General features: G+C 45.6%; 2 protein-coding genes, 1 long non-coding RNA gene and 1 pseudogene across 3 annotated transcripts; 3 read left to right on the top strand and 1 right to left on the bottom strand.

Moving 5' to 3' along the window:
* The first annotated feature begins 19689 nt into the window (after positions 1-19689).
* Positions 19690-23404, top strand: LOC123098311 (protein tesmin/TSO1-like CXC 2). Its single transcript, XM_044520274.1, has 6 exons — positions 19690-19963; positions 20740-20897; positions 20974-21238; positions 21348-21414; positions 22461-22665; positions 23037-23404. The coding sequence occupies exons 2-6, from the start codon at positions 20848-20850 to the stop codon at positions 23236-23238; spliced, it is 789 nt and encodes a 262-aa protein (XP_044376209.1). The 5' UTR covers positions 19690-19963; positions 20740-20847; the 3' UTR covers positions 23239-23404.
* Positions 23405-23698: 294 nt separating this feature from the next.
* LOC123081204 (acyl-protein thioesterase 1-like) lies at positions 23699-25480 on the bottom strand (annotated as a pseudogene).
* Positions 25481-35403: 9923 nt separating this feature from the next.
* LOC123098302 (uncharacterized) lies at positions 35404-36995 on the top strand. The gene is made up of 3 exons (XR_006447711.1): positions 35404-35899; positions 36012-36088; positions 36182-36995. It is a non-coding gene; the product is annotated as an uncharacterized lncRNA (long non-coding RNA).
* Positions 36996-41246: 4251 nt separating this feature from the next.
* Positions 41247-43243, top strand: LOC123098294 (BTB/POZ and MATH domain-containing protein 2). The gene has a single exon (XM_044520258.1). The coding sequence runs from the start codon at positions 41311-41313 to the stop codon at positions 42814-42816; it is 1506 nt and encodes a 501-aa protein (XP_044376193.1). The 5' UTR covers positions 41247-41310; the 3' UTR covers positions 42817-43243.
* The last annotated feature ends 27062 nt before the right edge of the window (positions 43244-70305 follow it).

The following is a 70305-nucleotide window of genomic DNA, read 5'->3' as shown; positions in this document are numbered from 1 at the left end:
AACATATACATTTTGACCTGTGCCACCCGACGTTGGAAATTACTGCAAAGGTTCAGCATTGCACTTCATTTTCACCCCTAATAGCCACTTAATCCATCAGAGTACATGGAGCCATACATCTCAATCACATCCAGAATGCCCTAACCTTAGGATTGTTATCAAATCTAGAGAAGAGGTATGTGCGATCGGGTCGGCGTGTGGTAACTGTGAGCTCGCCATTCTTGCCATTGAGACGGAAAATGACCAAACGGATCACACACTCCTACAACCTCCTCATATGGATATCTCATTGCCTATGGTTTTGTGGACATTTCTTGGGTTGCCTACTTGATAGACTTCTATATCTTCTAATAAAAAAAGAATTAAAAAAGTCTCAATCACCGTGGGGATGTATGATTTTTATTGCTCCTCACTTAATTAAGGACAAGAACCAATTGTTGACTTTAATTGAGAATGTTTTTTTATCAATTCATGGTCCTTTGGGATAAAATATTTTTCTAGGGAAACCATATGAGTGTAATCCCTTTGAAGAAAAATCTATTCCTATTCTTTTAATCATAGAATTGCACCAACGATTTTTTTTCTTCATAAGACATGATATTCACTTTTCCAACAAAGTTTGGAGAAGCCTAAATGTGAGCTCCAAACTCATGAAAAAAACTCGATACATGTATTTTTCTCTCAGTTCTGTCTCTCTAATCAAGTAACATCTAATATCGAAATCCATGTACTTTCATGTGCAACATAAAAAATTCTTCTAATAATTCATATGTATTTTTGTTCCACTGGAATCCAACTTGCCATGGTATTTTAATTAGGACGCTGATATCCACCACACGTGTGGTATATTCGACATGCGCCCACATACAGTGTATGGTGTGAGCAGGAGGCAGCCCAAACGGGCTGTGTGTGGGCGGACATTAGAATTGCCCACATGTGTGGGCGCGGCTACTTCATGCCACACGCCCAACAAGTACTACTCATCTTCACCCCGAGCGTGTGGCACGAAGCAAAAGTGCCCACACGTCCTAGCGCAGCTAGGTTAAGTATCCCGCGGGATGACGATTTAGTTGACTTCCTGGTTGGCAGATGTAGTTATCCGGGATGACAAGTGTAGTTGTAAAAGCATGGCAACTCTATCTGTTTTGGTTAACTATAGTTGCCATGTCTAATTTATGGTAGTTGCCGCGTGTAGTTAAAGCGTAGTTGCAGTGTGTGATTAACTACTTGCCACATATGGTCAAACAGTAGTTGCCATGTGTGTTTACATAGTTGCCACGTGTGGTCCAACCATAGTTGCCATGTATTGTTAATCACAGTTGCCATGTGTATTTATCTGGTTGCCACGTACGCGCAACTGCAGTTGTCGTCTAGCAAAGAATCACAGTTGTCATGTGTGTACCGAGTTGCCACGTTCGCGTAACTGCAGTTGTCATCCATAAGGAGTGTCGTGTGGGGCGAAAAGAAGTTCGCCCACACGCGCATGACCTAGGTGGTGGCTGTGTGGGCAGAAACTAGTTCGCCAACACAATGCAGCTGGCAAACAGCGTGGTGCGAGCATGTGGGCAAACTCTTCAACGCCCACACACCAGTCCCGTCCTACGTGGCACATCAAATCCATCTTTTCGTGTCAAGATTCGTGCAAAAGATAGTGAACGACGATCCAGACGTGTGGGCGAGTTGGAGAATGCCCATACGTGTGGGCGTTAGTGTTTCCGTTTAATTATGTGTTTTTACGGCCTCAAATGCCTAAAATTAGTTTCTGATATTTTTCTTTCTTTTGTTATTGTCCAAGGAAAACTGTAGAGAAAAAGACCTACACTATGCAAGATGGGTCTAAAAAGAAATTAGAAAGGAGGGTCAATGAGCTTATATCTCCTCTCCTGCTAGCAGAGCGGGTAGAAGGAGTGACGGGAGAGATGATGGGGATACATGCAGCTAGAGAAGCAATGTGTGTAAAACTACCTGTGTTTGCTAACTATTACCTCCGTATCAAAATATAAGATATGTTTATACGCTGAGGTAATACAACATGACATACAAGTATCTCTCATACGAGAGTGTTCTTTTTTGAAGCTCGGCTGCACCTACACTCTTCATAACTCCAGATTATTGTTTAATATACCAAAAATTATAAGAATTATTCTTGACAGTGCATTCCTAATTATACCTTGAGGGTGTGGTGCTGTTTGTAAGAAGACAAAACTATGAATTTATATGGTACATATTTTCCAACACTTTTTTGTATAACATTGTATATATGAGGCTTGTACTACGGTCATGTTTTTTAAGTTTCACCTAACAACCACACCTCTTTCACGTGATTTTTTTTTCAAAACCCTGTGTACCGATGAGCAACATAAATTCCCAATGTACATTTTCTATTTACAATTAAACCTCAATCTAGGCATTACAAGAAAAAATCCACAACATCTCTTTCACGTGAGTGCTTTTCCAAAGCCGATGTGCTCACGAAACACCACACATTCCCAATGTACATTTTCTATTTACAATTAAACCTCAATCTAGGCATTACAAAAAGATAATCCACAACACCTCTTTCACGTGAGTGCTTTTCCAAAACCGATGTGCTCACGAAACACCACACATTCCATTGTATATTTTCTGTTTACAATTAAACCTCAATCTAGCCATGACAAAAAAGCCACAAAACCTCTCTCGCATGAGTGCTTTTTCAAAACTGTTGTAGTCATGAAACACCACAAATTCCCGGTGTAGATTTTCTATTTACAGTTAAACCTCAATCTAGCCATTACAAAAAGTCCACAACTCCTCTTTCACGTGAGTGCTTTTTCAAAACCGTTGTACTCATGAAACACCACACATTCCCAATGTAGATTTACCGTGAAAAAAATTGAATATCAATCTAGCTAGTATAAGCATATAACTTTTTCTGTTGATACTTAGATTGTTGCATAACTTTGCGCAGAGAAGAAAAACATCATAGTATTTGCTTATTTTGCTCAAGACTACTTGTGTTTGCTGATGGCACCACAAAAGTTTCACATTTTATAGAACACCACAAACTCCTCAACGTTTATGGATGTCATAAACCTCAAGGTTGATTTTTCAAAAATCAAACATTTGAAACTCAATCGTATATAGCTATTTAGGAGAGATGTGGTGCCCTAAAAAATAAACATAAATATTTAACAAGTACCATCCGACCTTGGAAATTACGGCAACGGTTCCACTTTATTTCCGCCCCGAATTGCTAGCTACTTAATTAACACGTGGAAGCATGCATACACCTCAATCAGATCCATGAAGGAGCCTAAACTACGAAACGGCAGGAGAGTATCTCGGTTTGGGGCAACTGATTTCATTGATTGGAATAGTTGCTATATATATAGCCTTACAAACAGCTCATGTCTTGCACAAGAAGAATAGCAAGATCAGGCCGAGATCTGTTAGAGATATGGACAATATCTAAACAATAATTAGTCTATCTATTAACACCCCGCCGCAGTCGATACGTTGGCGCTAGGCAAAACACATAGACTGGACCGGAAGTCCTTTGGTCATGATAGCAGCCAGCTGCTGAGTAGTAGGCACATGAACGACCCGAAGTTCACCGAGAGCCACCTTCTCGCGCACAAAGTGAATGTCTAACTCAATGTGCTTCGTTCGTCGATGATGAACTGGATTGGTAGACATGTACACCGCTGAGATATTATCACAAAAGACCACCGTGGCTTTGGAGGGAGGTGAACCGAGCTTATCGAGGAGTAGCCGTAGCCAGACACAATCATCAACGGCATTGGCAACAACACGATACTCAGCCTCGGCACTCGAGCGCGAGACAGTCGGTTGGCGCTTGGAAGACCAACTCACGAGGGCACCGCCAAGATAAACACGGTAGTCGGACGTAGAGCGTCGTGTGTCCGGGCAGCCTGCCCAATCCGCATCCGAGTAAGAAACGATGTCGAGTGGAGAGGAGCTGTGGAGCAGGAAACCGGAGCATGTGGTGCCGCGGACGTATCGGAGAATACATTTGATGATGACGAGATGACCGTCACGCGGATCGTGCATGTGTAAGCAGACTTGTTGCACGGCATATGCAAGATCAGGACGCATCATGGTCAAATACTGAAGGGCACCGGCGAGGCTTCAGTACTCAGAGGGATCGGCAACCGGGTCACCAGCGTCGGCTGCTACCTTGGGAAGTGTGTCGACAGGCGTGGTGGCAGTCTTACACTGCAACATGACGGCGTGTTGTAGAATCTCCTCGGCGTACTGCTCCTGACTGAGAAAGAAGCCACGAGACATACGACACACACGAATCCCGAGGAAAAAGTGCAAGGGCCCCAAGTCCTTCATTGCGAACTCGACCATGAGTTTGGCAATGAGAGCGTGGAGCGGTGCCGGGGAGGAAGCCGTCAAGACGATGTCGTCAACATATAGCAGGAGATACGCCATGTCAGTGCCCCGCCGTAGTGTGAAGAGCGAAGCGTCAGAACGAGAGGCGGTGAAGCCAATGGTGACGGCGAAGGTGGCGAAGCGCTGAAACCACGCGCGCGGCCCTTGCTTCAAGCCATAGAGAGACTTGACGAGCTTGCAGACGTGATCCTTGCGATGAGCATCGACAAAACCGGCCGGCTGGTAGCAGTAGACCTGTTCGTCGAGGATGTCGTTGAGGAAGGCATTCTTCACATCCAACTAGTGCACAAGCCAGTTATGAGAGGACACAAAGGTGAGCACAGTGCGAATCGTTGCCGGTTTGACGACCGGCGAAAAAGTTTCGCCATAGTCGACACCAGGACGTTGGGCAAAGCCACGAACGACCCAGCGAGCCTTGTATCGCTCGAGGGAGCCGTCCTCGCGTGTCTTGTGTCGGAAGACCCATTTGCCGGTGACGACGTTGGTGTGGGGAGGCCGAGGGACCAACGTCCAGGTGGTGTTCGACGAGAGGGCGTCGAATTCCTCCTGCATCGCCTGGCGCCAGTTGGGGTCGCGGAGAGCCTCCTGGACGGAGGATGGGAGGGGCGACACCGTCGTGGTGGCGACATGTCCATAGCGAGAGTTCGTCTTGAAGACACATGCCGAGTGCGAGTCACCATGTGGTGGTTGGGAGGCGACGAAGCAAGCGCCGAGATGGAAGGCACGGCGTCGGGCGTTGAGGACGCGGAGCCACGGGCGGTCTGATCATCCGGCGTCAGGGGCGCAGAGCCGCGTGCCGAGGAAGCCGAGCCGCGGGCTGAGCCGGCGTCGGGCGTGAGAGACGCGGAGCCGCGAGCTGAAGAGGCCGAGCCGCAGGCCGTGGATGGTGAAGACGAACGGCCCGAGGACGATCCGCGCGGGGACAGGCTGCATGGCCCATCACTGTGGCATGCAGGGGGCGCCACATGATCGACATGAGCCGAAGGAGCGTCGTGGCTGTCGCCTGATGAAGATGCCGGGGCGATGCTGAAGTCCAGGGAGCTGAAAGGGAACACTTTTTCCACAAAGGTAACATGCCGTGAGAAAATAATGTGCCGAGTCAGTGGATCATAGCAGCGATACCCTTTGCGTCCGTCCAGATAGCCGAGAAAAACGCAAGGAGTGGAACGGGGTGCGAGTTTGTGAGGTGCGGTGGCAGTGAGATTGGGATAGCACAGGCAGCCAAACACGCGAAGAGACTTAAAATCGGGGGCACGACCATGAAGAAGCTCGTAGGGAGTGGTAATGATGTTGGCTTTGCATGGGCGGCGATTTAGGAGGTATGTGGAGGTGGCGAGAGCCTCAGCCCACCATGGGTATGGCATGGAGGCATGTATAAGGAGAGTGCGGACACCATCATTAAGTGTACGAAGGATACGTTCAGCCTTGCCATTTTGTTGGGAGGTGTATGGGCAGGTGAGGCGAAGAAGAGTTCCATTGGCGGTGAAAAGAGCACGGTTTGCAGCGTTGTCGAATTCTCGTCCATTGTCAATCTGAAAAGCTTTAAAGGAGGATGAAAACTCCGTGCGAACATAAGCATAGAACGCCACAATAAGAGGATGAACTTCAGACTTATTACGAATAGGAAACATCCAAGTGAAATGTGTAAAGTCATCCAAAATAACAAGATAATATTGAAAACCTGAGATGCTTAAAACAGGACTAGTCCATAAATCGCAATGACAAAGCTCAAAAGCAGCAAATGTTTTGGTGGTAGAGGAAGCAAAAGGAAGTCTAGTGTGTTTGCCCAAATGACATGCATCGCAGTGCGTGGGTAAACTTTTATTACAACTGAATTTGAAATATTTGGATGCATGGGCCAAAGCTTCAACGCCGGGGTGTCCAAGCCGCTGATGCCACAAAGTTGCAGAAACGGTGACGAGGAAGCATTGGGGCGTCTGCACGAAGGGGTAGAGGTCGCCGGTGGAGTTACATCGGTGAATGACCCGTCCCGTTGCCAAATCCTTGATAGAGAAACCAAAGGGGTCAAATTCAATTGAAACAAAATTATCACGTGTAAAAGCACGGACAGACACTAGATTTTTGATGAGTTTAGGAGAAATAAGAATGTTCAGAAGGGAGAGAGGGCGAATGGGTGTTCCAAAGTGAACGGAACCGGTACCGGTGATAGGAAGAGTGGAGCCATCACCGACAATGATATGAGAATTGAAATTGGGAGGGCGAGGGAGGAGAGTTATACCGGAACCGGAGCCCATGTGAGAAGAAGCACCGCTGTCGAGGACCCACTCGCTGCCTTGTCCCGCTTGCGCTTGAAGGGCCATCTGGTTCAGCGCGGCGATGAGGGCCGACTGATCCCATTGTGGCGAAGGGGTAGCCGGAGAAGCGGCCGGCGCGGCGTGGACGGCGAGGCCGTGTGGAGCGGCCGGGGTAGACGGACGCATGCCAGGAGCGGCCCCGAGGATGCCCGGACTCGCCCAGGCCTGGAACGTGCCAGCGAGGGCAGGTGTAGGCGGGTGCGGAGCAGGGGAGCGCGTGCCCACGGTGGGAGGGGCGAACAAAGCCGAGGCGCTGGGAGCGGCCCCCTTCTTATTTTTCTTCTTGCCCTGACCGGGAGCGGTGGGAGGGCCGGCGTGGGGAGCATCGTAGAAGCCTGCTGGCGTCGGGTTGAAGTAGGGAGGCGGAGCAGGGTTGGTGTAGGCCGGCATGGGAGCGCCGGCGGCCTGAGACGCGAGATGCGCCTGGGCGAGGAGTGCGTTGTGGGCGACGATGCAAGCACGGCGGACGAGGCGCCGCTCTTCCAAGAGCAGGAAGTTCCGGAGCTTGATGAAGGACAGCAGGAGACCGCGCGTCACGTGCGGGACGGCGTGCTGCAGCTGCTCGTTGAGGCCGCGAAGAACGTTGTGGATGAGGTCGCGATCACGGACGCGAGAGCCGAGATCGCCAAGCATGTTGGCCATCTCCTTCATCTTGGAGGTGTACTCGACGACGGAGAGGTCGCCTTGATTGAAACTGTGAAACTCGTCGCGGAGGTAGATGGCACGCGTGTCGCGATTGTCGCGGAAGACACTGCGGATGGCACGCCAAAGAGAGACGGCAGTGGCGTTGCGCGGCTCCACGATCGCCAGAGTGGAGGCGGTGACCGTGGCGTCATACCACGAGACGATTGCGAAGTCGTTGAGCACCCAGTCGGAGGTGCCCTGGGCGGGGGAGCCGTCGATGTGATCCCGAAGCCCGAACTTGGAGAGGGCGGTGAGGAATTGGCGGCTCCAGATGCCGTAGTTCTCCTTCTCGTAATCCAACGTGACGAGGACGTGGTCACGGATGCGGAGAGCTTGCAGCTGTGGGGTGGGAAGGGTTTGAGTTGCGACGGGGATGCCGAACTGTTCGAAGACACCGTCGTCGGAATCCGAGGAGGCAGAGGTGTAGCCGATCGAGCTCATGGCGGCGGGAGGGGAGGGGGGCGGCGGGAGGGGAGGGGGGCGGCGGGAGGGGAGGGGGCGGCGGAAGCTTGGAGAGGATGCGATTAGGTATCTGATACCATGAAGGAGCCTAAACTACGAAACGGCAGGAGAGTATCTCGGTTTGGGGCAACTGATTTCATTGATTGGAATAGTTGCTATATATACTAGTATAACGCCCGTGCGTTGCCACGGGCTCTTCAAAATTTATAATCAGTATCTTTCATTTATCACCCCCTCATATTGGGTGATTATGGGGTGCTCTAATTAGAAACACAACAATCAAATATTAGGAAATTTCACCGAACGAACAACAACGAATAATACGATATCTATCAAACAAATAAAATGAGGTCATATTTTTGGTCCGTCATGCACTTCTGTTGAAAAGTGCCTATCCCTTTTAGAATCAACTCACTGTTTGCTCGCACGCAAAAAAAATACATCTCCAAAGTGGGGAACCGATCGGTGCCAAAAAGAACTCAAACTCCTATCCAATCTCAACTTCGTGCTCTTCCACTTCCATTGATAAAGATGGGACGTCAAGGGTTTCATCATGATGACCTCGAGCAGCCGCCGACATCCCTCCCCACATCTACCCCTACCCCCTGCTGCCGCTTGCACTGTCCTTGCTCCTCGAGGGAGCTAGGGACACAATGTTCTCTAGGATGGGCATGACCAGATCCACGAGGAGGCCACATTCTTCCATGGGAACCCAACCAAGCACACCACCCTCCGCAACCATCCAATCCCAGCCTAACAAAGTCAAGACCCGCCATCGATCCACAAATCAGGCTCGCCGCATCCAGGTTCACTGCAAGTCTGCGACGAGTCTGTAGTCGACATCTTGACTTTGGCTATCCCCACGGAAGAATCATCGGATCCTGCTTACTTTTACCATCACTTCGTCTCTTCCCAAGGCAGCGACACCACCCAGCCAATCACCACCACCGCTTGCGGCTTGCCTACATAAAATCATGAGAAATCCCCACGGCGGTGCTGTAAGATCACCTTGGCGACCTCGACAGTGACCGACTGGTCTAAGATCTAAGCTAGCCGCTCTTTGTAGAAACCAATAGAAGTAGGCATGTGACTCAGATTTGTTCTTTGGTGTGCATGCGTTTCTTGCTGCCCACCAGCTCTTGTCTACAACTCGCCTATCTCTGTACCAGCTCTTGGTCTACAACTCGCCTATCTCCATGCTCGAGACGACCAAGCTCGATGCGCAAGCCGCATACGTCTGCTAGAGCTATATCCAGGCCCTATGATTTTTGGATCACTGGCACTATGGGTGCCAGGACCGGAGTCGCCCTCATCCACCAAGTGGATCAAGGAGGCCCACCACCTAGACTCTACATCGCAACATTTTGTGTTTTCCTATAAAAAGTAAAGAACCTTCTCTAATAAACGTAAATATAACCTTTTGGTTTTATAGTCTCAACTTTCCTACACTCCAATACCAGAAGGATTTCTTGGTTTTATTTAATGACCTTCTTGAATGTCATTCACTTAGAAAGGTAGTAATACAATCTGTGATATTAAGGCAAATTATTAGTCATATTAAAGTGCAAAAGGCCCTATAGGAGTCAAAGCATGACTTTTATGGTTATACTGTAATTTGCAAGATCTGAGATTTATGCAAGTGTACAATTAGAGAAGAGCCAATTAAATAGATTTTCACATTCAGAATAGTACGATTAGCAGTAGCACTTCAATTTTTTCATGTTTGATCAGCTTGCTAGGTGGTTATCACTAAGCATGTTGGAACGATGAGCATAACCTAACTTAGTTCAGTACGTGTTGCTGCAAATTAGTTCAGTACGTACGAAGCTGTTGCTAATTTCAATGCCTGGCTGTTGCAAGTTTCTAATGAAAAAGTACTTCAGGTCAAAGGTCAGGGAATATACACTTTTGTTATCATGGTTGTTTCCTTATAGTGAACAACTTTGATCACCACTTCAGCAGCTACTATCTATAAGAAGACATTAGCTAAGTAGATACAGGCAAAGAAAGCATGTAGGCAAAACCAGAATTAAAAACATCCTTCTCAATGGAGCTCGTGCAGTTCGGAAGACCCTAATCATCGATGAGGGACCCCTCCGATGGTAGCATGGCGTGACAATTGCCGTCAATGACGACACCCAAAGTACCTTGCACAATCCATCGATCCAGTTCGGAACAATCAAGCACATACCTTGCAAAGTGATGTGGATCTGAAGCAGAGGTGGGAAGGTAAAGGCTCAGGTGAGGTGGAATGAGACGTTGATATAGAAGTGCACGCATGAGAATAAGGCGGTGCCCAGGATGGATCTCCATCGGAGGAGGCCGGATCCGCTGGGGAGGAGGTCGCTGTAGTACCTGCCATCTGTGCGATGGATCACGGGGCTGGCAGGCAGGGGGAGGGGATAGGAGGGAGCGGGTGGGCTAGAGCGCAGATGGCGGGTGCCCCCGACGACGGCTGGGAAGGATGGTGGAGGAGGTGGATGAGGATGGCGGCGGCGGCGTCTGCGGTTGCGCCTCGTCCGCAGCCGTGCTGGTGGTGGTCGATGCGAGAGCCGGATGGCGTCGGCCAGAATCAGGCAGGGGCGACAAAGATTTAGAGGAGAGAGAGAATGGAGGCGATGAGCGATGGGAGGAAGGGCCATCGGCGATTGGGGTGGCCTCAGATCCGCCCTCCGTGGCCGCCTATTTCATGGGACGAACACCCGTGCTCACCGTCGGGCTCGCCTTCGGCCGCTGCCTCGCCGACATTCACGACGTAGAGCCCCTTCCTCCGATCCCATTTGCCAGGGAGGCAGCGCCATCCTTCATCGCAGAGAACGAGTCCACACTGAGATCCCAACCAGATCGTGATTGCGCCTCCCCAAACCGCAGCGGCACATCCCACTCCATCAACGACCAACCTATATGAGGCGGAGGGTCAGTGTAGGACGCGAGCGCCGTCACCATGGACGTGGGGGACGCCGTAGGTGGGAAGGAGGCGGCGACGGCGTCTGTGTCAGGAAGATCGCACGACGGCAGCGGCGTTTACTCGAGGGGATCGAGAGGAGCTGCGTTTGGTGCCGGGTGGGTTCTTTGGTGCGTGCGTGGGGCTGGAGATTGTGATAGGTGATCAGGTGAGGGCGTGCCATACCTGGATCGATAGCCTTACCATACCTGGTGGTAATTTAAATTTATTACCATATTCGATATTTCCCGAGTTATGGCCTTACCATACCTGGATTGATAGCCTTTGGGGTAATTTAAATTTATTACCATATAATTACCATATTCAAAATTTCCTGAGTTATGACCTTACCATACCTGGATTGATTTATTACTATACGTGGATTAATTATGATTTATTACTATATGATTTATTACTATACGTGGATAGCCTTACCATACCTAGTGGTAATTTAAATTTATTACCATATTCGATATTTCCCGAGTTATGGCCTTACCATACCTGGATTGATAGCCTTTGGGGTAACTTAAATTTATTACCATATAATTACCATATTCAAAATTTCCTGAGTTATGACCTTACCATACCTGGATTGATTTATTACTATACGTGAATTAATTATAATTGATTACCATAAATACGTTGGGTATTGCCGGTCAGACGAGAAAAGAGAAAAACCGGTGGGAGGGGCTGGTGGGAGGTGGGACGAAGAAAAACCGGTTGAAAATAAACCGGTTGAAAATAAACCGGTTGAAAGTGGGGGGACTATTCAACCAATTCGTCCATTAAAAATAGAGATAGCCTTACAAACAGCTCATGTCTTGCAAAAGAAGAATAGCAAAATCAGGCCGAGATCTGTTAGAGATATGAACAATATCTAAACAATAATTAGGCTATCTGTTAACAATCCAGAATGCCCTCACCTCGGTGTTGTTACCAAATCGAGGGAAGAGGTATGTGCGATCGGGTCGGCGTGCGGTGATTGTGAGCTCGCCATTCTTTCCATACTTGAGACGGAAAATGGCTAGACGGACGGCACACTTGTGACCGATGCACAAACGACGCCTTTTCTTGAATCTCTCGTGTGCCACGAGCTCGACGAGGCAGTAGATGTTGTCACCCATATACACAAGAGTAGCACCGATGTGCCAATCATCGTCAGGGTCGAACAACCTCTCTGTGCAAAGCTTCCTGGCCGGTTGTGCAGGGCACCCATCCGGAGACGCGACGTCGCACGAGGAGAGGTAGCCATCCGTCAGCTGCTGGGTATGATGAAATATCTTGTGGAGTCCCACCCATGCCTCTAGCTCGCCATCATAGTGGCCCGGGCCATGAAATGGCAGGTCCCACTCGCCGTGGCGCCTCCATTTGCCGCCCCCCATGTACGAGAATGTTCCAGGGGTACGTGTATGGGAGGAGCCCTCGTATGATCTCGTCAGGCCAATAGTCGGTGAACCGGAGCCGGCAAGGTCAGGTCACGCCGCCCGTCGTTGCCGTCGCCGTCCAGATCCAGCTTGTATATGCTGAAACCCTTCTTCCAGTCATCCAGTACAAGGTACAAGTGCCTTCTCGCGTCGCTCGGCCACGCGTAGCCGTACTCATAGTGGTCAGCGGGCATGGCATCCGGGTGATCAACATCCTCGAAGTCCGTTTCCTCTTCCGGCGACGTGTAGTAGCCGCGCGACGTGATCTGGTATGCGCGGCGACCCAGCCGAGACCCATGGCGACTGAGGTGGGGTAGGAGAAGCGGTCGCAGCATCGCGGCGGCACCTAGCGCCTACGAGGAGCTCGTTAGGGTTGTGTTGCTTGTGCCTCTCGATGGGATCGATTTCCCCGGACAATACGCATCAATTTTCTTTTGCGGCAGTCTGTTGGATGGTCTTTTACCTTTATTATCTGTTCATCTAGAAAGAGATTTTTCAATTCTAGTATTAGTACAGTAAATGCCTTAAAACCGAGCTGGCCAGCACCAAAAAAACAGAGGGCCCGTGACGTGATAGGCCATGTGTTGCCGGTCGCCAGGTTACGACGTCTTTGTTGTTGTATCAGTTCAGATTTTATACCGATATAAAAAAAATCAGTTCAGACTTTTTTTTTTCACAGCCAAAAGATTTTATTCCTCAAATAATGGATAGATATCACTTACATTAACATGAGAAATAAAATCAGGGATGGAACTTTCCCAGAATTCAGAGGATCTTCTATCAAAAGAATATTTAGCTAACACATCTGCAGTAACTCGCCCAGAAATCAGTTCAGAGTTTATGAAAATAGCAAGGTAGATGAATGCAGGTTTTTATTTCCCCCTCCTGGCAAACAAACCCCTGCTTCATCCTAGTTACTATTAAATTATTATACTATTAAACAAGAGAACATCTCTAGGAGCGAACGAAAACTCTGCCATCCACGATCGGCACGAAAAGGGGAGCCAACGTGTCCCGTAAAAAAAAAGGAAAGCCCACGTCTGCCATCGGGGAAAAAAAAAGAAAAGGAGAGGCCACGTTTTGTCCTGCCTCGCCTCCATCGTTCCCCACTCCCCTCCCACCCTTCCCTCTCCTCCTCGCCGCCGCCATAGGACACCGCCGGGGTCCCTCTCCTCCCTCCAGCAGCGGCGGCGGCACGAGACACAGCGGACTCGGCCTTCGTTGGCGGCAGGGTTCCTCTCCTCTGTCGAGCAGCGCGATCGGTCTGCGTCGGCGGGGACGGGTCCCTCTCCTCCGACCCGTCCGCTCCGCACGAGCGAGGGGCTGGGCACTGGCGGCTTCCTCACGTGACGGGTCGCCGGTGTTGCGCCGGTCACGGGCAGCGGCGGGGCAGCCGATGGCTGCTGGTCAAACCGACCGGGACAGCGGCGCATCTTTGCGAGAGGGGGAGAGGGGAGAAGAAGGAGAGGCCTGTCGGCGGTTGAGGAGGTGCTGCGCGCCGCAATCTCTTCCTCGACGCGCCGCCAGATCTCCACCTCGACGCTCTGCTGGTCCTCTGCATCCACATGCCGCCGGAACTCCGCCTCGAACTTCAGTTTTTGTGGTATGGATCCCTTCCCCTCTCCACCAAATCTTACTCTGTGCACTTCCTGCCGCCTCTCAAGCAACACGTACCATTGCCCTGCTTGGTGTGTTGTGCTCACATGCTCCTTTGTCGCACTGCGCCGTCCCCTTCGCCTCTCCGGCCCAATCGCAGTCGCAGGTGTTCTCCGACCAGTTCATCATGAACCACCGAATGACGCACGCGAGCAACATTTGGCATTGAGAGCCTCGCTGGTTTGACGCTTGCACACAAGCGACGGATCAAAGGAGCCTGCGAACTATGTAACTGAATGTTGTTTCTTTCCGCCAATCATCTATTCTCAATTTCCTCAAATCATCTTCTGATAAATGATCCTCTGATATTGATATCAAAGAGAAACATGTTTTACAGTCTTTTAGATTTCGGTCATCAGAGGGAATTTGGATTCTTTTTCTGTCACCACACAAAGAATTGTATGTCAGTGCCAATTGAAAAGGTGAAGGAGAATTGAGTTTTGTTTTATCTGTACTGCATTATCTGTCTACGGGGGGCAATCATGGAGAAGCAAAGTTTAACTGAGATTTCAAAATTTTGTGGCCTTGGTAAAAAAAAGGTGCTTCTACTTCTTGAAACTCCGGACTGCTCATGTACTATTTCACATTGCCATCTTTGTTACTCATTGCTTACTTGACAGATATACAAAAGATGGAAAGCGAACACTGCCCATCACATATTAATAATGTCATCTCCAGAGTAAAGTCATGCAAACTTTCTGGACTGTTGTGCTAATCAAACCTTATTTGATGAATTTCGTAGGAAGTATTCAGTTATGGATCCATTCTATGGGTGGAATTATAGACTCCTTGTGTGTGTGTATGTTTATTCTTGCTTGAATCTGGTGCTGAAGGTGTGAACAGGTGAGTCCTGCTTGCAAGTTTGTCTAAAGAATGGTGGTCTTTGATGTATTAGCCCTTCCATGTTAGCTTGTTTCCTTTTCTTTTTTTTGGGGGTTTACACGGGTATGTCCATGTTTGCCTCAAGGGCTGAGTGACTGAGTTTCGTGAGCATGTGCACACGGGTGTAGAAGGTCTTAGCTTTCAGATAAACACTAATTGCTATCTTCACATGGTGAAAATGTGCAGGAAGACGATCCCGTTGGAGGAGATCCTGACCATCATTGAAAGATTAGCTTGTTTGTTTCTACAAAAGTTGGGTAAAGCAACTACCAAACTATGAATGGAATAAGTCTAAAAAGAAAGCTATTCCAATACAGGATGAGAAGAGCCTCAAGTTCGTTGGCGACCATGTTCGTTAATATTTTTGTTAGAATCCTTCATTCTAAGCTTGCATTATAATAAAATTTGGCACAAAGATATGATTTCAATCATGTGTCTGTTGTAGCCAAGGCCATACATCCCCTCCTACCCTGAGTAAATTTGAAGCTCCATATTTTAATTTTGAACCCTAAAATGTTGTACTCACTTGGCAATCCCAGATCTGTTCTGGACTCTTGGTATTCAATCTAAATTATAACCAGGCATGACACTCAATATTGTAGCAATGAACATCAGGGTGTGTACTAAGTTCCAACTAAGAAAGTTCAGTTTGGCTATTTCCTTTTTTACACAGACCAGACTAAGTAGCTGCAAAAGTGTTCTATCCTTTTGAGTTTTTGTGTAAGAGAAGGTACCATCAAGCATCAACTATCTCGCATAATATGAAATGGATAGCTTCAAACATGCAGGTATCTCATGAGCTTGAGTTATATTACTAAAGCGTGGATCTGTATGTATAAGTTTAAAAATGTCCTATAGTCAAAAATTTGTATCATTTTTGAAGTGTTGCTTTGTTGTCTTTACCTAATGATAACCCATTAGCAAATAAAAGTAAATAATCTGTTCCTTATTTTAGCACCTCCTTCATTATGTTGTTGTTAATAGTAGCATTTTTTTGTCCAGATTTTGATTACATTATGAGTCTGCATACCTTGTTTCTAATTATTTAAGTTCAACATGTCCCTTCAAACGCCATGAATCAAGTTTGTTCGCTAATAAGCCACGGCGAATGCGTCGGGTGCCTGTGTGTGCGCGCGCCGGGTGCGGTCCGGACCGTGGCGTGCATGTGTGTGTAGTGTTTGGGTCCGCGTGTGTATGTGCGTGCGACACACCATAGTAGGAGTAGGCCGTTGGCGAACCAGTCAGGGCGAGCGTGGAGATCGCCGTGGGCCGATCGGGCACCCGGCTATGTAGGAGGCGTGGGGTTAGTGCCCAGAGCTGGCCCAGGGTATAAAGCCCGCGTGGGTACGTTGCAATGGGCGGGGGTGTAGAGTTTGTGCTCTGGAAAAGTCATTTGTTGCGGCAGGCGTTAGTGCATCGGAAAACCTCACTGTGTCCACAGTGCTCTCTCCTCCTTCTTTCTTCTTCCGTTTGTGGCGAGAGAGAGAGAGACCGCGGCGAACTAGGGCAAGGGCTCGGCACTAACCAAGTCTGTGGTACGGTAGCATGATGCGTCCACTCCCAACATGAGATCAAATTCTTTTAGTTTCAGGTAGGAAACTATCATTGTTATTATTTTATTCTCTGGATGTTGCACAAATGCTTGAACAATTTCAGCCACTTGTAGATTTCAGTGTAGTGGTTGTAAAAGTGTTGATGGAAATGGCTTATTGAGTTGCCAATTTTGAATTGCAGGGGTTGGTGAAGCACAAACAAGCGACAAAGGGCTTGGAGTAGACACCCAGCTCCATGGTTCCATTATGCAAGATGTGGCTTGGATTGCCGTGCTGCTGAAAACAACCAACGGTGGCTCCGCTTGGTTTTGAAATTGGGAGGGTTTAATTTAAGATTTTATATTTTCCCCTGTTTTTGTATGGACAATGTGTGTGCCGTCCATAAAATGTTTAGTTATGTTTGGCAGATGAGTACAAACTCTTTTTCACTCCACGTTTACCATGAAGAATGAAACACACATCAGTTGGCTCACTTCAGTTCCTGTGCTAAGTGATAATCCATGCAGTCTCTTATTCTGAATGTTATACACTTTTGTTCTAGGGTCATACTGACTCGCATTTAAATGTCGGACCATGTCAAATGATGCCAGTGTGAAGCGGAGGTTACTTCTATTTTCTTGTGTCACATGTGAAGCTTATGCAAGGACATACCGTTTTAGGTAGCATGGACATAACATTTTAGGTACTTTGTATCAGAATGCAAGGGCTCTACTTTATCAATATGTGGATTGGAACAAACAATTTCAAGTGTCCAAAGTTTAAACCCAAATTAGACGTGCATTGCACGTGCACGCTTACTAGTACTGTATTAAACACGAAGGAGCGAGAGCGACGCGTACATCCTAAGCCCTAAGAAAAGAAGTGCTACAATCATGGCCTGGGGGAAGCATGTTGCATGATGAAACGCCACGTGCCAAAGAACGCTCCTTAAATTGCCACGACGGTACCTAACTCGTCCGCCAGAGAACACTCCTTAAATTTCCAGTGACAAGGCGAAGCTTGATGCAGACGGAATGCCTCCATGGTTTTCGGGAATAAAGAAGAATAACGTGCGCTGGTGCCCAATCTAGCCTGAAAATGGGAGCTTTAAGGATGCTCAATATGATGAAAATGTTCTCTAAAAAAATATATGATGAAAATGTCAGCTTGAACTTTGATGATGAAAAAAAGGCTTGAGAAAAACAAAAATGGGATGCTTGCAATACCATTGCCGCAACGGGGTTGGGATCGAAGACAAATAGAGAAATTTTGATCCGATCCCCAAGCACAAGACCCACATACGCGCATAGAGCTATATTTTGCGCGATTTTGTGCAAAGAACAAATGCGCTCTTCATAGTGCTTGGTTGTTTTTTTGTGTTTGCTAATTGCAATGCAACCGCAAATCATAAGTGTCACATATCATGGAACACCACAAATTTGCATGGTCCAACTTAACTTGCCTTGCTCTAGAACCTCATTATATTTTCAAAATAAATAAATATCAATGTTCTGTCAAATTGATGATGCTCTAGAAATTAAACACAGTTGGAAACCTCGGAAATATTGCTGAAAAGAGTGTTTCACTTCGTTTCTATAACACCTTGATTACATCCAAAATGCTCGCACATTACAATGTTCACGTTCATAAAAACTAGAGAAGAGGTAGGACCGCTTGGGTCGGCGCGATGTGATTGTGAGCTCGCCGTTTTTGCCGTACTTGAGGCGGAACGTCCTCACAAGGATCTCACGCTTGTTGCTGATGTCCATGGAGCGCCACCCCTTGGCACGCTGGAACTCGACGAGGCAATAGTTGCTATCACCCATATACACAAGTCTAACACTCGTGCGAGGGTCGAACAACTTCTCCGCGCAGAGTTTCGAGGTCGGTTGAACGAAGGTCCCGTCAGGAGACACGACGTCGCAACAGCAGAGGTAGCCATCGGTCATGCAGCCACCATAGGGCCCAATTGTTTCGTGGAGCCCGACCCACACATCTAGCCCGATGTCATAGTGGGCTCGACCCGAAAACGGCATATCCCACTCGCCGTGGCGCATCCACTCACGGGTCCCCCTATCATAGGAGAAGATATGGGATGCACCAATGGAGTCGTCGTTCATGTCTATGTATGGGATATATATGGTTCTTGCCCATGCACACGAACAAGGTGCGTCCTCCGCCACCTGGGTGCACCGCACTTGACTGCATACGAGTGACACGGAAAGGGGGTGGTTTCATAACGCTGCTCAAAGACCAGTGTTGTCTGGTTTCCCACCAGCTCGTTAATGGCTTGTAGGCGCTCGCGCGTCTTCCAGTAGATGCATCATGCATGCTTGCATTCAGCGGCCGCTGGGAGGCACAAAGTTAGTGCAATGCCGAAGTATTGGTTGTAGGATAAAATGCTTCTATTGACCATTGCTTGGGAGAGACTAGTGTACAAAAAGCACTTGGTGTGCAAAAATAAAAAAATCATCAACATCCATCGGATTCTGAATGGATGTCTGAGATCAAGCTTGAGGAACATGGTGGAGGGATCTTTTTGTGCATAACTGTTAGTCAAGGGGTTTTTCATAAAATGCACAGAAGCTCCACCGACTCACATGCATTGAATCTGAGACATCCATTTAGTATCCGACGGATGTCACTGCTTTTTTCTGTTTTTGCACACTAGGTGCTGCTTTTACACTAGTCTCTCCCCCATTGCTTTCATGCTTTTTAGAGTGCCTTTCGTTACCACATACTCCCTCTGTCCCTAAATTCTTGTCTTAGATTCGTCTAGATACGGATGTATCTAATACTAAAACGTGACTTGATACATCCGTATGTAGACAAATCTAAGAGAAGAATTTTGGGACGCAGGGAGTATAATTTTACAATTTTGTCTGGTTTCCCACCAGCTCGCATCGTGGCTTGTAGGCGGTGACGCGTCTTCCAGTAGACGCATGCTTGCATTCAGCGGCCCGTCCATCTTTGATTTGATCTCCATTGTGTAGAGGGAGAGAGATCCCATTCTCGGTGGGCGTGGTGAGTCACCAGATACCACATGGCGCCGCTGGGAGGCGAGGGACGATGGACAGCCCCGCCGTCTCGGTGTCGTACACGAGCGTGGCAACATCGTCTTCTGAGTTTACCTTTCCGGCTAGCAGAAGCAGGTGCCAGGGTCTTGGCCTCCGGCCGATCGACGTCCTTGTCCGTCTCGTCCTCATCCGACGTGTAGCTCCGTGAGATGATCTGATCAGGGCCGGCCCTAAGGGGGGGCGACCGCCCCGGGCCCCCAAGGTCCAGGGGGCCCCGTCAGGTCGCACTTAGCCTATGGGCCTGGTAAGCATTGACGCTAATTCGTATTGGACCTGATCTTGTATCAGCCGCAAGGGCCTAGCGGACACGCTTAGATGCAGCGAGTCCACGAGGATCACGAGAAAATTCCGCAGTCGTGAGTTTCCTTCCGAGGGCGAGTCGTCACGATCCCTGTCCCAGGCCCCCGATCACGAGGCGAGGTGCTGCTGCCTGACGAACCGCCGCCGGGTGCAGTACGCCGACCAACTCCACTCAGCTCTCTGGTCTTCAAGCGCTGGACACACACGCACGTCGCCGAGCTCCTCCTGCCGGAGCCAGACAAAAATCCATATCGCGTTATCGTTGCCGAGATCTGACCGATCCAAGGTTTGTGATATCTACAGTTTATCATTCTCCTTGTACTATCTAGATTTATAATGAGTTCACGGTCGCTGGTCTGTTGTATTGCGTGACGCGACTTGCTCCGCCACCTGATCGTGATACATACATCTCGTAAGATTCACAAACATAGGTCTAGAAGAACCCCATAATTCTTGCACTGGCGTTTGCCCCCGATTCATGCATGTAGCGCCGGCAATTGTCCTATATTAGCATTCTAAGTGTACTGCGAGGATTTTAGAAACCTGAATTTACCATAGTTAAGTAATTTATCTTCATATAGCTTGCATTGTTCAAGCTTTAATATGAAAAGTACTCCTATATGTGTCTGGTAGTGAAAAAATAATAAAAGAAATATTTGACATAAAAATGATTATTAGATGCATGTATAGGTTTATTGGTAAAATTTCACGCGTATATCAATTATTATTGTTATACTATTTTATATGAAAGGCCCCGAGTTTTATGTTCGCCCCTGGATCTGATCCACGCGGACGGACGGCGTGCATCTACGGTTGACGTAGAGAGGTACAGTGGACTCTCGCTCGTTCTCTCGGTCCTGACCGGCCAAAACGCGCGACTGTTTTTTTTAGGGAAAAAACACGCGACTTTATTAGTTATTTATAAGCACGACTACATGCACGCACGTACGCACGATCTCAGCATGTTTTTTTTCTCCGCGGCGGCTGCGAGGATCTTTCTTTCTCTCGGCGGGATCGTTACACATCAACTTGACTAGAATTGCATGGACTCTGTGTTTGCAGTTGTATTGTATAGGACATCTTTGTTCCTCGAAGACTCCGTAAATCAGACTCGAACAGATCTGCCTCCTATCCCGTCTTCTCCCATCTGACCCTTCTTCCTTGGCCGCCATGGACGATTTGCCGCACTGCACCTGCGAGAAGACCCAGTGCCTCCAGCGGTAAGTAAGCCACTGGCGCCGCCGCCGCCGTGCTCTTACGGTCCCCCTCACCGAAACCGCATTCACATGCATGCAGCTACTGCCATTGCTTCGAGGCCTCGGTGTTCTGCGACGAGGGGTGCTCCTGCCAGGGTTGCCGCAACACAGAGGACAACTCCGATGAGGTGGATGAGCGCGCAGAGTGCATCATGAAGAAGAAACCCGACGCCTTCAAGCCCAAGATCATCGCCGGCGATGGGCCTGGGCTGCAACAGCAGCAGCAGCAAGCAGCAGGGGTGCACGTCAAGGGGTGCAACTGCCGCAATTCTGAATGCAAGAAGCTCTACTGTGAGTGCTTCAAGGTACCTACATACTCACATCTCCTCTGCTTTTATTTGTTTTGCGTTGCATGACTTCATGTGCTGCCGGTGCTCGATCTCATGCTCGATTTGCGGCTGTCTCGAATCAAAGCACGGCGTCGGGTGCAGCGACAAGTGCCAGTGCACAGGGTGCGGCAACACCTTCGGAGTGAAAGGCGGTGAGTGCATCGATCGCCACACATCTATTCTTTCTACTTTCATTTATTTTATTTATGGGAGAAGTATATTTTCCGTCCTCAAACTCTTCTCAGAGTTTAGAAATCGTCCCTCAACTCAAAACCGGAGAATTTTCGTCCCTCAGCTATCAAAACCAGATAGTTTTCATCCCTCGTGCCGCTTCGGGCGGTTTTAGTCCGGGGAGAACAGTAAAATCAAAAAAAATAGCAATAAAAATAAAAAAATCTGAAATTTTAGAGCATCGAAGATACTTTGGTGCGCAAGACACTTGCAAAAGTTTGTGGTGTTTTGATATACGAGCAGCTCGTGGCAAACAAAAAACTATAAATTTGTACGTCAGTGAACAGTAAATTCAAAATAAATAGCAAAAAAATTTCAAAGCGGTATGAATTATTTTGGCATAAAAGAGGCTTCGGTGCCCAACGTGCGTGCAAATTTTTGTGATGTTTGGGTATTGTACGAACTCGTGACAAAAAGAAACAAAATTTGGCTCAGATTTATTTTTTAAAAAGTGCGCTATTTTTTTTTTTGGCTAGAGCTCCTCGTATGTCATTCGATCACAAAATTTTGCATGCATCTTGCGTACCTGAGCATCTTTGATGCCAAAATGTTTCATGTTTTTTTGAATTTTTTTAAATTTACTGTTCAGCGACGTACATATTTACAGTTTTTTGTTTTCCACGAGCTGCTTGAATGTCGAAACACCCCGAAATTTTGCACGGGTCTTGCGCACCAAATTATCTTCGATGCTGTAAAATTTCAGATTTTTTAAATATATTTTTTGCTATTTTTTCGATTTTATCGTTCACTGATTTACTATTCATCCCGGACTAAAACCGCCCGAAGCGGCATGAGGGACGAAAACTATCCGGTTTTGATAACTGAGGGACGAAAACTCTCCGGTTTAGAGTTGATGGGCGATTTCTAAACTCTCAGTACAGTTCGAGGACGAAAAATATAATTATCCCTTTATTTATAGCATTTATATATTTATGCTCAGTCGTGTTCTTGCATGATCAATTGCCAGCGGCTCAACAAGCACATAGTGACAGTCCTGAAGGAACATCTGGCGGCTCCGGTGAAACACTTGCCCGTTCGAATGGATCGTCCGCAATCATCAACGACTACATGGCTTCTCAGTTGACAGAAATAAGAATCATGGATGATATCCACATCCCCGGCAAATTGAGTCACATGGATGTTGATCTTGGTCCACCAACTCAAGACCTGGGGTGAGTTCTATTTTCAACATCCTTGTCAAATGCCATCTACTCATGCGCTACTGCTATGCCGAGTGGAGTGAAATTTCAAAAGAAAAAAATCGAATTGGTAAGTTATGGCAATAATATGAAGAGGAGCAATCAAGATGGGCTATTGTTACCAACAAAAATCCCAATTGATGCCAAATTATGATCCAGTTTACCAGACTTTGCTGCGACAAACTTTTATGAACGTCCCCTTTCTTAAAAGAACAGTTTGTCGTGATAGTCTTCTTTGTGATGTCTTTACACCTGCTCCACGGTCTTCATTGGAACAACATGCAAGTGACAGTTTACGGTAAATATGATGTGTTAGTATTCTAATCATGTGTTCCTTTGTGTAGTGACGGCGGCCTCGAGGACATCATCTTCTATTCAGACTTTCAGCAGATTATTGATCCCCAAGCACATCAGGGGTTGGCGCAGCAGGCTGATGCATCGCTGAGCAATGACACAAACTCCCTACTAGAGCAGGGCCCTTCAAAAACTGACACTTGTGATCTTCTCCACCATGGTAGCCAGATCAACAAACTCGGTGGAATTTGATCTTGATGAAGCTGATGATCAACTTAAAACCATACTCCACTTGAGTATTGTGATGCTGATACATACATCTCGCCTAGTTTGAGATTTGCTCAGTGTAGTTTATTATCTTCCAAATAGCCGCAAATAATTTCCCTGAGAATTTTATGAATCCGTAATTAGTACATATATGGTTATTATCTTCCAAATCTTTTCCCTGAGAATTTTATGAATCTCTCTGGTGTGTTTGATGATGGTATGACGTGACGTGAAAAGTCGACACTGGACTGATATAGAAGTAGAACATAAGCATATATTAAAAGCTACCGTCATAAATTACTGGTGTGGTCAATCAAAACAAACAATATAACTGGGGTACAACTCTTACTAGTACAATATAAGTGTAACATGAAATTCAGTAGTGATGACTTATATATCAACACGTGCCGGTCGTGGTCTCTTCATATGATTAACCTATATATATCAACCTTCTCCTCCTCTATAGTGTCAATACTTTTCTCTCATGTCATGTGTCAGCCACCAAGGCACAAGCTTCTCCACTTAGCCGCAAGAGCGATCAAGCCCGAGCCTTGCCCTGAGCCACTTGGAGACATCGTCCATTTCCTCAGGGATGGTGTGATGGCCCAGTCTGCACAAATGACATGATATCAGTACTACTAAATTTCAGAAGAAAAATACGAAGTGGGAAAATTGTGCATGTCCATCTGTAGTACCCGTTGTAGGCTTTCAAATTCAGGTAAGAAAAGCCCGAGTTCCGCGGAAACTCGGCCGACCTCTCACCGTTCCTGTACGTGACTACCTCGTCCCCTGCAGGAACACAAAGAAGGAAATGAACCATTTTTAGTAGTACAGTAGTAAATTCCACAATTCAGAAGAGATTAATTCAGCACATGGACTGCAAAACAATAGCAATGCTAACCTCTTCCATGGCCAAGCATTATCGGCAAGGCAGCAGCCCTCCTGAAAGCAGTCTGTGAGCTCTCAATCTTGGTCCTCAGGGTCCTAAACAATATTCGAATATGAGCTTAACAGATACTGCCAATATACTGTATCAATAACATGACTGTTTTTTCGTCAAAAATATCAGTGTCAGACCTGGAGCAGGGAAGCCAGCCGCTCAACCCAATGATAGCGCTGAGGGTAATAGGGTACGCAACACCGTTTGAGAACCTTCCATGAGCATAACATGCGGTAGAGTAGAGCGCAGTGGCCGCTCCCATGCTGAAACCGCCTATCCGAAGCCTCACTGGAGATCATGCGCTATTAGCATTAGTACATAATTTTTATTCGCTAAATGAATGTGGTACATGTAGAAAAAATCAGATTACCATCGGACGGCTCGGACGATAGCAGGTTTGCTATGTGTGTGGCGGATGCGTCCGACGTCGTCGGGGCCGTCAACCGAAGCCTCCTCCACATCGAACCCTGTTTCATTTCAGTATGCAATGCAATGCAAAAATGATCATTTGTGTCCTAGAAACAGCCTATAAAAACTGGGGGAAAAAGCAAAGCTGCAGCCAAGCCAAGCCATATCCCATATGTAATTAATTAGGCTGAGAGGCTTACATGCAGTACATGGGAATCCACCGAAGGCCGCTACGGGCCGCGTTGGCGCAGTAGGGAAAATCCATTTGACCTGCACGGAGATGCACGAGGCTGTTAAACTTAAAACTGAAGAGGATAACTGAGCTTGAGGGTTCAGATATCTTCATTAATTAATTAATCCGAAGTCTCTATCTCTATCTCTACCTACTAATAAACCAGCTATTGCTTCTGGACGCATGTCGTCGAAGTTTTTGCAGGAAAGTCCCTCCATTTTTTAGAATTCAACCCGCACTCCTCCTAATATGTAAAAACGAACCGATACGGCGAGCGAAAAAACAACGCACGACCCGCCTCGACCTACAGCGCGCCGCCACCCCCTTCCACTCTGCCGCGCGTCGCCGGTCGCCGGCCGCCTCCACCCCCAGCGTGCCGGCACCCCCTGCCACGCTGCTGCGCACCGCCGGCCCCCGACACCGCCGCAGCAGGACCCCGACACGCCGCCGCAGCCGGCCCTGGCCACGCGCAGCCGCGCGCCGCCACCGCCTCTCCGCCGTTCTCCGCCCCCACCCCTGCGGCTTTCCACCACCGAAGAGGCGGAGACACACGACTTCGGCGCCGCACCATCCCCCAACTCCTCTTCCCCCCTCCTCCTCAGCCTCCACCGCTCTTCAGCCGGCCAACTCCCTACTGAGGGAGCCATGGAACTGCTCGGCCACGCCCTCGAGGTGCTCCCCCATCATCCTGTCGTCGGCTGCTGCTCCGGACCTGCCTCCTCTCAGCTCCCGTCGCTGGAAATTGGCGGCACCACCAGCTCCCCCGTCTCAAAGTCCCCAATTACCAGGTGCTTGCTCCCAGATCCGCACTATATACACAATTTTTGCTTGATTGTGCAGATTTGTAAAAATTTCGATTTGGAGACGAGTTAGAATAACCTTGTGAATTATGGCTAACCTTCCAAGATGCAGGCAAGGAAGGCCTGATTGTTGCTGAAGCCGAGCTCATAAACGTCTCACGTCATGTGGTTATGTGCTATTCTGAATCTTCTTCTCTGAAGTGTGTGGTTTCAGTTTCACACAAAAAATGTGTTGCGCTTGCAGTGCGTACCAATTTACAGTTTACCGATGTGTATACATGTTCATTTGATTTCACTCCAGTTTACCGATGTGCATACGTGTTCATTTGATTGCACTGCAGTTTACCAATTCTTTTTACTGATCCAAGTTCAACATAATGTATGTATTGTGCCCTCCAAACCTGAAAATTCCTACTTTTGGTTAATAAATCATGTTGTTCTCAACACTCAACTATGGCTGATCAGAACATTAGCAACCTTGAAGTAGCAGTTCTGTTATGTTTCAGAATTTACTTAGAATTGAAATTTGAGAAGAGCACGAGTTTTGAGCATGTGGTTAAACTTCTATTTTTGTTTCCCTCAAGCATACCAGGTCAAGCATGGTAGAAAAGTTGGATGTTTAATACTTGAAAGACAGGTCATGGACTATTGATTAAGGTTGTATCCTAAACAATATTTCAAAACATATAAACAGGTGAAACAACATAATATTCCGATTCTACACATTTTTCTAATTAATTTTCATATATACTATGTTAAAATTGGACTTAGAGTTTAAAAGATATGAATGTTTTTTAAAGCATTTGAATCTGTCCCTGAACAGCATTAAAAATTGGTTAACGAGTAAAAAGGAACATCATATTCAGATTCTACCCATTTTTCTAATCAATTTTCATATATTCTCCCTCCGTTCCCAAATATAAGTCTTTTTAGACATTCCAACAAGAGACTACATACGAAGCAAAATGAGTGAATCTACAATCTAAAATATGTCTATATACATTCGTATGTTGTAGTCCATTTGAAATATCTAAAAAGACTTATATTTAGGAACGGAGAGAGTAATATGTTAAAATTGGAACGGTTTAATATAATGGGAGAAACAAAATACCACATGCCGAATTGGGGTTACATTATTGTCTAGACGAATGGTGGTTTTATTAACCGAAACTAGAGGGGGTTTTATGCAAAAAAGTGAAACATTTTTTATTCTCACTTAAAACAAGACAAGACCACGAGTTGATTAACCGAAACTTCATAGGGTTTTCTGCAAAATGTGAACCGTTTTATATTCTCACGACGGGACTACGGTTTAATTTCAAAATAGTGCAGGTGGTTTTCTTATTAATATTAATATTAAAATTATTAATATCATTAATAGTATTATGAGTTATTAATTATTATTATTATATATATTATTATTACAAGTTGGGTATCGATTTTGCTCCCATGTGCCAAAGTGTATTTCCGCCTTTATAATAGTAAATACGTGCATCCCTAATAAAACTGTAATATGTATTTCTCAACAAAAAAAAAGTAATACGTGTGGTAATAAAATTTCATTGATAATAGTATGATGTGTTCCCTAATAACAAAATTAATGCTATCATATTTAATCTGAGATCTTTCTAGAGGTTAGTATATCCTTTTATATGTCTATGTCCCATTTGTAGGAGTAAAATGGTGATTAGTTTGTGGAGAGATGGTTCAGTAACCATTCATGTCATAAAAAGGATATTAGTATTTGGTTAAATAGACATGGTTCGCTATAAATAGAAAAATATGAAGAAAAAAAAAGCAATCGCATTAAGCAACCATGGGCAAACTTCCGCTAATTCTATTTATGCATTATTGAAATGAATTCGTTTTACAGGTTCTCAATACATGTATACGTTAAACAAACATAAAAAGAATTCAAAACTTCTGGTTCCTTGAAGTAGGCTTTCCCCTGCTTTACAAGTTTAATATCAAATGTGAGTCAAATTAACAAAGCTCTTAGAATTAAACATAACTTGCGATGAACCTATCAACATTAGAAATACTGCAGCAATCTACAAAGGGTATTTCACTTCATTTCTGTCACGCCTTCATCAAATCCAGAATGCCCGCACCCTAGTGCATTCATAAAAATTGGAGAAGGGGTAGGAGCGCTTGGGTCTGCGCGCAGTGATTGTGAGCTCGCCGCTTTTACCATACTTGAGGCGGAACGTGGTCACCTGGATCTTCTCGCACTTGTTGCCGACGTTCTTACAACGCCAATTCTTGAATCTCTCGCGCGCGATGAGCTCGACGAGGCAATAGTTGCTATCTCCCATGTACACAAGACTAGCATCCATGTGGCATTTCGTGCCAGGGTCAAACAACCTTTCGGCACATAGTTTCCAGGCTGGTTGCATGAAGCTCCCATCCAGAGACACGACGTCGCACGAGCAGAGGTAGCCATCAGCAGCCATGTAGTGGCGGTCAGGTAACTTTTGGAGCCCAACCCACGCATCTAGCTCGCTGTCGTAGTGGGCTCGACCCCAAAACGGCATATCCCCCTCACCATGGTGCCGCCACTCACGGCTCCCGCTGTCATAGGTGAAGATTTGGCATGCGCCAGTGGAGCTGCCCTTCACGTCTATATCCGTGATCTGGCCGTTGCCCACGGACACGAACAAGGTGTGTCCTCCCTTTGGGTGCACAGCGCATGACTCCTTGCCATAGTAGGTGCGGAAAGGAGGCGATGCTGGGATGCTGCTCCAAGACCAGCGGTGCTGCGACTAAGTTTTTTTACCGGAACCGGTACCTACCGGTGTGACATCCACCGTTGATGTTGTTTTGGAGATTCGACAGGTGCCGGTCATACCTTGGCGCAGCTGCTTCCAGTAGATGCATGCTTGCCTTTAGCAGCCCATCCACCTTTGAAATCGTCCTGCCGATCACGTACAGCCCATTCTCGGTGGCGAACCAGATAAGACCGTGTAGCGCACTGCGCATCTGGGAGACAAGGGACAATGGACAACCCGGCCGTCATCTCGGTGTCGTACACGAGGGTGACACCGTCCTCACGTTTTATACCACCGGCGGCGATGATCTTGCTGCCAGTTGCGGCGAAGTTCCAGGAACGATCAGCTGTCGCTTGTCGGTGGACCAGAGGCGGCAGTGTCAAGTCGCCGCCTTCCGAGCCGTCGGCGAGGTCCAGCTTGTAGATGCTGAAGCCCTGGTTCCAGTCATCCAGCACCAGGTACAGATGGTGCTGCTTGTGGATAGGCGAAGTGCTGCCGTAGCGGTGAGCAGGAACAGGCGCCACGACCTTGGCCTCTGGGAGATCGACGTCGCCGTCCGTCTCGTCCTCGGACGACGAGTAGCTCCGCGAGACGATCTGATCCGCGCGGCGGCCCAGCTGAGCCATGGGACGGCGTTGGGGAAGACGGAGACGGGAGAGGAGGGGGTGAGGCCGAGCGAGGAACGATCGCAACATCGTGACTTGCTCTGCATGCATGCGCCGGCGGAGCTAGCTAGGGTTGGGTTGCGTTTCTCCTTCAGATCGATCGGTTTTACCGGTGGCCGATGTATGTGACGTGTCCCCTAAACAAAAGCGATACTTTGATATTGTCACATAAAAATTAATATTGTGAAGTGATTGTAAAAGCAAAAGTATCTGGTTAAAAAGTCGTGCCTGGCTATAAACCAAAATTTATATATAGAATCAATCGTCTTGGCTGCCCATTGCACTAACTCCATTTCTGCATTTTATCTCTTTTTGAAATGAATATTTTAGTGATTTTTCAGAATGTGTAGGTCGTACAAACATAAAAGTTCAAAACTTCTGGCCTCTGCATCTCGAATCCACACCACCGGAAACTTAAATTACATTCATACAAAACGAAGACAAAACCCCCAAAGAAGTCACAAATAGATATAGGACAAACAAATTCAGAAGCGGGCCATGACAATCCCGGTCCCCAGGCTAGCGCAACAACTCTAAATTCGTAGTGATACACAGCATATACCTCATTTTTGCCACACTCACACATTTTTTCATTGACGGTTGTGTTAGTACGTGCAACTCTTATTTAAATTTCTTCACATATTATTATAGGGAGAATGAAAGGTGCAAGCTGTGGACGAACTGTGCCTAACCAACTCACATTTCAAGATAAAAACAGCTAAGTGCCACGTGCGTTTATACAACAAACATACCATGTTCCGGCTCCTCTACCGTGCAATGGCCACGGCAGGGATGCTACAGTACCCTACCTTCGGCCATCTATCAACCGTCAGATGCAGTATGAATGGCTCAGATCTCTTTGCTAGAACACATAAAACAGTACACATGCGACAGTTCGGGGACAATACATTTTGCTACAGGACACAAACAGTGAACAATGCTACAGTGCGCACTGCCGTGCCTTCTGGGTTTTCACTGCACGAGGCACTATAGCATCCCTGTCGTACCCATTGTACGGTAGAGGAGCCGGTTCCATGTGGAGAGTGCTCATGGACGGGTGCAACAACGAAGGAAAACGTGAGAGGAGGTTGATGGCATGCCATGAATTGATCTTGTGGATCTAATAGGTGCGTGAGAGCACCATCAACAAATCCTTGCCGCTGATTAAGCCTTTTTTTCATTGAAATGAAAATGTGAAATGCCATTCGATGACCACAGCTGACTGCAACGACGAGGAGGAGTCAGAAGCTAGGGTTTAGGGGCTAGTGTTGACGGCCACATCCTAGCCATCATCGGCTCATTTTTTTGGGTCGGTGGCTTGTGACACTTTTAATTGTTACCATTACATAACCGACTTACAAAAGTTTCATTATTTTCCGTACATTCCAATGAATAGATGAGTAAAATAATAAACGGTGTTTGCATTTAATTTGATTTATACTACCTAAGAATTCTACATTTTTTTCTTTGCAGTAATTTGAGGGGCGGGGGGAATAGAAGAACGGGCGAGAGAACCCACAATTTCTCACTGTGCACATGTGCCTGCTTCAACGGAGCAGCAACTGCAGATTGTAAAAGTCAGTCAAGTTTGTAAGCACATTGCAACCACATACAAACTATATATAGGGTGCTAATTAGTTCCAAAAAGAACTATGGGGTGCTTATGGTTCGTTTTATCAAGTATATCCCCTTGCGTGTGGACACTGCACGTTTCAGCCTGGATGAAGCTTAATGCTGAAACCCGAACATAAAGTGTTTTACCTCCCACCTAGAAGACATGAAGCAGGCGCCCATTGGTTGAAATGAAAACAGAGTTTTAATTTCTATTGCTTACACTACAGATGCCATGATATTCTATCTAGCAAGTGTTTCAATCTTTTGCCTCCGGTCGGGTGAAATTGACGCTGCTGCACATACCTTTCCTTTCGCCCATGCATGTATAAAAAGAGTTGCAGTGACAGTTAATTACTTCTTTGCATAAAATTTTCTTTCAACTAAGCTTTCATGCTTTTTAGAGTGCCTTTCGTTACCACATGCTCCCTCTGTCCCTAAATTATTGTCTTAGATTCGTCTAGATACGGATGTATCTAATACTAAAACGTGACTTGATACATCCGTATGTAGGCAAATCTAAGAGAAGAATTTTGGGACGGAGGGAGTATAATTTTACTATTTTCATGTGGATCTTGAGATTATTATATTTGCATTGCTCCTGCCTCATTTGTACATGATTTGCGGAAAGAAGGAAATCGTTATTCTTCAAAGCATCTGTTATTTTGTATGTGACCACTTGTTTATTAATTTCGAGAAAACAGTTTCTCGAAATATTGAAACAGATCATACGAGTTTCACATCTTCTGAGAGACAGAGACACCACAAATTTGTGTAGTCCAACTTATAGTTCGTATAATCAAAGTTAAAGTGTGTCTAGCTATTGCATATGTAATGGTCCAGAAATTTTAACATTTCACAAGCACTGACCAAACAACCTCGTAAACAATATAGCAATCTGCAGGGGATTCAACTTAATTTTAACCATGTGTCCTGATGTATCCAGTTTGCTACCATACACTCCATCGCATCCAGAATGCTTCCACCTGAAAATGCTCATCGTATTTGGAAAAGAGGTACTCCCTCCGTTTCTAAATATAAGTCTTTGTAGGGATTTCACTAGGTGGACCACATACGGAGCAAAATGAATAAATCTACACTTAAAATGCATCTATATACATCCGTATGTGGTTCATACTGGAATCTCTACAAAAACTTATATTTAGGAACGAAGGGAGTAGGAGCGATTAGGCCAATGTGCGTGGTTATGAGCTCACCGCTCTTTCCATACTTGAGGCGGAACGTGGACAAACGGGTCCTGCACTTGCTGCCAGTGCTGGTGCGGCGCCTCCTCTTAAATCTTTCTTGCGGCACGACCTTGACGAGGCAGTAGATATTGTCACCCATGTACACAAGACTAGCCGGAATGCGCCTATCCGTATATAGCCTTGGGGCCGCATGAGGATCGAACAACATTTTTGCGCATACCTTCGAGGCCGGTTGTGTGTGCCTCTCTGTGGAAGAGATGACGTCGCAGGAGCAGATGTAGCCATCTGGGCATCCATGCACCTTGTGGAGCCCAACCCACGCATCAAGCTCCTTGTTGTACAGGACTTGGCCAAAAAAGGGTAGACCCCACTTGCCGCTCTCGATGTCGTAGGAGTAGATCCGGGAGGGGTTGTCCTGCACTAATGGGTCGCGCTCTGGGCGTTCCTTCCGGATTTTCTTTTATTTTTCTGCATGCGTTTTCTGCTTTTTAAACGGTTTGTTTCGACGTTTTGGTTTTTCACCGGTCTTCCCTAGCTTTTCGACAAAAAAAATCACAAAAAAATGTTTTCTTTTTTTTCTTTCGCGAGAGACACGGTTGTGTTTTCGCGAGAGTCACGGCTATGCCTCTCGAAAACGCGAAAAAAAGTGTTTTTTGTTCTTTTTTTCCTTTCGCGAGAGTCACGATTTTGCTTCCGTGAGAGGCACGGTTGTGCTTTCGCAAGAGTCACGGCCGCGCCTCTCGGAAATAAAAAGAAACACGTTTTTTGTTTTTTTTCTTTCGCGAGTGTCACGGTTTTGCTTCCGTGAGAGGCACGGTTGTGCTTTCACGAGAGTCACGCCCATGCCTCCTCAAAAACGAAAAAACGCGTTTTCTCTTCCTCTTTTTTTCGCGAGAGTCACGGCTGTGATTTCGTCAGAGGCATGGGCGTGCCTTTTTTGGAAAGTGAAAAAACCCGTGCTCCCGGTACTGTTTTTTCGTCATTTTTTTCGTGAAAACAAAAGTTCATCAAAACCTATCAACATGGGATCTAGTTTTAAAGATCTCGATGCGACGAATCCAAGGGCGAAAGCGGCTCGAGATTTGGACGCACGATTTAAGAGATAAAACATTTGAATAAATGGACCTATGAAATAAATGGAAAACTCACAGGTTGCAACAAGTGGCGCACATGCAGCGCGCCACTTGTTGCAACCGGGGGAATTGGAGTGATCTTTGCAACGAATACTCCTTAATTAATGATTTCGGTCACATGCACATGGACTCGAAAGCTCCATGATTTCTTAGTGGGCTCAATTGGAGTGCCCCATTTGCAGATGTGGCCCATGAATTCTGTAAAATACCAAAGGATGTCTTGTGTTTAGTGTCATACTGCTCACACAGAGACTTGGGACCAACATATATAGTGATCATACTCTTGTTTTCCAGAATACGAGAACTACATGAAACAGTCTTGATTTACACGTAAATAGCGTGACTTAGGACTTATACAAGTCTTACTATATTTTTCCGCATGCCAGAAAAAAATTCATTAGTTTGCTACCTCCTCTTTTCCACTCGACAAGCTAGCTATAGAATTAACCTCTTTCATCAGCTCTGCGAAATAGAAACAGAATACCTATAGTTTAATAGCTATTAAACCACATTGCATTCAACGATTTTATGTTCTCACCCATTGGAGTGGGTGGCTTCTCAAAACCTTTGTGGTTAGTGCAGCTTGTACATGTTTGATCTTTTGTATCCTTTTCACCGGAGGCACGAGGAAAAGTGAATGTGCAAAAGATGGAGCTGGAGATAACAAACTCAAAGATCTTGATGTAACTTTTTGTTGTGTAATAGATCTTTTTTGCCCGCTTGTGATTCAGTTTCTTTGGTCTGATGTAATTTGTTTATTTTAATGAATATTGTCGGATCATTCTAAAAGATAAATAAAAATGAAGAAATAAACCTTTTAGGTCTCCTCTTAAGAAAAAACTAATTAGAAGAATATTTGGGTTTCTCTCTCCAAAATTATCCCCTCACGCTTTTTTTTGCAAATCTGGCACATGCAGTATAGATTAAATTTTTCGACAAAGGGTGGACTTTATTGACTCAGATGAAGCATCAAGAGGATACAATATGAGCACACACTCGGCCTCTGCATAATTAGGATGCACACAGCCAACCCAACACACGCGAAAACACACCAACAACTAGCAAAGTCATAAGACCAAAAGCTATGTCAAGGTGTGGAAAAAAGAAAAAGAGAAAGAAACCCAAAATGATCAGATCAGCGATCGACAAACTACAACTGAGACCATATCCGCACCAACTATTGACATCACATGGAGGACGAGGATCTTCAACAGCAACGCCTTCAGGAAGGAAGCGACACTCAAGCGCCGCCGTTGCCGGATCCAACCACAAAGGCCGGAATCAAAGTTTTCACCATGAAGAAACAGTCTAAACATATCCGAGCAATGCCTCCAACAAGGTAACGACATAAAAAATATCGCCATTGCCAGGTATGACCACTCGGGTCTGACATAGGTTTTCGCCTCGGAGCTCGAGACCAGGTTCTCGCAGCACCACCATCAAAGCCACACATGTGTTGTCACCATCATATTTCTGCAATCCCAGCAGCTACAATTTGACCGCCGCCACTCCACAAAACATCCCTGTGCGTCAAGTCGTTGTCCATAATTTATAACACACCACAGAAAGTCATCCGCCGGATCAAGAGATAAAACCTCTCGAAGTCTTCTCGATAACCTCGCTGTCGTGGATCCGTAGTAAGTCGCTGCAGAATAGTCTACAACCACCACCATCCAGCCAAACTGATCTATATCACCACGACCAACTGGGGATCGCAGTATACATTAATGGAAGGAGACACTCAAAAGAACAAAGTTTGATGTCATTTCTCTTTGTAAGTCATCCTTTTGTCTAGACTAATGTCAAAAAATGTCACCGTTGACTTTTATGGGCACACTTTGGTTACACATATAGCTATCGACCAGGCATGCCATTTTACGATGAAGCCCATCGTCTGTGGCCTGCCGGAGAAATGAGCATTTGACTTTATCATAAGCTTTCTTAAAATAAGTTTTCATAATGACCCTACTCAGTCCTTTTGCCATCCACCGAGGTAGCCGAAAAAGGGCCCCAATCTTCGGAACCAATGACTTGTGGCTGTATATATATTGTTTTTGTTGGAACAAGCTAGCCGGTGATGGTTTTTGCTTTAAACATAGCAAAGCTGAAGTAGTCAATTGGGTATGGTTTTTGTTTGGAAAAAACTAGGTCGGATGGAGTTTGTTTTCTAAACATATAGCAAAGGCTGAAGGAGACCGACAATTAAGCTAAGATAAGGAGGCTAGCAAGCTTCTCTATCTATATTAGGTATAGGGAGAACAAGTCCATGGATCCATGGCCACAACTTAATTAGCTAGCTCCTCCTAGCTCCTCCTCAATCGCCTGCCTATAAAATTGGACGTCCACAAGAAAGTAAGCAGGCAGGCATACATGCATGGGCTGCCATCTAGTCTAGGTGTACATATAAGAAGGGGTACACCAGCTAGATAATTCGCTCGCTCGATGGAACCGTCAACCCACCCACCTGAAAAAATCAACCGTGCATCCATCTCATCCCTCCTCACCATGGCCATATCGCTGCCTTAAACCTACACCTTGGCTCTACTTGCCGTCCCCGTCGCCCCGGATGTCCAACCAGAACCAGAACCCGGCCTGAGCGTGGAGGCCACCAACGCTACGTGTGCGACCGCTTCAGTCCAATTTCGGTGCAGCCATCTGTTACTAGCCAAGCTGGATGTCAGGACGCCGGAGGTGAAGGACGTCATCGGAATGTCGGTCCAGGTGGGCGCCAAGGCGGCAACGGAGGCGGCCGCCAGCAAGAAACCCTCCGAGTGCATCGCCGACTGCCTCCAGGACCTTGCCTCCATGTGGAGCAAAACAAGGAGCTTCCTACTCATTGCATATCACCGAGCCATTATTGATGCAACAGCGATAAGAATCAGTAAGCGGAAATACGAAAAACAAGGGAACAAATCATGCTCTCCTCTTCAGTCAGGTGATGCCGGTTTTTTGTCGAGCTGCTGTTGCTTCCTGAAATACGCCCTCCTCTTCAGGAGGCCATCAGTGACACGTAGAGCTTCGAAGGCATCACCGAATTTTCGCCATGCGTGGTACGTTCCTCATCTGACAGGTAAGTGCAGCCGTTTCCACACTTCTTCTTTCCAGATACTTCGAATTGCTCAAAGAAGCCCGCATCGTTGACAGTTTCGAGTTTCGCTCGCAGCATCTGGATAGTCGGCGAAGCACGCGGAGGGTTTCTTGGCATCCTTGTCGAATGCGGCCGCCTCCGCCACCTTCTTGGCGGCCACCTGGACCGACATTCCGATCACGTCCTTCACCTCCGGCGTCCTGACATCCAGGTTGGTTAGTAGCATATGGCTGCACTAAAATTTGGCCGAAGCGGTCGCGCACGTAGTGTTGATGGCGTCCACGGGGTTCTGGTTCTGGTTTGGACACCAGGGGTGACGGCGATGGAAGAATAGCCAAGGTGTAGGTTTAAGGCAGCAGCAACATGGCCATGGTGGTGATGGATGAAGTGGATGGACGGTTGATTTGGTAAGGTGTGTGGGTGTACCCACAAAAATTCTGGTAATGCCTTTGAAGCTCTATGTGTCACTGATGACCTCTTGAAGAGGAGGGCGTTTTTCAGGAAGCAATAGCAGCTCGGCAAGAAAACGGCATCACCTCACTGAAGATTTGTTCTGTCGTTTTTATATTTCTGCTTACTGATTCTTATTGCTATTGCTTAAATAATGGCTCAGTGGCATGCAATGGGAGCGAGTAGGAAGCTCCTTGTTTCGCTCCAAGCCAAAGGTTTCCAGCAATGGCGGAGCTAAATGTGTTAAAGGGCAATATTTTTAGGTGCTAGGATTAAGGAAAAGTGTAGCCACCTCCATGTCTTTTTATATTACAATTTTTGTATCATGCAATCCATTTGCTCGAGACGAAGATAAATTGGTCGGCTATTATATATACTTTATAATTTTGTTTTTAGCTTGTTCATAACTATTCCTTCTATTCACTTACGCCTACAATCATGAACTCCAGAAATCTCTCTCGTCTTTAGAGCTATGTGTGGCACACTGCATGGCAGAGCTACGTGTGGCACACTCCAGAAATCTCACTATTTTTGTAACAAAAATTCAGTTTTACCTGAACATGGACCTATGTTATATCTGCAGCAGTCTGTTACTGAACAACCAAGAGATGTCAGGACGCCGGTGGTGAACGATGTCATCAGGCTCTCCATGCAAATTGCGATGAAGATGACCGTGGAGGCGGCCAAATAAATGCCATGTTACTAGCAAACTGTTACATAACAACATTTCATTAATGTTGTAAGATCAAGTTAATCGACCAAGGGGATGAATGGGAGATTATGACAATTCTTCAAAAAAAATTAATTCTTCAAAGAAAAAGAGAGTGAACAGGAACAATACGAAACAATATGAAGAAATATTTGAGCTAGTAGTGAAGAATAACTTAAGCTATGCGTCTAGAAACTTAAGAAAACAAGTAATCAGAACTGAAATAACAATAGCAGAACTGAGGCTAGCATGATGACTAAGTAACAGAAGAGATAGATGATTCTAACGAAAAGACAAACACACTTTAGTAAAGTGAAACTGAATCTATACTTTACTAATAAAGGAAGATGATATTCTTGTTCCATTATACATTTTTGCATAAAAGACCCTCACCTTAATCACTATCATCCCACGGTCTATGAGAGAGATCCGGCCATGGTCCTTGATAGATTCAGTTTATGCACTAGTGCCCTGATCGTGACACTACCCTCCAGCGCTCATGCACCAGCGAGAATTGCCCAGCTCTTCGAAGAAGGGAGCGGGAACACTAGAGGCGCCCGGCTCTTACAGGGCTGAATCGATATGGTTTATCTGCATTTCGTTTCTATCAGATTTTTTGCAACAATTTTAAAATATTAATGCTCGCATTGGTGGAGCGAATCCCTCAATCCTCACAAATCCATTGAAGTTCTTGGTTAGCTATAGAGTTTATTGGGAAGAGTGCAGTTCATCCACCAACTAAGGAGAAAGATGTTTGATCAGTTGATAACTTGATATACAAATTGGTGTCGGATAAGCTCGGGTGTCTCAAGAATGCGAGTGACTTTCTACTCAAAAGTAGTGTATGTACCTATGATATAGAACTTCTCTGAAGACCAGTGGATGAAAAAATGGGGATATCCTCTTTGACCATACAAATGGAACTTTTCTTTCATAATAAGATAAATGTAGGCTTAGAATTGTGGACAACTGAGTTCTGTTGTAAGTAATCTTAATAAAATTGCATGCTAATCATTATGCTTCATGTGAAACTTGTAACTCATGTAATAATCTTGGATTACCATTTAACCTTAACTATTAAAGGATAATCTACATTCCAAATTATTTCCGTTTGCTTCTTGTCATATTGGTTAATTGTCATGGGCAGCTGAAATGGCTCACATAGGTGTTTATTGGATATTGCCAAATATGTGATCAATCTTGACCCATAAAGTTAGTACAATGTCGAAGTATTGGCTATAGGATAAAATGCTCCTATTGAGCATTGCTTCATTCCCTTCTTCGTGTACAATAGTTCAGCTAATCATTCTGGTTCCAAGAAGTCTTGGACTCATGGAGCAATCGACTATCACAAGGAAGAACGATAATTGTTTGGGGTGCATGTACTGAATTTGAATCAACATTAGGTTCTCGTGTCATGAAAGATCACCTTTTTACAACCTGTATTGTCTAGATTTTTTTTATCTTTTCTGTTTTGTAGATTAATGTTGTTCTGCCACGACCTCCACCTCAAAAATACGTCGGACTCAACACATGCCATATTTACACAATGAAGCTCACTTTTACGAACCACCCAAAATAGAGAATGAAACCCAGCGCTTTACTCGTGCACCGCGACCAAAAATTCCCGCGGTCACAGTGTAAGCAATGCAGTGAAGCGCACTTACACTTCTAGTTTTGTTAATTGCAATTAACAATTTATCAAAAATCGAAACAGATCATACAAGTTTGACAGCTTTTGAGACACCACAAATTTGTGTAGTCCAACTTTAAGTGTATAGCTAGAACATATGTAATGATTTGGAAATTTAAGCATTTAACAAGCACCAGCCAAACAACCTCGTAAAATGCCCACACCTGAAAATCCTCATTATATTTGGAAAAGAGGAAGGAGCGGTTAGGCTTGTGGGCAATGGTTCTGAGCTCGCCGTTCTTGCCGTACTTGAGTCGGAATGTGGACAAACGGATCATCACTTGCTGCCACTGCTAGTGCAGTGCCTCCCGTTGAATCTTTCTTGCGGCAAGACCTCGACGAGACAGTAGCTACTGTCACCCATGTACACAAGACTACCGGGATGTGCCTATCCATATATAGCCTCATGGCTGCATCAGGGTCGAACATCATCTCCTTGCATAGCTTCCAGGCCGGCTTTGTGTGGCTCTCAGTGGGAGAGATGACGTCGCAGGACCAGATGTAGCCATCTGGGTATTCATGTGCCCTGTGTAGCCCAACCCACGCGTCGAGCTCCTTGTCGAAGTGGACTTGGCCAAAAAAGGGTAGACCCCACTTGCCATGGCCCCTCCACTTGCCGCTCTCGATGTCATAGGAGTAGGTGCGGGAGGGGCTGCCCTGGCCCAAGGGGTCCGAGTCACCATCCCCCTCGCCCCAGGGGTCTGAGTCTCGACCCCCCTCAATCGATACAAACAGTGTGTGCCCTCTTTCCGCCGGGTGCACTGCGATCGACTGCATTTGAAACACGTCGAGAGGGAGTGTCCATGGTATGCTGCTCCAAGACCAGTGGTCGATGTTCCCCCACCGGTGCGCCGCCGTGTCCGTCGGTGGAGGCGCATCTTCGAGGCGATTCATGCATCCTTTGTAGTAGCTCTCATTACCGTCCAAGTTGCCCGTGGAGGTGTACAGCTTGTTCCCGGCTGCCGCCGTATGGAGCCAATGTGCACGCAGCGTCTTTGGAATATCAGGGAGGATAGAAAGCCCCGACGTCTCGGTGTCATACACGAGGGTGACACAATCTTTTTCCGAGTAGTACCTTAGTTTTCCCGTGGCGATGATGTTGCTGCCAAGGGCAGCGAAGCTCCAGTAATTAGTTTGTTCGCTCGATTGGCCGTGGACCGGAGGCCGCATGGCCAAGTCGCCGCCGTCCAGCTTGTGGATGCTGAAGCCCTTCTTCCGGTCGCCGAGAACCAGGTACAGATGCTGCCGCCTGTGGTTGGGTGATGTGCGGCCATGGCGGTTAGCAGAGGCAGGTGGTAATGGTTTGGCCGCCGCGCAATCGGCTTCGGTGGCCGTCGTCTCGTACTCCGACGACATGTAGCTCCGGGATGGGGACGGGATCGCATCCGCGCTGCGGCCGAGACGGCGGCGCTCGTGGCGACGGGAGAGGAGAGTGCGAGGGTGGCGGAGAGCAAGGAAAGATCGCAGCATCGTGGCCGGTGCTAACGCGGGGGACGTTGCTAGGAGCTGCTAGGGTTTGTTGCAAACTTGCAATGCGTTCTGTTCTCCGGTGCGAAACTGCGAATATTGCGTTACGGATCAAGGACCACTCTGTTGCTTTTGGGCCTTTGAGTGGAAGCCGACGTGTGTATGGGTTAAAAAAATATAACGGTTAGGTGTGAGAGGCCTACCTGGACCTCCTATTTGGCGCGTGGTGAGACGCCAGCCCAGCAAAAATGTCGTGAATTTAAAACAATGTCCAGTAATTTTAGAAACTGTTCACAAATTCAAAAAAATGATCACGAATTCGAAGCATATTCATGAGTTTGAAAATATATTGATTAATTAAAAAATTATGGATTAAAAAATTATTCATGAATTTCAAATAAAATAAAATTCTCGAATTCAAAAAATGGTCATGAGTTTGAAAAATATTAAAAAAAATTAAATGCAAATTTTAAAATTATGTTCATGAATTCAAAAATTGTTCACAAATTGCAAAAAATGTCCGCAGGTTTGAGAAACGTTCTGCATGGCAACTCGGGCGTTCGCTGTCAATTTTGCTCGCCCAGCGAACGTTCACAGGATATTCGCGTCCTTTATCTTTCGCACGTGGTAGAATCAGGAATGCCCAGCCAATTACGATCGTATAATTATGGCTGACCTTATGGGAACAAATTAATTCTGTAATTTTTTTCCATGTTTATCGTGATTTAGTTGTAACCTATACCATACGTACGTGTATATCTTGCCTAACAGCTAACAGACACTCCTGATTCCAATGCGTGATTTTTAATTGGAGTGGCATCCATGGAAGGGTAGGTCTTCATCTTCTAGCTCGGCATCGGGGTCTCCTCTGTATCTTGTGGCGCTATGTCACGTCCAGCGTCTCCTTCTTCGGTGGATGGTGACGCCAATGTCGCCGCCGCCACCGGCACGCCAATGCCATGGCAGACTGCGTCGTGCATTGTGGCGTGGTACGACAAGCCCTCGATCGTCTCTTTCGTCGTCGAGCCCTGGCTCAACACCCGTTTACACACCGCCAAGTTCGACGCCGGGGGCTACAACTGGTGCGTGAAGATCTACCCCGACGGCCGCAAGGGTTCGGCCAACGCCGGCTGGGTCTCCGTGTTTCTGCAGCTTCTCGGTGGCACCAACATCGACGGCGAGATGGTCATGGCGCAGTTCAGCGTCAGCTTGCTCGACCAGGACGGGGAGCCGGTGCCGTCGTACAGCAGAAACCGCTCCAAGATCAAACCCTACGCTTCCAAAGACCAGTACGGCCTTCCCCGGTTGATCGCCGGACATGAATTGAAGAGATACCTAAGAGATGATCGTTTCAGGCTTAAGTACGATGTTGTCGTCCACAGGATCTGTGCAAAGCCCGCCGACGCCCCCCGGCCTGTCGTCGTCCCGCCGTCCGACCTGCAGCGGCAGCTCCTCGCCCTCCTGAGGAGCGAACGGGGAGGGGACGTGACGTTCGATGTCAGCAGCGAGCTCTTCACGGCGCATAGGTACATGCTCGCCGCTTGTTCCTCGGTCTTCATGGCAGAGCTCTTCGGCCCAATGTCGGAGAAAGCTGCGGGCAAGGTGCAGGTCGACGACATGGAGCCGAGAGTCTTCGAGGCCATGCTCGAGTTCATCTACACAGATTCACTGCCCAAAATTGACGGCGGCGAGAAGGTGGAGATGGCCCAGCACCTGCTCGTGGCGGCAGATAGGTATAATCTCGAAAGGCTAAAGTTGATCTGGGAGGACATGTTGTGCGGCAACATTGACAAGAGCACGGTGGCGACCACCCTGACACTAGCCGAGCAGCATGGCTGTTGTGGCCTCAAGGAGGCGTGCTTCAACTTCCTCAGTCGGATTCCGGGCAACCTTGAGGCCGTCATGGCGAGCGATGACTTTCAGCACCTTAAGACAAGCTGCCCTTCCCTCGTGCAGATCATCATCGACCAGGCCACCGCCGTATCCGGATCACACGTTCTCAAGATAGACGGCTACTCCCAAACCAAAGGGCTCGGTAATGGCAGATGCGTCACGTCCATGGTGTTCGTCATCGGAGGCCGTCACTGGAGTATGCAATACTACCCCGACGGCCAAACCTCAGAGGACGCCGGCTGGATATCCATCGTCATCATGTGTAATTACACCTGTGATGATGATGAAGGCGCTGTCAAAGCGCGGTACGAGATCAATTTGCTCGGCCAGGACAGAAACCCGGTGCCAGTGTGCAGTAGGGCTAGCAGTTCACCACGCGAATTCTCCCATGGGCGAGGACATGGTGGGAAGCTCATCGAGAGGAGCGTCTTGGAGGGATCCGGCTACCTGAAAGACGATGCTTTCAGTGTAAGGTGTGATATCACCATCTTAGAGTAAGCAGGGTCTCCAACAGATACTGGAGAATAGAAGCAATCTGAACATTACAATCTCCGTTGATCTTGCTGAGCAGATGAATAAATCGTTGATTCGCTATGCAAACCAATTAACCGGGTTTTTGCTAGTGTGTATTACATAACAGGTACACGGTAATACTTCTGCTAACAAAAGTGTAAAATGTGTCATGTTCCCTAAAACAAAAGTGATGCTTTGATATTGTCAAATAAAAAATCATATTGTGAAGTGTTTGTAAAAAAATACAAGTATCTGATTAAGTAGCCGTACTTGTCATTAAACTTGAATATATGTCTCTCGCAAAAAAAAATTGAAATATATGTGCAAACAATAATGTCTTCCATGTCACTGCGCTGATTCCATTTCTTCATTTTGTCTTTTTGGAAATGATATTTTCAGTGATTTTCCACAATATACATTGGCCGGCCTCTGCATCTAGTATTCACACCACCAGAAGCTTATTACAGCCATACAAACCGGGAATAAACCCCAAAAGAAGTCGATAATAACACACAAATTCAAGAAGGCAGGTCATTCAGTTCGGTGCGTAGGCTAGCGTCACAACTCTAAATTCGTGGTAGTGGTGCACAACACACCTCATTTCTGTCACAAGCTTGTCAAATGTGGCTGACAGTATGTGGTCTTGTTTAATATTTCTTCACATATTATTAAAGGGAGAATGAAGTTGAGTGGATGACCCATGTCTCACAAACTCACATTTCAAGACAAATCTAGCTTACTGTAACATGCAGTTGCTACGAACAACAAACATACCATGTGGAGAGGGCTCTTTTTTTTTACGGATGTTAGGAGTATAATTATGTTAAATGTAAAGATAAGAAGATAGAGATAGTATAGGTTTAAACCATGTGTGATTTGTCTGAATTCAATAGAAATTTGATCTGAAGTTTCATGATCAATATCATTAGCTTCCTCACTAATTGGTGTAGGAATCACTGGAACTGATTTCAGTGATGAACTATTTTCCAATTCGGGAGAAGGTACAGTTACCTTATCAAGTTCTGCTTTCCTCCCACTCACTTCTTTCGAGAGAAACTCCTTCTCTAAAAAGGATCCATTCTTAGCAATGAATAACTTGCCTTCGGATCTGTGATAGAAGGTGTACCCAATAGTTAACTTTGGGTATTCTATGAAGACGCACTTCTCCGATTTGGGTTTGAGCTTATCAGGTTGAAACTTTTTTTCATATAAGCATCGCAACTCCAAACTTTAAGAAACGACAGCTTAGGTTTACTGCTAAACCATAGTTCATACGGTGTCGTCTCAATGGATTTAGATGGTGCCCTTTTAAACGTGAATGCAGTTGTCTCTAATGTACAACCCCAAAACGATAGTGGTAAAACCGATAAGAGACATCATAGATCGCACCATATCCAATAAAGTACGGTTACGACGTTCGGACACACCATAACATTGTGGTGTTCCAGGTAGCGTGAGCTGTGAAACTATTCCATATTGTTTTAATTGAAGACCAAACTCGTAACTCAAATATTCGTCTCCGCGATCAGATCATAGAAACTTTATTTTCTTGTTACGATGATTTTTCCACTTCACTCTAAAATTCTTTGAACCTTTCAATTATTTCAAACTCATGTTTCATCAAGTAGATATACCAATATCTGCTCAAATCATCTATGAATGTGAGAAAATAACGATACCCGCCGCGAGCCTCAACATTCATTGGACCACAAATATCAGTATGTATGATTTCCAACAAATCAGTTGCTCGCTCCATAGTTCCGGAGAACGGCATTTTAGTCATCTTGCCCATGAGGCACGGTTCGCAAGTACCAAGTGATTCATAATCAAGTGATTCCAAAAGCCCATCAGTATGGAGTTTCTTCATGCGTTTTACACCGATATGACCTAAACGACAGTGCCACAAATAAGTTGCACTATCATTATTAACTTTGCATCTTTTGGCATCAATATTATGAATATGTGTATCACTATGATCGAGATCCAACAAACTATTTTCATTGGGTGTGTAACCATCGAAGGTCTTATTCATGTAAACAGAATAACAATTATTCTCTAACTTTAAATGAATAACCATATCGCAATAAACACGATCAAATCATGTTCATGCTCAACGGAAATGCCAAATAACATTTATTTAGGTTTAACGCTAGTCCCGAAAGTATAGGGAGTGTGCAATGATGATCATATCAATCTTGGAACTACTTCCAACACTCATCGTCACTTCCCCTTCAACTAGTCTCTGTTTATTCTGTAACTCCTGTTTCAAGTTACTAATCTTAGTAACCGAACAAGTATCAAATACTCAGGGGCTACTATAAACACTACTAAGGCACACATCAATAACCTGTATATCAAATATACCCTTGTTCACTTTGCCATCCTTCTTATCCACCAAATATTTGGAGTAGTTCCACTTCCAGTGACCATTTCCTTTGCAGTAGAAGCACTCAGTTTCAGGCTTACGTCCAGCTTTGGGCTTTTTCACGGGAGTGACAACTTGTTTGCCATTCTACTTGAAGTTTCTCTTTCTTTCCCTTTGCCCTTTTCTTGAAACTAGTGATCTTGTCAATCATCAACACTTGATGCTCTTTCTTGATTTCTACCTTCGTCGATTTCAACATCACGAAGAGCTTGGGAATCACTTTCGTCATCCCTTGCATATTATAGTTCATCACGAAGTTTTACTAACTTGGTGATGGTGACTAGAGAATTCTGTCAATCACTATTTTATCTGGAAGATTAACTCCCACTTGATTCAAGCGATTGTAGTACCCAGACAATCTGAGCACATGCTCACTAGTTGAGCGATTCTCCTCCATCTTTTAGCTATAGAACTTGTTGAAGACTTCATATCTCTCAACTCGGGTATTTGCTTGAAATATTAACTTCAATTCCTGGAACATCTCATATGGTCCATGACGTTCAAAACATCTTTGAAGTCCCGATTCTAAGTCATAAAGCATGGTGCACAAAACTATCAAGTAGTCATCATATTGAGCTAGCCAAACATTCATAACGTTTGCATCTGCTCCTGCAATAGGTCTGTCACCTAGCGGTGCATCAAGGACATAATTCTTCTGTGTAGCAATGAGGATAAACCTCAGATCACGGATCCAATCCGTATCATTGCTACTAACATCTTTCAATACAATTTTCTCTAGGAACATATCAAAATAAACATATGAAAGCAACAACGCAAGCTATTGATCTACAACATAATTTGCAAAATACTACCAGGACTAAGTTCATGATAAATTTAAGTTCAATTAATCATATTAATCAAGAACTCTCACTTAGATAGACATCCCTCTAGTCCTCTAAGTGATTACGTGATCCATATCAACTACACCATGTCCGATCGTCACGTGAGATGGAGTAGTTTCAACGGTGAACATCAATATGTTGATCATATCTACTATATGATTCACGCTCGACCTTTCGGTATCCGTGTTCCGAGGCCATATCTGTTATATGCTAGGCTCGTCAAGTTTAACCTAAGTATTCCGCGTGCGCAACTGTTTTGCACCCGTTGTATTTGAGCGTAGAGCCTATCACACCCGATCATCACGTGGTGTCTCAGCACGAAGAACTTTAGCAACGGTGCATACTCAGGGAGAACACTTCTTGATATGTAGTGAGAGATCATCTTATAATGCTACCATCAATCAAAGCAAGATAAGATGCATAAAGGATAAGCATCACATGGGATCAATATAAGTGATATGATATGGCCATCATCATCTTGTGCTTGTGATCTTCATCTTCGAAGCACCGTCGTGATCACCATCGTCACCGGCGCGACACCATGATCTCCATCGTAGCATCGTTGTCGTTACACCATCTATTGCTTCTACGACTATCACTACCGCTTAGTGATAAAGTAAAGCAATTACAGGGCATTTGCATTTCATACAATAAAGCGACAACCATATGGCTCCTGCCAGTTGCCGATAACTTCGGTTACAAAACATGATCATCTCATACAATAAAATATAGCATCACGTCTTGACCATATCACATCACAACATGCCCTGCAAAAACAAGTTAGACGTCCTCTACTTTGTTGTTGCAAATTTTACGTGGCTGCTACGGGCTTAGCAAGAACCGTTCTTACCTACGCATCCTACAACGATAGTTCGTCAAGTTAGTGTTGTTTTAACCTTCGCAAGGACCGGGCGTAGCCACACTCGATTCAGCTAAAGTGAGAGAGACAGACACCCGCCAGCCACCTTTAAGCACGAGTGCTCGTAACGGTGAAACCAGTCTCGCGTAAGCGTACGCGTAATATCGGTTCGGGCCGCTTCATCTCACAGTACCGCCGAACCAAAGTATGACATGCTGGTAAGCAGTATGACTTGTATCGCCCAAAACTCACTTGTGTTCTACTCGTGCATATGACATCTACGCATAAAACCAGGCTTGGATGCCACTGTTGGGGAACGTAGTAATTTAAAAAATTTCCTACGCACACGCAAGATCATGGTGATGCATAGCAACGAGAGAGGAGAGTGTAATCTACATACCCTTGTAGACCGAAAGCGGAAGCGTTAGAACAACGCGGTTGATGTAGTCGTACGTCTTCACGGTCCGACCGATCAAGCAACGAAACTACGGCACCTCCGAGTTCTAGCACACGTTCAGCTCGATGACGTCCCTTGAACTCCGATCCAGCCGAGTGTCGAGGGAGAGTTCCGTCAGCACGACGGCGTGGTGACGATCTTGATGTTCTACCGTCGCAGGGCTTCGCCTAAGCACCGCTACAATATTATCGAGGAGGACTATGGTGGAGGGGGGCACCGCACACGGCTAATAGATCTCAAGGATCAATTGTTGTTGTGTCTTTGGGGTGCCCCCTTGCCCCCATATATATAGGAGCAAGGGGGGAGGCGTCCGGCCTATGGAGGACGCGCACCAAGGGGGGAGTCCTACTCCCACTGGGAGTAGGACTCCTCCTTTCCTTGTTAGAGAAGAAAAGAGGAGGAGAGGAAGAAGGAAAAGGGGGTCGGCCCCCTTGTCCAATTAGGACCAGAGGGGGGGCGCAGGCCTCCTTCCTTTTGGCCTCTCTCCTCTATTCCCAATAAGGCCCATATACTCCTCGGCGAATTCCCGTAACTCTCCGGTACTCCGAAAAATACCCGAATCACTCGGAACCTTTCCGAACTCCGAATATAGTCGTCCAATATATCGATCTTTACGTCTCGACCATTTCAAGACTCCTCGTCATGTCCCCAATCTCATCCGGGACTCCGAACTCCTTCGGTACATCAAAACTCATAAACTCATAATATAACTGTCATCGAAACCTTAAGCGTGCGGACCCTACGGGTCCGAGAACTATGTAGACATGACCTAGAACTATTCTCGGTCAATAACCAATAGCGGAACCTGGATGCTCATATTGGCTCCTACATATTCTACGGAGATCTTTATTGGTCAAACCGCATAACAACATACGTTGTTCCCTTTGTCATCGGTATGTTACTTGCCCGAGATTCGATCGTCGGTATCCAATACCTAGTTCAATCTCGTTACCGGCAAGTCTCTTTACTCATTACGTAATGCATCATTCTGTAACTAACTCATTAGCTACATTGCTTGCAAGGCTTATAGTGATGTGCATTACCGAGAGGGCCCAGAGATACCTCTCCGATAATCGGAGTGACAAAACCTAATCTCGAAATACGCCAATCCAACATGTACCTTTGGAGACACCTGTAGTACTCCTTTATAATCACCCAGTTATGTTGTGACGTTTGGTAGCACCCAAAGTGTTCCTCCAGCAAACGGGAGTTGCATAATCTCATAGTTACAGGAACATGTATAAGTCATGAAGAAAGCAATAGCAACATACTAAACGATCAAGTGCTAGGCTAACGGAATGGGTCATGTCAATCACATCATTCTCTTAATGATGTGATCCCGTTAATCAAATGACAACTCATGTCTATGGCTAGGAAACTTAACCATCTTCGATTCACGAGCTAGTCAAGTAGAGGCATACTAGTGACACTATGTTTGTCTATGTATTCACACATGTATTATGTTTCCGGTTAATACAATTCTAGCATGAATAATAAACATTTATCATGAAATAAGGAAATAAATAATAACTTTATTATTGCCTCTAGGGCATATTTCCTTCAGGGGCGCCACCCCTAGGGCAGCCTTCCCCCCGGCTTGGGGGCGCCCAAACCCATCTAGGGTTTCCCCTGGCCGCCGCCCCCTCCTCTAGATCCATCTAGAGGGGCCGGCCCCCTATTCCCTTCCCCCTATATATAGTGAGGGGGTGGGAGGGCAGCCACACCCTTCCCCTGGCGCAGCCCTCTCCATCCTCCAACACCTCCTCCTCCTCCGTAGTGCTTGGCGAAGCCCTGCTGGAGAACCATGAGCTCCACTACCACCACGCCGTCGTGCTATCAGAGTTCTCCCTCAACTTCTCCTCTCCCCTTACTGGATCAAGAAGGACGAGACGTCCCGGGGCTGTACGAGTGTTGAACGCGGAGGCACCGTCCGTTTGGTGCTAGATTGGATCTTCCGCGATTTGAATCGCCGCGAGTACGACTCCATCATCCACGTTCTTGTAACGCTTCCGCTTAGCGATCTTCAAAGGTATGAAGATGCTCATCCTCTCCCTCTCTTGTTGCTAGAATCTCCATAGATTGATCTTGGTGATGCGTAAAAAAATTTGAATTTCTGCTACGTTCCCCAACACCAATTTCTTGCGAGCATTCGCACCAGCAGGTGCACGACCCTCCATCTTCGTTTTGTGGCCGTGCATCGTGGCGAACATCCCATGTTGCATTCGCTCGACCCAAGTCATCGCCGCCGCACGCCCAAGTCGATGTGGCTTCTGAGTCCCGCCCCACGACCGCTGAGTTTGCCAACCCCAAGGTGGCGGCTGCAGGGAAAGCGAGGAAGGAGAGCGGGAAAGAGTGGCCCGAGGGCAGCGTGCTGGGAGGTAAGTGGGGGTCGGAGCGGCAGGAGGCGCGGCTGGTCGAAGAGCAACCATGCGGCAGCGACGCAATGGACCATAGTAGGTGCGAGGGTAATTGGGAAGAGGAGTGGCTCGCACAAGGAGGGGGTGAGTGGCTCGCTGCTCGAATATACGGAAGTTTAGGTTTTTTGGGCATGGAAAGTTTGTTGAGTAAAAAAAATTGGTGGGTTGGTGAAGGAAAATCAGTGGTGGAGATCGGCAAAAAGAAAATCCATGGGAGGGGGGTCGAGGGGGTCCTGTCGATCGATGGTGTGGGTAGTAACAAAGGAAGAACCGACCTACGTATTGCCCTTTTAACAGTAGAGATGCCGAGCTCAAAATAATATGTTAGCGATAAAAAATAAAACATAAAAAAGAAACCAAAAATGAAACATACAAAATTTAAAAAATGCATGCAGGCGTCAAATGGGCCTGCGAACTTTGATTATAGTTGATTGTTTTGGCAAGATTTCATTTCATTTGGGTATGAGGAGTGGAAGGCAAGGAAAGTTTGGATTTAGTTGAGATTTTCTTAAGATTTGATTTGAATGAGTTAATGCATGATGTTGTTTTTATGAAGTGCCGATTCGATTGATATTTTCTTAAGATTTGATTTGAATGAGTTAATGCATGACGTTGTTTTGCGAAAGTGTTGATTGATTTGAATGAATTAATGCATGATTTGATTCAGCTTTTCTTAAGATTTGATGAGTTAATGCATGTCATTGTTTTGGGAAAGTGCCTATTTGATTTAGTTAATGCAAGCGTCAAATGGGCGGGCCCAAATTGCTTGCGCTCGAGCGAAATGTCTCTTGTAAGATGCTCGCAGGCAAAATATTGGGTTGGTTGAAAGTGAGGCGATACTATCAACTCCCCCTTTAGGAGTAGAGATGTTCAATTCTGCAAGTGATTGAGGAGCTCATTATGAATGTGTTCGGGGTTAAGTTCTTATGTCAAATGAATGATTACAATATTTTTTTGGGGATCTACTCTGTATTCTCTAACATCGGTGGATTGATACGGTTTGTCTGCATTTCATTTTTATTGTATTTTTTGCAATAATTTTTAAAATTTTAAAGCACGCATTGGTGGAGCGGGCCCCTCGGTCCTCATACATCCATTGGTTAGCTATAGAGTTTATTTGGAAGAATGGAATCCCCCCACCATCTAAGGAGAAGGGTGTTTGATTAGTTGCTATACAAATTGGTGTCGGATAAGCTCGGGTGTCTCAAGAATGTGCCTATTTCGACTCAAAAGTAGTGTTTGTAGCTACGGTATATAACTGGTGTGAAGACCACTGGATCAAAAAAGGGGATATCCTTTTGTCCACACAAATGAAAGTTGACAACTGAGTTATGTTGTAACCCTATTAGTGTGTCAGACTTGATTCATCTGTTTAAAAAATGCATGCTGGTCATTGTGCTTCATGTTAAACTTCTAACTCATGTGACATTCCTGGGTTACCATGAACCTTAATTATTAAAGGATACTCTACACTCTAAATTATTTTCATTTGTTTCTTACTAGATTAGGTAATTGTGATGAGCAGCTAAACTGGCTCACAAAGGTGTGTTTATTGGATATTCTCAAGTATGTGATCAATCTTGACCCATAAAGTTAGTACAATACCAAAGTATTGGCGGTAGGATAAAATTCTCCTATTTAGCATTGCTATCGGTGTTTTATTCACTTCTCCGTGTACAAAAGTTCGGCAAATCATTCTGGTTCCAAGAAGTCTTAGAATCATGGAGCAATCAGTTGTCACATGGAAGAACCATAATTGTTTGTGGTGCATGTACTGAAGTTGAATCAACACTGGGTTTTCATATCACGAGAGATCGCCTCTTCACAACCTGTATTGTCTAATTTTTCTTTTTATTAGCTATCTTTTCTGCTTTATAGTTTAATGTTATGATGCCACGACCAACTCACCATTATTCATCTAGATTTGGAGATCTGATTCTCCAAAAAATGAAGATGGCCTCCGCCTCAAAATGCATTGGACTCGGAGCATGGCCGCATGCCATATTTGCACAACGAAGCTCGATTTTAGAAATCACCCAAAATAGAGAGGATGAAATCCAGAGCTTTACTCATGCACCACAACCGAAAATTCAGGGCGGGGGGGGGGGGGGGGGGCATGGAAGCACACTAGACAAAACAGTTACAACCTAAGCGGCGCAGGTGCATTTACGCCCCTAGTGTTTGTTAATTGCAAGATAATTATTTCTCAGAACATTGAAACAGATCATACAAGTTTCACTTCTTCCCAGACACCAAAAATTCATGTAATCCAACTTAAAGTTCGTATAGTCCAACTTAAAGTGTGTCTAGCTAGAACACATGTAATGATCCGAAAAATTAAGCATTTAACAAGCACCCACCAGACAACCTCATAAATATTGTAGCAATTCACGGGAGATTCAAATTAATTTTAACCATGCGCCATGCATCCAACACATGGTGCCATACAACCTCCATCACATCCAGAATGCATGCACCTGAAAACCCTCATTATATTTGGGAAAGAGGTAGGAGCGGTTAGGCCTGTGCGCGGTGGTTCTGAGCTCGCCGTTTTTGCCGTACTTGAGTTGAAACATCGACAAACGGATCATGCACTTGCTACCGGTGCTGTTGCATCGCCTCCGCTTAAATCTTTCTTGAGGCACAACCTCGACGAGACAATAGGTACTGTCACCCATGTACACAAGACTAGCTGGGATGGGCCTATCCCTGTATAGCCTCATGGCCTCCGCATGAGGATCGAACAACCTCTCCGCTCATAACTTCCAGGCAGGCTGCGCGGGGCTCTCGTTGGGACAAATGACGTCGCAGGAGGAGATGTAGCCATCTGGGTCTCCATGCGCCTTGTGGAGCCCAACCATGCGTCGAGCTCCTTGTCGTAGTGGACTTGGCCGAAAAAGGGTAGACTCCACTCGCAATGCCCCGTCCACTTGCCGCTCTCGATGTCGTAGGAGTAGGTGCGGGAGGGGTTGTCCTCACCGAAGACGTCCAAGTAACCATCGCCTTTGCCCTTGCTCCAGGGGTCTGAGGCTCCACCCCCCTCCACGGATACAAACAGTGTGCGCCCTCCTCCCTCTGGATGCATTGCGATCGACAACATATGGTACACGTTGAAAGGGAGTGTAGAAGGGATGCTACTCCATGACCAGTGGTCTCTTTTTGCCCAGCAGTACGCCTCCCTGTCCGTCGGCTGAGGCACATCTTCGAGGCGATGCATGCATCCTTTGTAGGAACCCTCCTGATCATCCAAGTTGCCCACGAAGGCGTACAGCTTGTTCCCGGCAGCCGCGGCGTGGATCCAATGACGATGCAATGGTTTCGGAAGATCAGAGATGATAGGCAGCCCCGCTGTCTCGGTGTCGTAAGCGAGGGTGACGCAACCTCTCCCCGAGGAGCTTAGATTTCCGGTGGCGATGATGTTGCTGCCAACGGCAGCGAAGCCCCAGTGCTTAGTTTGTTCGCTTGATTGGCAGTGGACCGGAGGCCGCAGGGCCAAGTCGCCGCCGTCCGAGCCGTCGTGCAGGTCCAGCTTGTTGATGCTGAAGCCCTTCTTCCAGTCGTCGAGCACCAGGTACAGATGGGACGCGCGGCCGTATCGGTTAGCAGAGGTAGGTGATACGACCTTGGCCTCCAAGCAGCGATCGATGTCGCTGTCCGTCGTCTCGTCCTCGGACGACATGTAGCTCCGGGACGGGATCGTGTCCGCGCGGCGGCCAAGGCGGCGGCACTCGTGGCGACGGGAGAGGAGATGGCGAGGGTGACGGCCAGCGAGGAACGGCCGCAGCATCGTGCGTGCGGTGCGCGCGCCGGCAGCTGATCAGCGCCGGGGTGGTTGCTAGGAGCTGCTAGGGTTGCGTGAGATCTTATTCTCCGGTGCGAAACTGCGAATGCTGCGCTACGGTTCGGACAGCTCCGCTGGTTTTGGGCCTTTGAGCGGAAGCCGACGTGCATGGATTATCATGGGCTCGGTACGGGTTGATGAGCCCAAAACTGAGACATGACCAGGCCGAACGTGGCATAGCCCAATGCAACAAACAGTGACGGTTGCCTCAAAAAAAAAACCAGTGACGGACGCTTTGACGCAGTGTGTAGGCTAGTCAAGCGGATGGTAAATAAGAGTAATGCTAGACGTACAGGCGTTCTACGGAGGATTTACAGGCTCGCTGAGTGTGATTGATTGGACTTTGATTAAGGGAGACGGCCCCATCCTAAAAATCAGAGGGAGAGCAATTAGATTAGGCCACGTTACCATCCTGTAAAAGTCCGTTAGAATTGCCCGTATCTTTAGCATTATTGGGTAAATAATGCTGGCAAACTCATCTCACTACGCCGCGCTGTCACTCATCTCGCTTGACATTAGTGAAAGAAGCAACTATGCTACGCTGCAGCTCCAGTACGTGCAACAGCATGCAGCCGCTCCACCATCAATCAATCAAACGGCTAGAAAGAAGAAGGCGACGGACGTTCGAATTTCAAACGCCATGCGAGCCGGTCCCCACGGGGGCCCTTCGTGGATCGCGACCACCCACCGGCGGCCCCAACCGCACCGCACACGCACCAGATCGCGCGACGCCACATGCCGTACGCACGCGCACCCATGTCCTTCTGTATTCAACAAGTTTTAACAGTTCAAATTTCAACAAAAAAAGTTTAAAAGTCTTTTTTAAGGATCTTCAAAGCCAACCCGACAATTTTCACAGCAAAATCCTCTGTTGACAGAAATTGTCATGTGTTCTAAGAATTTGCCATAAAAATATTGGGGCACGCTACGGGTCAGCCGGCGGATCATTTTTAAAGATCCGCCGCTCGACGGCCATTCGTTCTACCTCGTCTTGACAATTGCAATAATGACTGTATTGTACAACCTTTTGCAAGAGAGGTCATGTCGCATAGCTTTATGTAACATTCGCGAAAACTTCTGCAACAGAGGTCATGTTGCGGATTTTTTTTCTCAACATTTTTCTTTTGCAGAATCTTTTTGCAATATAGGTCCTCTTGCAGAACCTCACTTGTTGCAAGCACTTCACGACAGCGAACACACGATGCTTCTGGTTCTAGGGGAATATATTGAGTGTGTGCCTCGGGAAAGCATGTGGCAAGTGGAGCACGCGGCGGATGCGGTCAAGCGATCCGCCGGGTGATTGTTAGTGTTTTCCAAAAATGGTTGCAAATGTCCTGGTTCATTTTCTCTTACTACTCCTCTAGCATAAGCTTACCCCCACATTTTCTCTCACTCCACTTTCCCCCACTTTCCCCTCTGTCATGTCATGATTAATGGTTTACACGCTGATATGAGGAATTGCCTAACCTATCTTGCTTCTATTGAGCTTGCGTCCGTTTTGTCTTTGTTGCATGATGTCACCACCAGCGAAGCACCGGATGACAGGTTCCTCACCCATGGCTCCTTGTTCTCCTCGAGGTGCGCCTACTCGTTGCTCTCCTCCAACCACGAGATCAACCTCAATGCCAGGTACATTTGGAGCTCCATGGCTCCTATCAAGGTTAAGATCTTCAGATGGCTCCTTTGTCGTGACAAGCTGAGCACGATGGCGAATCTTCTCCACAAGTCCATCTCTCCGAACTCCTCATGCCCCCAGCGTGGTCTCACACTGGAGGAGTGTGGTCTCACACTGGAGGATGCGTCGCACCTCGTCATTCTTTGCCCTTGCGCGGCTCAGGTGTGGTCCCTTTTGGGGCTTCAGTCACCTCTCTCCATCGACCTCATTTGGGATACGCCAACACCGGTTGGCCTTGACATCAACATTTTGCCTACCGTTGCTCTCGCCATCCTCTGGAAGCTTTGGGACTCCAGAAATGCTCATGTCTTCCGCGATGAGCTACACTCACCCCTAGTTACCCTTCGAAACATCATTTCGGATTTCACTCTTTGGACCTTTAGATTTAAGGACCTTGTAAGTAGGGAGGATGTCGTGTCTTGGCGCATGTACCTCTCCTCTGTTGTAATCTATGATGTAACTTGCCCTTTGGGCTTTTGAGTAATGTTTTGCAAATGTCAGGCCTCCCAACAAACATTTGCTGGCTGTTGAGGTCCAAAATAAAACATTCCACATAAAAAAGTTGAGAAGCTCAAGTTCTGATGTGGGGCGTGGGTTAAAGCTGGACTCAATACGTGGGTCTTAAAAATAATAAACTTCAGTAATCTTGGATAATATTTCTTTCCCATCTCTGAAGGAGATTGGGGTAACACCTTCCTTCCCTCAATCTCCGCCGACGAGCCCGTTGATTTGCCTCTCTGACGGCCGGTGCATGGAGGTGAATTTTGGTGCCTCGACTCTGCGTAGGTAGAGCTCAGATGGATGATGCCACTTCTTCTTTAATTCAGTTTCCAGGCTCCACTTTCCTCAAGTTCGTCTGTTCGGACGCATTGAAAGGAGCATCGACGTAGATTCCTGACAACTCCTCAGGGCAGCAAGGATAGTGTTTCTCATTGTGCGTACGCGATGATGAGGTTTGATGCCAGGTTCCTCATATCGATTCAATGGTCGACGGCTGATACGTCTTCGTCGTATCTACTTTTCCAAATACTTTTGCCCTTGTTTTGGACTCTAACTTGCATGATTTGGATAAAACTAACCCGGACTGACGTTGTTTTCAGCAGAATTGCCATGGTGTTATTTTTGTGCAGAAACAAAAGTTCTCAGAATGACCCGAAAATCCATAGAGATTACTTTTGGAAAATATAAAAAATACTGATGAAAGAATCAAGGCCGGGGGCCCACACCCTGTCCACGAGGGTGGGGGGCACGTCCCTCCCCCTGGGCGCGCCCGCTGCCTCGTGGGCCCCCCGGATGTCCACCGACCTCAACTCCAACTCTACATATTTGCTTTCACGGAGGAAAAAAATTAGAGAGAAAGTTTCATCGCGTTTTACGATACGGAGCCGCCGCCAAGCCCTAATCTCTCTCGGGAAGGCTGATCTTGAGTCCGTTCGGGGCTCCGGAGAGGGGGATTCGTCGCCGTCGTCATCATCAACCATCCTCCATCACCAATTTCATGATGCTCACCACCGTGCGTGAGTAATTCCATCATAGGCTTGTTGGACGGTGATGGATTGGATGAGATTTACCATGTAATCAAGTTAGTTTTGTTAGGGTTTGATCCCTAGTATCCACTATGTTCTGAGATTGATGTTGCTATGACTTTGCTATGCTTAATGCTTGTCACTAGGGCCCGAGTGCCATGATTTCAGATCTGAACCTATTATGTTTTCATGAATATATGTGAGTTCTTGATCCTATCTTGCAAGTCTAAAGTCACCTATTATGTGTTATGATCCGACAACCCCGAAGTGACAATAATCGGGATACTTCTCGGTGATGACCGTAGTTTGAGGAGTTCATGTATTCACTAAGTGCTAATGATTTGGTCCGATACTCTATTAAAAGGTGGCCTTAATATCCCTTAATTTCCATTAGGACCCCGCTGCCACGGGAGGGTAGGACAAAAGATGTCATGCAAGTTATTTTCCATAAGCACGTATGACTATATTTGGAATACATGCCTACATTACATTGATGAACTGGAGCTAGTTCTGATTCACCCTATGTTATAACTATTACATGAGGAATCGCATCCGACATAATTATCCATCACTGATCCAATGCCTACGAGCTTTTCACATATTGTGCTTTGCTTATTTACTTTATCATTGCTACTGTTACAATTACTACAAAACTGCTATCGTTACTTTTGCCACTGTTACCGTTACTATCATACTACTTTGCTACTAAATACTATGCTGCAGATACTAAGTTATCCAGGTGTGGTTGAATTGACAACTCAACTGCTAATACTTGAGAATATTCTTTGGCTCCCCTTGTGTCGAATCAATAAATTTGGGTTGAATACTCTACCCTCGAAAACTGTTGCGATCCCCTATACTTGCGGGTTATCAAGACTATTTTATGGCGCCATTGCCGGGGAGCATAGCTCTATTCTTTGAGTCACTTGGGATTTATACCTGCTGATCACTATGAGGAACTTGAAAGATGAAAGAACTAAGATTTCTCCCTCAACTACGAGGGGAGGTAAGGAACTGCCATCTAGCTCTGCACTAGATTCTCCTTCCGTTTTGAGTAAGCTTGCGACACCTAAACCTGCTACTGCTATGAATTCTGATATGTCGCATATTGATGATGACACTTCTGCTATGCACGATACTTATGATGAAACTGTTGGAAATATGCCCTAGAGGCAATAATAAAAGGATTATTATTATATTTCCTTGTTCATGATAATTGTCTTTATTCATGCTATAATTGTATTATCCGGAAATCGTAATACACATGTGAATACATAGACCATAATATGTCCCTAGTAAGCCTCTAGTTGACTAGCTCGTTGATCAACAGATAGTCATGGTTTCCTGACTATGGACATTAGATGTCGTTGATAACGGGATCACATCATTAGGAGAATGATGTGATGGACAAGACCCAATCCTAAGCATAGCACAAGATCGTGTAGTTCGTTTTGCTAGAGCTTTTCCAATGTCAAGTATCTTTTTCTTAGACAGTGAGATCGTGTAACTCCCGGATACCGTAGGAGTGCTTTGGGTGTACCAAACGTCACAACGTAATGATGTGTGTTGGAAGTGGTTCCAAGATTGATATGATCATCATCGTACACTCCCTATACTTTCGGGATTAGTGTTAAACCTAAATAAATGTTATTTGGCGTTTGCGTTGAGCATGAATATGATTTGATCATGTTTATTGCAATATGGTTATTCATTTAAAGTCAGAGAATAATTGTTGTTCTGTTTACATGAATAAAACCTTCAATGGTCATACACCCAATGAAAATAGTTTGTTGGATCTCGATCATAGTGATACATATATTCATAATATTGATGCCAAAGTTAATAATGATAGTGCAACTTATTTGTGGCACTGCCATTTGGGTCATATCGGTGTAAAACGCATGAAGAAACTCTATAAAGATGGATTTTCGGAATCACTTGGTTATGAATCATTTGATGCTTGCGAACCGTGCCTATTGGGCAAGATGACTAAAACTCCGTTCTCCGGAACAATGGAACGAGCTACTGACTTATTGGAAATAATACATACCGATGTATGCGATCCAATGAATGTTGATGCTCATGGCAAGTATCGTTATTTTCTGACCTTCATAGATGATTTGAGCAGATATGGGTATATCTACTTGATGAAACATAAGTCTAAAATAGTTGAAGAATTTCAGAGTGAAGTGGAAAAATCATCGTAACAAGAAAATAAAGTTTCTGCGATCTGATCGCGGAGATGAATATTTGAGTTACGAGTTTGGTCTTCAATTAAAACAATGTGGAATAGTTTCACAGCTCACGCCACCTGGAACACCACAATGTTATGGTGTGTCCGAACGTCGTAACCGCACTTTATTGGATATGGTGCGATCTATGATGTCTCTTACTGATTTACCATTATCGTTTCGGGGTTATGCATTAGAGACAGCTGCATTCACGTTAAAAGGGCACCATCTAAATCCGTTGAGACGACACCGTATGAACTATGGTTTAGCAGTAAACCTAAGCAGTCGTTTCTTAAAGTTTGGAGTTGCGATGCTTATATGAAAAAAGGTTCTCAACTTGATAAGCTCGAACCCAAATCGGAGAAGTGCGTCTTCATAGAATACCCAAAGGAAACTGTTGGGTACACCTTCTATCACAGATCCGAAGGCAAAACATTCGTTGCCAAGAATGGATCCTTTCTAGAGAAGAAGTTTCTCTTGAAAGAAGTGAGTGGGAGGAAAGTAGAACTTGATGAGGTAACTGTACCTGCTCCCTTATTGGAAATTAGTTCATTACAAAAATCTGTTCCTGTGACTACTACACCAATTAGTGAGGAAGTTAATGATGATGATCATGAAACTTCAGATTAAGTTACTACAGAACCTCGTAGGTCTTACAGAGTAAGATCCGCACCAGAGTGGTACGGTAATCCTGTTCTGGAAGTTATGTTACTAGACCATGACGAACCTACGAACTATGAAGAAGCGATGATGAGCCCAGATTCCATGAAATGGCTTGAGTCCATAAAATCTGAGATATGATCCATATATGAGAACAAAGTATGGACTTTGATTGACTTGCTCGATGATCAGCAAGCCATGTTAAATAAATGGATCTTCAAGAGGAAGACGGACACTGATAGTAGTGTTACTATCTACTAAGCTCGACTTGTTGCGAAAGGTTTTCAACAAGTTCAAGGTGTTGAATACGATGAGATTTTCTCACTCTTATCGAAGCTTAAGTCTGTCTGAATCATGTTAGCAATTGCCACATTTTATGAAATCTGGCAAATGGATGTCAAAACTGCATTCCTTAATGGATTTATTAAAGAAGAGTTGTATATGATGCAACCAGAAAGTTTTTGTCAATCCTAAAGATGCTAACAAAGTGTGCAAGCTCCAGCGATCCATCTATGGACTGGTGCAAGCATCTCGGAGTTGGAATATACGCTTTGATGAGTTGATCAAAGCATATGGTTTTATACAGACTTTTGAAGAAGCCTGTATTTACAAGAAAGTGAGTGGGAGCTCTATAGCATTTCTAATATTATATGTGGATGACATATTGTTGATTGGAAATGATATCGAAATTCTGGATAGCATGAAAGGATACTTGAATAAGAATTTTTCAAAGCAAGACCTCAGTGAAGCTGCTTACACATTGAGCATCAAGATCTATATAGATAGATCAAGACGCTTGATAAGATTTTTCAATGAGTACATACCTTGATAAATTTTTGAAATAGTTCAAAATGGAACAGTCAAAGAAGGAGTTCTTGCCTGTGTTACAAGGTGTGAAGTTGAGTAAGACTCAAGACCCGACCATTGCAGAAAATAGAAAGAGAATGAAAAGTCATTCCCTATGCCTCAGTCATAGGTTCTATAAAGTATGCTATGCTGTGAACCAGACCTATTGTATACCTTGCTCTGTGTTTGGCAAAGGAATACAATTTTGATCTAATAAGTAGATCACTGGACATGGGTCAAGAATATCCTTAGTGAGGACTAAGGAGATGTTTCTCAATTATGGAGGTGATAAAAAAGCCCGTCGTAAAAGTTACAACGATGCAAGCTTTTACACCAATCCAGATGACTCTAAGTCTCAATCTGGATACATATTGAAAGTGGGAGCAATTAGCTAGAGTAGCTCCGTGCAGAGCATTGTGGACATAGAATATTTGCGAAATACATACGGCTCTGAATATGACAGACCCGTTGACTAAGCTTCTCTCACGAGCAAAACATGATCATACCTTTGTACTCTTTGGGTGTTAATCACATAGCAATGTGAACTAGATTATTGACTCTAGTAAACCCTTTGGGTGTTGGTCACATGAAGATGTGAACTATGGGTATTAATCACATACAGATGTGAATATTGGTGTTAAATCACATGGTGATGTGAACTAGATTATTGACTCTAGTGCAAGTGGGAGACTGAAGGAAATATGCCCTAGAGGCAATAATAAAGTTATTATTTATTTCCTTATATCATGATAAATGTTTATTATTCATGCTAGAATTGTATTAACCGGAAACATAATACATGTGTGAATACATAGACAAACATAGTGTCACTAGTATGCCTATACTTGACTAGCTTGTTGATCAAAGATGGTTATGTTTCCTAACCATAGACATGTGTTGTCATTTGATTAATGGGATCACATCATTAGGAGAATGATGTGATTGACATGACCCATTCCGTTAGCCTAGAACTTGATCGTTTAGTATATTGCTATTGCTTTCTTCATGACTTATACATGTTCCTGTAACTATGAGATTATGCAACTCCCGTTTATCGGAGGAACACTTTGGGTACTACCAAACGTCACAACGTAACTGGGTGATTATAAAGGAGTACTACAGGTGTCTCCAAAGGTACATGTTGGGTTGGCGTATTTCGAGATTAGGTTTTGTCACTCCGATTGTCGGAGAGGTATCTATGGGCCCTCTCGGTAATACTCATCACCTAAGCCTTGCAAGCATTGTAACTAATGAGTTAGTTATAAGATGATGTGTTACAGAACGAGTAAAGAGACTTGCCGGTAACGAGATTGAACTAGGTATTGGATACCGACGATCAAATCTCGGGGAAGTAACATACCGATGACAAAGGGAACAACGTATGTTGTTATGCGGTTTGACCGATAAAGATCTTCGTAGAATATGTAGGAACCAATGGCATCCAGGTCCCGCTATTGGTTATTGACCGAGAATGGTTCTAAGTCATGTCTATATAGTTCTCGAACCCGTAGGGTCCGCACGCTTAACGTTACGATGACAGTTTTATTATGAGTTTGTAAGTTTTGATGTACCAAAGTTTGTTCGGAGTCTCGGATGTGATCACGGACATGACGAGGAGTCTCAAAATGGTCGAGACATAAAGATTGATATATTGGACGACTATATTCGGACACCGGAAGTGTTCCGGACGTTTTTGGAGAAAACCGGAGTGCCGGAGGGTTACCGGAACCCCCCCCCCCCCGGGAGAGATAATGGGCCACATGGGCCTTGGTGGAAAGAGAGAGGGGCGGCCAGGGTGGGCCGCGCGCCCCCTCTCCCTCTGGTCCGAATTGGACTAGGAGGGGGGGCGGCGCCCCCCTCTTTCCTTCCCCCCTCTCCCCCTTCCTTTCCCCTCCTAGTAGGAGTAGGAAAGGGGGAGTCCTACTACTAGGAGGAGGACTCCTCCTCCTTGGTGCGCCCACAAGGGCCGGCCGGCCTCCCCCCTCCCTCCTTTATATACGGGGGCAAGGGGGCACCCCAGGACACACAAGCTGATCTACGGATCGTTCCTTAGCCATGTGCGGTGCCCCCCCTCCACCATATTCCACCTCGGTCATATCGTCGCGGAGTTTAGGCGAAGCCCTGCGCCGGTAGAACATCATCATCGTCACCACGCCGTCGTGCTGACGGAACTCATCCCCGAAGCTTTGCTGGATCGGAGCCCAGGGATCGTCATCGAGCTGAACGTGTGCTGAACTCGGAGGTGCCGTACGTTCGGTACTTGGATCGGTCGGATCGTGAAGACGTACGACTACATCAACCGCGTTGTCATAACGCTTCCGCTTCCGGTCTACGAGGGTACGTGGACAACACTCTCCCCTCTCGTTGCTATGCCATCACCATGATCTTGCGTGTGCGTAGGAATTTTTTTGAAATTACTACGTTCCCCAACAGTGGCATCCGAGCCTAGGTTTTATGCGTAGATGTTATATGCACGAGTAGAACACAAGTGAGTTGTGGGCGATACAAGTCATACTGCTTACCAGCATGTCATACTTTGGTTCGGCGGTATTGTGAGATGAAGCGGCCCGGACCGACATTACGCGTACGCTTACGCGAGACTGGTTTCACCGTTACGAGCACTCGTGCTTAAAGGTGGCTGGCGGGTGTCTGTCTCTCTCACTTTAGCTGAATCGAGTGTGGCTACGCCCGGTCCTTGCGAAGGTTAAAACAGCACCAACTTGACGAACTATCGTTGTGGTTTTTGATGCGTAGGTAAGAACGGTTCTTGCTAAGCCCGTAGCAGCCACGTAAAATTTGCAACAACAAAGTAGAGGACGTCTAACTTGTTTTTGCAGGGCATGTTGTGATGTGATATGGTCAAGACGTGATGCTATATTTTATTGTATGAGATGATCATGTTTTGTAACCGAAGTTATCGGCAACTGGCAGGAGCCATATGGTTGTCGCTTTATTGTATGAAATGCAAACGCCCTGTAATTGCTTTACTTTATCACTAAGCGGTAGCGATAGTCGTAGAAGCAATAGATGGCGTAACGACAACGATGCTACGATGGAGATCAAGGTGTCGCGCCGGTGACGATGGTGATCACGACGGTGCTTCGAAGATGGAGATCACAAGCACAAGATGATGATGGCCATATCATATCACTTATATTGATTGCATGTGATGTTTATCCTTTATGCATCTTATCTTGCTTTGATTGACGGTAGCATTTTAAGATGATCTCTCACTAAAATTATCAAGAAGTGTTCTCCCTGAGTATGCACCGTTGCCAAAGTTCGTCGTGCCCAGACACCACGTGATGATCGGGTGTGATAAGCTCTACGTCCATCTACAACGGGTGCAAGCCAGTTTTGCACACGCGGAATACTCAGGTTAAACTTGACGAGCCTAGCATATGCAGATATGGCCTCGGAACACGGAGACCGAAAGGTCGAGCGTGAATCATATAGTAGATATGATCAACATAGTGATGTTCACCATTGAAAACTACTCCATCTCACGTGATGATCGGTTATGGTTTAGTTGATTTGGATCACGTGATCACTTAGATGACTAGAGAGATGTCTGTCTAAGTGGGAGTTCTTAAGTAATATGATTAATTGAACTTAAATTTATCATGAACTTAGTCCTGGTAGTATTTTGCAAATTATGTTGTAAGATCAATAGCTTGCGTTGTTGCTTTCATATGTTTATTTTGATATGTTCCTAGAGAAAATTGTGTTGAAAAATGTTAGTAGCAATGATGCGGATTGGATCCGCGATCTGAGGTTTATCCTCATTGATGCACAGAAGAATTATGCCCTTAATGCACCGCTAGGTGACAGACCTATTGCAGGAGCAGAAGCAGACGTTATGAACGTTTGGCTAGCTCAATATGATGACTACTTGATAGTTTTGTGCACCATGCTTTATGGCTTAGAATCGGGACTTCAAAGATGTTTTGAACATCATGGACCATATGAGATGTTCCAGGAATTGAAGTTAATATTTCAAGCAAATACCCGAGTTGAGAGATATGAAGTCTCCAACAAGTTCTATAGCTAAAAGATGGAGGAGAATCGCTCAACTAGTGAGCATGTGCTCAGATTGTCTGAGTACTTCAATCGCTTGAATCAAGTGGGAGTTAATCTTCCAGATAAGATAGTGATTGACAGAATTCTCTAGTCACCATCACCAAGTTAGTAGAACTTTGTGATGAACTATAGTATGCAAGGGATGACGAAAACGATTCCGAGCTCTTCGTGATGTTGAAATCAACGAAGGTAGAAATCAAGAAAGAGCATCAAGTGTTGATGATTGACAAGACCACTAGTTTCAAGAAAAGGGCAAAGGGAAAGAAAGGGAACTTCAAGTAGAATGACAAGCAAGTTGTCACTCCCGCGAAGAAGCCCAAAGCTGGACCAAAGCCTGAAACTGAGTGATTACACTGCAAAGGAAATGGTCACTAGAAGCGGAAATGCCCTGAATATTTGGTGGATAAGAAGGATGGCAAAGTGAACAAGGGTATATTTGATATACAGGTTATTGATGTGTACCTTACTAGTGTTTATAGTAACCCCTGAGTATTTGATACTTGTTCGGTTGCTAAGATTAGTAACTCGAAACAGGAGTTACAGAATAAACAGAAACTAGTTGAGGGTGAAGTGACGATGTGTGTTGGAAGTGGTTCCAAGATTGATATGATCATCATCGCACACTCCCTATACTTTCGGGATTAGTGTTAAACCTAAATAAATGTTATTTGGCGTTTGCGTTGAGCATGAATATGATTTGATCATGTTTATTGCAATACGGTTATTCATTTAAAGTCAGAGAATAATTGTTGTTCTGTTTACATGAATAAAACCTTCGATGGTCATACACCCAATGAAAATAGTTTGTTGGATCTCGATCGTAGTGATACACATATTCATAATATTGATGCCAAAAGATGCAAAGTTAATAATGATAGTGCAACTTATTTGTGGCACTGCCGTTTGGGTCATATCGGTGTAAAGCGCATGAAGAAACTCCATAAAGATGGATTTTCGGAATCACTTGGTTATGAATCATTTGATGCTTGCGAACCGTGCCTATTGGGCAAGATGACTAAAACTCCATTCTCCGGAACAATGGAACGAGCTACTGACTTATTGGAAATAATACATACCGATGTATGCGATCCAATGAGTGTTGATGCTCGTGGCAAGTATCGTTATTTTCTGACCTTCACAAGATGATTTGAGCAGATATGGGTATATCTACTTGATGAAACATAAGTCTGAAATAGTTGAAGTTCAAAGAATTTCAGAGTGAAGTGGAAAAATCATCGTAACAAGAAAATAAAGTTTCTGCGATCTGATCGCGGAGACGAATATTTGAGTTACGAGTTTGGTCTTCAATTAAAACAATGTGGAATAGTTTCGCACCTCACGCCACCTGGAACACCACAACGTTATGGTGTGTCCGAACGTCGTAACCGCACTTTATTGGATATGGTGCGATCTATGATGTCTCTTACTGATTTACCATTATCGTTTTGGGGTTATGCATTAGAGACAGCTGCATTCACGTTAAAAGGGCACCATCTAAATCCGTTGAGACGACACCGTATGAACTATGGTTTAGCAGTAAACCTAAGCTGTCGTTTCTTAAAGTTTGGAGTTGCGATGCTTATATGAAAAAGGTTTTCAACTTGATAAGCTCGAACCCAAATCGGAGAAGTGCGTCTTCATAGAATACCCAAAGGAAACTGTTGGGTACACCTTCTATCACAGATCCGAAGGAAAAACATTCGTTAACAAGAATGGATCCTTTCTAGAGAAGAAGTTTCTCTCGAAAGAAGTGAGTGGGAGGAAAGTAGAACTTGATGAGGTAACTGTACCTGCTCCCTTATTGGAAATTAGTTCATCACAGAAATCTGTTCCTGTGACTACTACACCAATTAGTGAGGAAGTTAATGATGATGATCATGAAACTTCAGATTAAGTTACTACAGAACCTCGTAGGTCTTCCAGAGTAAGATCCGCACCAGAGTGGTACGGTAATCCTGTTCTGGAAGTCATGTTACTAGACCATGATGAACCTACGAACTATGAGGAAGCGATGATGAGCCCAGATTCCACGAAATGGCTTGAGGCCATAAAATCTGAGATATGATCCATGTATGAGAACAAAGTATGGACTTTGATTGACTTGCTCGATGATCAGCAAGCCATGTTAAATAAATGGATCTTCAAGAGGAAGACGGACACTGATAGTAGTGTTACTATCTACTAAGCTCGACTTGTTGCGAAAGGTTTTCAACAAGTTCAAGGTGTTGAATACGATGAGATTTTCTCACTCGTATCGAAGCTTAAGTCTGTCTGAATCATGTTAGCAATTGCCACATTTTATGAAATCTGGCAAATGGATGTCAAAACTGCATTCCTTAATGGATTTATTAAAGAAGAGTTGTATATGATGCAACCAGAAAGTTTTTGTCAATCCTAAAGATGCTAACAAAGTGTGCAAGCTCCAGCGATCCATCTATGGACTGGTGCAAGCATCTCGGAGTTGGAATATACGCTTTGATGAGTTGATCAAAGCATATGGTTTTATACAGACTTTTGAAGAAGCCTGTATTTACAAGAAAGTGAGTGGGAGCTCTGTAGCATTTCTAATATTATATGTGGATGACATATTGTTGATTGGAAATGATATCGAAATTCTGGATAGCATGAAAGGATACTTGAATAAGAGTTTTTCAAAGCAAGACCTCGGTGAAGCTGCTTACACATTGAGCATCAAGATCTATATAGATAGATCAAGACGCTTGATAAGATTTTTCAATGAGTACATACCTTGATAAATTTTTGAAATAGTTCAAAATGGAACAGTCAAAGAAGGAGTTCTTGCCTGTGTTACAAGGTGTGAAGTTGAGTAAGACTCAAGACCCGACCATTGCAGAAAATAGAAAGAGAATGAAAAGTCATTCCCTATGCCTCAGTCATAGGTTCTATAAAGTATGCTATGCTGTGAACCAGACCTATTGTATACCTTGCTCTGTGTTTGGCAAAGGAATACAATTTTGATCTAATAAGTAGATCACTGGACATGGGTCAAGAATATCCTTAGTGAGGACTAAGGAGATGTTTCTCGATTATGGAGGTGATAAAAGAGCCCGTCGTAAAAGTTACAACGATGCAAGCTTTTACACCAATCCAGATGACTCTAAGTCTCAATCTGGATACATATTGAAAGTGGGAGCAATTAGCTAGAGTAGCTCCGTGCAGAGCATTGTGGACATAGAATATTTGCGAAATACATACGGCTCTGAATATGACAGACCCGTTGACTAAGCTTCTCTCACGAGCAAAACATGATCATACCTTAGTACTCTTTGGGTGTTAATCACATAGCGATGTGAACTAGATTATTGACTCTAGTAAACCCTTTGGGTGTTGATCACATGATGATGTGAACTATGGGTATTAATCACATGCAGATGTGAATATTGGTGTTAAATCACATGGTGATGTGAACTAGATTATTGACTCTAGTGCAAGTGGGAGACTGAAGGAAATATGCCCTAGAGGCAATAATAAAGTTATTATTTATTTCCTTATATCATGATAAATGTTTATTATTCATGCTAGAATTGTATTAACCGGAAACATAATACATGTGTGAATACATAGACAAACATAGTGTCACTAGTATGCCTCTACTTGACTAGCTCGTTGATCAAAGATGGTTATGTTTCCTAACCATAGACATGTGTTGTCATTTGATTAATGGGATCACATCATTAGGAGAATGATGTGATTGACATGACCCATTCCGTTAGCCTAGCACTTGATCGTTTAGTATATTGCTATTGCTTTCTTCATGACTTATACATGTTCCTGTAACTATGAGATTATGCAACTCCCGTTTATCGAAGGAACACTTTGGGTACTACCAAACATCACAACGTAACTGGGTGATTATAAAGGAGTACTACAGGTGTCTCCAAAGGTACATGTTGGGTTGGCGTATTTCGAGATTAGGTTTTGTCACTCCGATTGTCGGAGAGGTATCTCTGGGCCCTCTCGGTAATACTCATCACCTAAGCCTTGCAAGCATTGTAACTAATGAGTTAGTTATAAGATGATGTGTTACAGAACGAGTAAAGAGACTTGCCGGTAACGAGATTGAACTAGGTATTGGATACCGACGATCAAATCTCGGGCAAGTAACATACCGATGACAAAGGGAACAACGTATGTTGTTATGCGGTTTGACCGATAAAGATCTTCGTAGAATATGTACGAACCAATGGCATCCAGGTCCCGCTATTGGTTATTGACCGAGAATGGTTCTAGGTCATGTCTACATAGTTCTCGAACCCATAGGGTCCGCACGCTTAACGTTACGATGACAGTTTTATTATGAGTTTATAAGTTTTGATGTACCGGAGTTTGTTCGGAGTCTCGGATGTGATCACGGACATGACGAGGAGTCTCGAAATGGTCGAGACATAAAGATTTATATATTGGACGACTATATTCGGACACCAGAAGTGTTCCGGACGTTTTCGGAGAAAACCGGAGTGCCGGAGGGTTACCGGAACCCCCCCGGGAGAGATAATGGGCCACATTGGCCTTGGTGAAAAGAGAGAGGGGCGGCCAGGGTGGGCCGCGCGCCCCCTCTCCCTCTGGTCCGAATTGGACTAGGAGGGGGGGCGGCGCCCGCCTCTTTCCTTCCCCCCTCTCCCCCTTCCTTTCCCCTCCTAGTAGGAGTAGGAAAGGGGGAGTCCTACTCCTACTAGGAGGAGGACTCCTCCTCCTTGGCGCGCCCACAAGGGCCGGCCGGCCTCCCCCCTCCCTCCTTTATATACGGGGGCAAGGGGGCACCCCAGGACACACAAGTTGATCTACGGATCGTTCCTTAGCCGTGTGCGGTGCCCCCCCTCCACCATATTCCACCTCGGTCATATCGTCGCGGAGTTTAGGCGAAGCCCTGCGCCGGTAGAGCATCATCATCGTCACCACGCCGTCGTGCTGACGGAACTCATCCCCGAAGCTTTGCTGGATCGGAGCCCGGGGATCGTCATCGAGCTGAACGTGTGCTGAACTCGGAGGTGCCGTACGTTCGGTACTTGGATCGGTCGGATCATGAAGACGTACGACTACATCAACCGCGTTGTCATAACGCTTCCGCTTACGGTCTACGAGGGTACATGGACAACACTCTCCCCTCTCGTTGCTATGCCATCACCATGATCTTGCGTGTACGTAGGAAATTTTTTGAAATTACTACGTTCCCCAACAGGCGCCCCCCCTGGGGGCCTATATAAAGGAGGGGGGAGGGAGGGCAGCTGCACCTGAAGTTTTGGCGCCTCCCTCTCCCCTTGCTACACCTCCTCCTCTTGTAGTTGCTTGGTGAAGCCCTGCCGGAACTCTGTTGCATCCACCACCACGCCGTCGTGCTGCTGGATCTTCATCAACCTCTCCTTCCCCCTTGCTGGATCAAGAAGGAGGAGACGTCATCCGCTCCGTACGTGTGTTGAACGTGGAGGTGCTGTCCGTTCGGCACTTGGTCATCGGTGATTTGGATCATGGCGAGTACGACTCCATCATCCCCGCTCTCTTGAACGCTTCCGCTCACGATCTACAAAGGTATGTAGATGCACTCCTATCACTCGTTGCTTAGATGAACTCATAGATGGATCTTGGTGAAACTGTAG

Source organism: Triticum aestivum, chromosome 1B, assembly GCF_018294505.1.
Source record: "Triticum aestivum cultivar Chinese Spring chromosome 1B, IWGSC CS RefSeq v2.1, whole genome shotgun sequence".
Taxonomy (NCBI): Eukaryota; Viridiplantae; Streptophyta; class Magnoliopsida; order Poales; family Poaceae; genus Triticum; species Triticum aestivum.
Note: the sequence above shows the minus strand (reverse complement) of the source record. Positions and strands in the feature narration are given on the sequence as shown.

Coding starts and splice junctions, on each gene's coding strand:
- LOC123098311 (XM_044520274.1), top strand. CDS start 20,848: ATGGACGATTTGCCGCACTGCACCTGCGAGAAGACCCAGTGCCTCCAG. Junction 21,239..21,347: donor TCTACTGTGAGTGCTTCAAG/GTACCTACATAC, acceptor CTCGAATCAAAG/CACGGCGTCGGGTGCAGCGA. Junction 21,415..22,460: donor CACCTTCGGAGTGAAAGGCG/GTGAGTGCATCG, acceptor ATCAATTGCCAG/CGGCTCAACAAGCACATAGT.
- LOC123098294 (XM_044520258.1), top strand. CDS start 41,311: ATGTCACGTCCAGCGTCTCCTTCTTCGGTGGATGGTGACGCCAATGTC.